The following is a 62,965-nucleotide window of genomic DNA, read 5'->3' on the forward strand; positions in this document are numbered from 1 at the left end:
CCACCAGCCCCAGCCTGCTTTCCCCAGACAACACTCTAGAGCGCTCCTTCTTCATCCGTATGAAGTCCACACTGACCAAGAGAGGTGTCCACATCAAGTCTTCAGGCTATAAGGTAAGACCCAGAGGCACAGTGGCCAAGCCACAGAGATCCTATAATCCACATTCCCTCAGCAGTATGGTGTTACATACAGTGCATTCGGAAAGTATTCAGGCCCCTTGACTTTTTCCACATTTTGTTATGTTACAGCCTTATTCAAAAATCGATTAAATAATTTTTTTCTCCACTCGTCAATCTACACACAATACCTCATAATGATAGAGCAAAAACAGTTTTTTAGACATTTTTGCAAATTTAATAAAAATATCAAATTTACATAAGTATTCAGACCCTTGACTCAGTATTTTGTTGAAGAACAAGCTTGGCACACCTGTATTTGTGGAGTTTCTCTGAATCTTCTCTGCAGATCCTCTCAAGCTTTGTGAGGTTGGATGGGGAGCGTCGCTGCGCAGCTATTTTACAAGTCTCTCCAGAGATGTTCGATCGGGTTCAAGTCCGGGCTCTGGCTGGGCCATGCAAGGACATTCAGAGACTTGTCCCGAAGACACTCCTGTGTTGTCTTGGCTGTGTGCTTATGGTCATTGTCCTGTTGGAAGGTGAACCTTTTCCCCAGTCTGAGGTCCTGAGCGCTCTGGAGCAGGTTTTCTTCAAGGATTTTAACATTTTACACTTTAGGAACAACCCCCCCATGCTGCCACCACCATGTTTCACATGTAAATGTAAGGATGGTGCCAGGTTTCCTCCAGATGTGACGCTTGGCATTCAGGCCAAAGAGTTCAATCTTGGTTTCATCAGACTAGAGAATCTTGTTTCTCATGGTCTGAGAGTCCTTTAGGTGCCTTTTGGCAAATCTCCAAGTGAGCTGTCATGTGCCTTTTACTGAGGAGTGGCTTCTGTCTGGCCACTCTACCATAAAGGCTTTGGTAGAGTGCTACAGAGATGGTTGTCCTTCTGGAAGGTTCTCCAATCTCCACAAAGGAACTCTGGAGCTCTGTCAGAGTGACCATCATGTTCTTGGTCACCTCCCTGGCCAAGGCCCTTCTCCCCCAAATTCTCTATTTGGCCTGGCGGCCAGCTCTAGGAAGAGTCTTGGTGGTTCTTAACTTCTTCCATTTAAGAATGATGGAAGCCACTGTGTTCTTGAGGACCTTCAATGCTGCAGAAATGTGTTGGTACCCTTCTCCAGATCTGTGCCTCGACACAATCCTGTCTCGGAGCTCCTTCGATTTCATGGCTTGGTTTTAACTCAGACATGCACTGTCAACTGTGGGACCTTAAATAGACAGATGTGTGCCTTTCCAAATCATGTCCAATCAATTGAATTCACTACAGGTGGACTCCAATCAAGTTGTAGAAACATCTCAAGTATGATCAATGGGAAACATGATGCACCTGAGCTCAATTTCAAGTCTCATATCAAAGGGTTTGAACAGTTATGTAAATAAGGTATTTTTGTTTTTCATTTTGTTATAAATTTGTTAACATGTAAAAAAAAAAATGTTTTTGCTTTGTCATTATAGGGTAATGTGTGTAGATAGATTTTTTTTATTTAATCAATTTTAGAATACGGCTGTAAAGTAACAAAATGTGGAAAAAGTCAAGGGGTCTGAATACTTTCCCAAGGCACTGTATATACACTGAATATACAAAACTTTAAGAACAACATCCTAATATTGAGTTGCCCCCCTGCCCACAAGGTGTCAAAACCTCTAAGTGTCAAAAGCATTCCACAGGGATGCTGGCCCATGTTCTTAATATTTTGTATGGCGTTCTATATGTAATTCTACGGCACTGTAGTCATCATCATACTCATACCATGTCAGAAAAATTGTAGCTGTCGGTGTAAAACATTATTTTATCGAGAAAAAGTCAAGCAGGCTCAACATTAAGTTGATAAGATGTGTGGCTTCTGGGGTTTGGAACAGAGATATAGGATTAAGGCTGATGCTATGGGCTGTAAGGACACATAGGGACAAGCCCAGCCTCATCCTGATGCCTCTATCTCTCTCCAAGGATCTCCATATCATCTCTGTCTCTTTGTCTGTGTCTGGCCTCATTCTGGCATTATCCCACCCTAATGCACTTTGTGTTCTCAAGGGTAAACCCAACAGCAGTGGAGCGGGATTGGATATATCTCTCCAATGCCTTTATTGTATATTGTATTTGCAGTAGCAAAGTTTGCCGGACTAAGAATGAGAAGGTAAAAATTGGGTTTCGTTGGTCTTGGACGATAATGGGTGGCTCTTCCTGAGAGAGAGAGAGAGAGAGAGAGAGAGAGAGAGAGAGAGAGAGAGAGAGAGAGAGAGAGAGAGAGAGAGAGAGAGGGAGAGAGAGAGGAGAAAAGGACAGGAAGTGGTGGAGGTGGGAAAGTGTTGGGTGCCCTTTTTCTGTTCCTACAGCCCACCCATAATGAGTCCCTGTGTACACAAATAAAGAGAGAGAGAGAGAGAGAGAGAGAGAGAGAGAGAGAGAGAGAGAGAGAGAGAGAGAGAGAGAGAGAGAGAGAGAGACAGAGAGAGAGAGAGAGAGAGAGAGAGAGAGAGAGAGAGAGAGAGAGAGAGAGAGGGAGAGAGAAGGAATCCAAAAGTCTCTTTCCATAGTTCTACATCTCCCATGTTGTTTTCCATGTCCACCCAGACATATGCAAATAACCATGAAGTATGGACGCCATGGTGCCCAAGCATAAATATTCACATACACACACATGCATACATTACAGGCCAGACAAGGACACCTCTTATTGCGTTTACTTTAAATTAAGTCAACACTTGTGTTGTTACAGGCGGGTGGTTGGTAGGTATGAATTTTGCATACAGCATCCACCAGGCATTAGGTGATCTGCTCCTCCAGCTGAGAACCCGGGCGGCGAAGCCGAGGTGATGCACGGCAGCGTCGGCGGCACGCATCATGGCCGCTTATATCCCCACTTCACTCTGGAGGTCAAATCAAAGTGAATTCTGCTCTAGCTTTAAAGCCATCTTTTTTAAACAGATCTCAGCCCATCTCATTTAATGCGCTCATGTAAAGGTTCTCCATCATTATTTGTGCTGTATCACATTTCAAAAGCACTCCAGAGAATCCCTGGGAACAGATGAATCTTATTTCTTATGTATACCTCTTCTATATTCACTGGCGGGGGAGAGAGTGCATTGTGTGCTGAACCATGAATTATAAAAATTGATCCCTTTGTTATGTTGGCTTGTATTAAATTGAGATATGCTATTCATCTGCCTCTCACTGCCGCTGTTGTGAACCCTTGCCGTGTCAGTTTGCATTTAGCTGCTTGAGCATATTTAATGTTTCGCCAGAGCTTATGATGTTCTTGCCAAGAGCACTCCTGCAGCAATCTAGCTAGCCGCCGTTTGCTTTGTGGCAATTACTTGAAAAGTTGTCTTTTTCAAACTAACTTTTAATGCCCCAAGCTTTGGGCTTCTGAAAATATAATTTCCATTTTGTACGTTTTTAATACATTTGAATGTTTATTTATTTAACAGAGAGCTCCTTTGTATTCAATTGAGTGAAGCAGAGCAGTGTGTATTTTATTTTTGCATGGGATGGTGTCCTCTGGAGCAAAGCATCATGACTGATGTGTGAGCCTGATCGGCAGACTGTTCCAGACCTGGGTTCAAGCACTATTTCAAATCATTTCAAATACTAAAGCTGGGCTTGATTGAGCTTACCTGGCACACTGGAACTAATTGAGAAGTTGGAAAACCCAGGTTTCAGGCAGGCTAAAGCAAACACTAAAACTATTTGAAAGATGTCACATTTTTCACCTAGTCAGCTGAGGGATTCGAAGCGCTAGGCTACCTGCCGCCCTAGATCTGTCCAACACTTTGCTGCCCAACGGACTGTAGGGAACTCTCATATGCAGAGTGATTCTGAATGGATCAACCAGACATTGATTGACATGATACATACAGTTAAAGTCGGACGTTTACATACACTTAGGTTGGAGTCATTAAAATGTGTTTTTCAACCGCTCCACAAATCTATTGTTTAACAAACTATAGTTTTGGCAAGTCGGTTAGGACATCTACTTTGTGCATGACACAAGTAATTTTTCCAACAATTGTTTACAGACAGATTATTTCACTTTCACTGTATCAGAATTCCAGTGGGTCAGAAGTTTACATACACTAAGTTGACTGTGCCTTTAAACAGCTTGGAAAATTCATCCTTGGGAGCAATTTCCAAACGCCTGAAGGTACCACATTCATCTGTACAAACAATAGTACGCAAGTATAAACACCATGGGACCACGCAGCCGTCATACCGCTCAGGAAGGAGACACATTCTGTCTCCTAGAGATGAACATACTTTGGTGCGAAAAGTGCAAATCAATCCCAGAACAACAGCAAAGGACCTTGTGAAGATGCTGGAGGAAACAGGTACAAAAGTATCTATATCCACAGTAAAATTAGTCCTATATCGATATAACCTTAAAGGCCACTCAGCTAGGAAGAAACAACTGCTCCAAAACCATCATAAAAAAGCCAGACTGTTTGCAACTGCACATGGGGACAAAGATCTTACTTTTTCGAGAAATGTCCTCTGGTCTGGGGAAACTGTTTGGCCATAATGACCATCGTTATGTTTGGAGGAAAAAGGGGGAGATTGAGTGTTGATCATTGCTAGACAGCCATTTTTCAACTCTTGACATATATTTTCAAGCCAATTTAAGTCCAAACTCAGGGACATTCAATGTCGTCTTGGTAAGCAACTCCAGTGTATATTTGATCTTGTGCTTCAGGTTATTGTCCTGCTGAAAGGGGAATTCATCTCCCAGTATCTGGTGGAAAGCAGACTGAACCAGGTTTTCCTCTAGGATTCTTGCCTGTGGCTAAAGTTGTATTCTGTTTATTTTTATCCTAAAAAACTTCCTTGTCCTTGCTGATGACAAGCATACCCATAACATGATGCAGCCACCACCATGCTTGATAATATGAAGAGTGGTACTCAGTGATGTGTTGTTTTGGATATGCCCCAAACATAAAGCTTTGTATTCAGGAATAAAAATTCATTTCTTTGCCACATTAATTTGCAGTTTTTGTCGCAAACAGGATGCATATTGTGGAATATTTGTATCCTGTACAGGCCTCCTTTTCAATCTGTCCTGTATTGTGGAGTAATCACAATGTTCTTGATCCATCCTCAGTTTTTGATATCACTACTATTAAACTCTGTAACATTTTTAAAATCACCATTGGTCTCATGTTGAAATCCCTGAGTGGTTTCCTTACTCTCTGGCAACTATTAGGAAAGAGCCTGTATCTTTGTAGTAATTGGGTGTATTGATACACCACCCAAAGTCTAATTAATAACTTTAACATTTCAAAGGGATTTTCAGCATCTGCTTTTGTAATTGTTATACATCTACCTACCTTCTTTGTGAGGCATTGAAAAACCTCCCTGGTATTTGTGGTTGAATCTGTGCTTGTAATTCACTACTCGATTGAGGGACCTTACTGATAATTGCATGTGTGGGGTACAGAGATGTGGTAGTCATTCAAAAAATCATGTTAACCACTATTATTAAACATGGAATGAGTCCATGTAACTTCTTATGCGATTTGTTTACTCCTGAACTTAGTTAGGCCTGAGTTAAGTATTCAAAGGGGTTGAATACTTAACTCAAGACATTTCAGCTTGACATTTTTTATTAATAAAAAAAATGTTCTACAAACAAAATTTCACTTTGAAAATATGGGGTATTGTGTGTAGATCCGTGACACAAAATCTGAATTTAATCCATTTTAAATTCAGTCTGTAAAACAACAAATATGTGGAAGAGTAAATGGGTGTGAATACTTTCTGAAAGCACTGTATATATTGATCACATATTTAAAATATAGAAAATACAGTATCTAACACATCAAATATATCTAACGTATACACTATATATGCAAAAGTATGTGGACAAAAGTATGCTGAATCGTTTGTCCTCGGTTGTAACACTCACTACCGAGTTCCAAACTGCCTCTGGAAGCAACTTCAGCACAAGAACTGCTGTGAGCTTCCTGAAATGGGTTTCCATGGCCGAGCAGCACACACACAAGCCTAAGATCACCATGCGCAATGCCAAGCGTTGACAGGAGTGCTATAAAGCTAGCCACCATTGGACTCTGGAGTAATGAATCACGCTTCCCCATTTGGCAGTCCGACGGACTGGGTTTGGCGGATGCCAGGAGAACGCTACATGCCCCAATGCCAACTATAAAGTTTGGTGGAGGAGGAATAATGGTCTGGGGTTGTTTTTATGTTATATATATATATAGGGGGAGGAAAAGGGGTAAAAAAATATATATATATTTTTGTGGTATCCAATTGGTAGGCCGAGAGGCCGAGAGCCATGCGTCCTCCGAAAATCACAACCCAACCAAGCCGCACCGCTTCTTGACACAATGTCCACTTAACCAAGAAGCCAGCCGCACCAATGTGTCAGAGGAAACTCCATACACCTGGAGACTGTGTCAGCGTGCACTGCACCCAGCCCACTACAGGAGTCACTAGTGCGCGATGAGATAAGGATCTCCCTGCCGGCCAAACCCTCCCCTAACCCGGATGATGCTGGGCCAATTGTGGGCCGCCCCATGGGTCTCTCGGTCGCGGCTGGCTGCGACAGAGCCTGGACTCGAACCCAGAATCTCTAGTGGCACAGCTAGTACTGCCATGCACTGCGCCACTCAGGAGGCCTGGGGCTGTCTTTCATGGTTCGTGCTAGGCCCCTTAGTTCCAGTGAAGGGAAATCTTAACCTTATTTATATACATATTCAGACCTTTTGCTATTGCTCATCCTTGAGATGTTTCTACAAGTTGATTGTAGTCCACCTGTGGTAAATTCAATTGATTGGACATGATTTGTAAAGGCACACACCTGTCTATATAAGGTCCCACAGTTTACAGTGCATGTCAGAGAGAGAAAAATCAAGCCATGAGGTTGAAGGAATTGTCCATAGCGCTCCGAGACAGTATTGTGTTGAGGCACAGATCTAGGAAAGGGTACCAACACATTTCTGCAGCATTGAAGGTACCTAAGAACACAGTAGCCTCCATCATTCTTAAATGGAAGAAGTTTGGAACCACCAAGACTCTTCCTAGAGTTGGCCACCTGGCCAAACTGAGCAATCGGGGGATAAGTGCCTCGGTCAAGGGGGTAACAAAGAACCCAATGGTCACTCTGACAGATCTCCAGAGTTCCTCAGTGGAGATGGGAGAACCTTCCAGAAGGACAACCATCTCTGCAGCACTCCATCAATCAGGCCTTTATGGTAGAGTGGCCAGATGGAAGCCACTCCTCAGTAAAAAGCACATGACAAACCTGGAGTTTGCCAAAAGGCACCTAAAGACTTGGGAAACAACATTTTCTGGTCTGACGAAACCAAGATTGACCTTTTTGGCCTGAATGCCAAGCGTAACATCTGGAGGAAACCTGGCACCATCCCTACGGTGAAGCATGGTGGTGGCAGCATCATGAAGCGTGTAGCATCATACCCAAGAAGACTCAAGGCTGTAAATGATTTTTTATTTTTTATTTTTTTATTTGAACAATTTGCAATCATTTCTAAAAACCTGTTTTTGCTTTGTCATTATGGGGTATTGTGTGCAGATTTATGAGGGAAAAAAGCAAGTACATCCATTTTCAAATAAGGCTGTAACGAAACAAAATGTGGAAAAAGTCAAGGGGTCTGAATACTTTCCGAATGCACTGTATATTCTGCACAGTAGCTGATTAACATGTTACAGAAATTACTGTAACTGCAAATCATGGGGGGCATATTGAACAGAATATAATATACATGGGTAGCCGATTGAGAGTACCTGTTACTGTTCTTAACTGTTCTTCACAGTCATTCCCCTGCTGATCTTGAACAAGGTCTCACTGCACACTTCAACTTTTTTTTAAAAACAGTACTCTATTTGAGAGCAGCGTGACTTCAAGCCCTAGACAGGCTGTAATCTTCAGCCCCAAAATGCCTCTCCTAGCATTTTGTTTTGTGTTTTAGCAGGTCTTGGCTCGTACCCACTTTCTACTCTTTTCATTCTCACACTGTTTAAAAATGTTCAACTATACCATTGGATGTCCTATACAGAGTTTAGTTGCATTCAAAATGGGATTGAAACGACAATTCACAGTTCTTCTTTGTCTGGAGAAACTCCAGGGGAAAGGAGTCAGTATCATTTAACTGTGGAAACTGATGATGGCTTCTAGCACGTCACAATCACTGATCGTTTCCCTTTGAAAAGGAGATATCATACACCATCAAAAACATTTTCCTCCTGGGCCAGCACTCTGACGGGGCCATTGTAACATGTCAATGTTCTGTTAGCTTCCCAAGCTCCAAAAACAACACCATGTCTGAAATAGGGTTGTTCTTTTTGTGTGTGTGTGTATGTCTCTCTGTCTCTCTATCCCAATTGGCATTCAATGTCTCGTTCCCATTGTTGAGGGTTGCCTGTCCCTGGTGAAGCAGGAGAGGCACCGAGGTCCCCTATGGTCTGAGGCTTTGAATGAGTTTAGGGAGCAGGAACTGTCTGTGTGAATGATGATAATCGCGTCTCACCAATCTCAGAGGTGTGCCACTGAGAGGCCAGTGTCAGTAGTTTAAAGACTACAAAACAATTCCCCCTGGGTGTACTGGCAGTGATTAAAATGGATGGATCTGAAAGTGTAGTGTGCATATCTATTCAATTCCTCCTCTAGGGCAAAATGGAGCTACAAAGACTTTAAAGCTTAGCTGAAACTTTAAAGCTAGCAATAATTAGGACCTTCAACTCTCTCTCTCTCTTCTCTTGTGTAGAATATCATTTCAGGAGAAAACATTTGTGTCCTACCTCCATTCTCTGTCTATATTTTTTGTTTAGAATTCTCCATCACTGCTTTTGGACTGAAACACTCAGTCTCTCTCTCTCTCTCTCTCTCTCTGTCTCTCTCCCTCCTCATATAGGTGATCCATGTTACAGGCAGGCTGAGAATCCGGATGGCATTGACCCACAGTCGGTCTGTACCCATTCAGATCATGGGCATGGTGGTGGTAGCCCACGCCCTCCCCCCTCCCACCATCAACGAGGTGCGCATAGACTGCCAAATGTTTGTCACCCGGGTCAACATGGACCTCAACATTGTCTACTGCGAGAATAGGTAAGACTTGACTTTACCTTACCCACATGACTGTCAAATACATAACTGAAATAAATGGGTATTCACCAAGAGAAGAGTGCATTTCAATGAGGGATTCATAGTTTGGATAATGAAATACACATTAGAGTAAAAATACACATGATGATAAAATACGTATCACAGAACTACTCAGCTCATTTGTTAGCACTTTGATCACCCATGTCAATGTTGTTAACAACTACATAAAAGAGGTTCTTACAACCAATATATCCACAATGGAACGTGGGTAAAACTTGACATGACGTTGCTCTTATACCTGTGTAGGTAGTTACACTCTAATCACGACAGTGTTGTTATTTGTACAATCTGTTTGGAAATTGCACAGTAATAGGCCGATGTATTGCGCACCTCATCTTGTGCATTGTATTTCTTTGCAACCCGTCCTCATCTCTACGGGATTGAGATCACTGAGATGTATTTTACCGCTGTCTGCCAGACAGTCAGTTATTTATGGGGAAATCACATCTGGACAGTCAGTTTTACAGTGAGATAGTCTCAGCCTTTCTGGGAAAATAAAAAAGGAAACTGATCAGGACTTCTTTCATCTGTTTCATAGGGTTTGTGGGAGACTAGAAATATCAGAAAATAACCGCACAATATTTAAGACAGATAGTAGACAGATTGCTTTTGGGTGAACCAAAAAAAGAAGGGATAGATGATATTCAATACTAAGTGATAGGCATTTTATCATGTGGAACGGGAAGACATCCTAGGTTCCATAATAGCCTTTTGTCCCTGAATGTTCTGAGTTATACGTGGGCTTATCTGCCTCAGAGTCATTAGTTTGACATATCAGGGTGACAAGAAAAATTGCCTGTCTGGTTACACTGTAATGACACCCCATTCGAATCTTTCTCTCTGTTTCCGTTGCTGCTTCCTCTCTTGCCTTACATGCTGAATCCTGTTCAAATCCCTGTTGTAGAATTAGCGACTACATGGACCTGACGCCAGTGGACATCGTAGGGAAGAGGTGTTACCAGTTCATTCATGCGGAGGATGTGGAGGGTATCCGGCACAGCCATTTAGACTGTGAGTATTATACGGTCAACGTTACCACAACGTTTCAGTATTGAACACGACTTATTATGAACACTTTATCGCAGAGTAACGTTCCTGATTTAGGATTGCTTTTTGTTATGGCTCGTGGTCACTCGGGGCAGATTAGGACAACTGTCAGAATTATCTCCAGCGTCATCTCTCCACCAAACACCAAAAGCATTGGTCCTCGTCTGCTTCACTGCAGAGCTGTTGTTGTTCAGGAACAAAGTTGTTGTGATCTTGTCAGTGTACAGAATCTGTGTAATAGGCCTGAAGAGAGACAACATCTAGATGATCTGTGTCTGTGACCATCTGGGGATTGAACTCAGGTCTACCTACCTGCCACAAGACTGGGTTAGTCCACTGAGCTAAAGCCGGAATCAGTGTAATCGGCCTGAAGAGAGACAACAACTAGATGATACCATTGTGATCTGCCTCGGTGACTGACTTTGGACAGGGGAAATCTCTGGGGGTGGCAACATCAAGGGCTCTAGAACTATGTGCCATTGAAATAAATCCTCCCCATACTGTAGGTTAGTAGGTCTCCAAACCCCAGGGAGGGAGAAGGGAAACCAAGACCCCAGGGAGGGAGAAGGGAAACCAAGACCCCAGGGAGGGAGAAGGGAAACCAAGACCCCAGGGAGGGAGAAGGGAAACCAAGACCTCAGGGAGATAGAAGGGAAACCAAGACCCCAGGGAGGGAGAAGGGAAACCAAGACCCCAGGGAGGGAGAAGGGAAACCAAGACCCCAGGGAGGGAGAAGGGAAACCAAGACCCCAGGGAGGGAGAAGGGAAACCAAGACCCCAGGGAGGGAGAAGGGAAACCAAGACCCCAGGGAGGGAGAAGGGAAACCAAGACCCCAGGGAGAAAGAAGGGAAACCAAGACCCCAGGGAGGGAGAAGGGAAACCAAGACCCCAGGGAGGGAGAAGGGAAACCAAGACCCCAGGGAGGGAGAAGGGAAACCAAGACCCCAGGGAGGGAGAAGGGAAACCAAGACCCCAGGGAGGGAGAAGGGAAACCAAGACCCCAGGGAGGTAGAAGGGAAATCAAGACCCCAGGGAGGGAGAAGGGAAACCAAGACCCCAGGGAGGGAGAAGGGAAACCAAGACCCCAGGGAGGGAGAAGGGAAACCAAGACCCCAGGGAGGGAGAAGGGAAACCAAGACCCCAGGGAGGGAGAAGGGAAACCAAGACCCCAGGGAGGGAGAAGGGAAACCAAGACCCCAGGGAGGGAGAAGGGAAACCAAGACCCCAGGGAGGGAGAAGGGAAACCAAGACCCCAGGGAGGGAGAAGGGAAACCAAGACACCAGTGAAAGTGATATCAAGTTCACTCCCAACATTCCATTCAAAAGAAATGGCTGCATGTCTTCTTTGTTTGTTTATGTTCAACTTTGAACTAAGTTTACTTTAAGAGTGGCGGTCATCTTTGTAAGATGTTTTTGCATCTTTACCCCAACTGAGCAGTTTTTATAGCCCATGGCACGAGGTACGCTCTGCTTATTTGACCTTTTTTTCCCAAAACGTGCCATGATTTGCTATGTTTGTTTCGCCAATTAAACCTTTACTGTGGCTGGTAAAAACTGAGGAGGCGTTGCGTGAGCAGTGCACCATTTCATTGGGCTTTGCGACGTGGATTCAGTACTAGGCAGGCTGCCATTTTTGGAGTCCCGTGAGCTCAGCTGCGTCCTGGGTTTTCCCTTCGTGCTGTATGCTGGATTGTAGGGTGTAAATGTCTCTTGCTTTATTAGGTGTTTGCCGGGCAGGTAGAACGAGTGTCCTTGGGGTTGCCTCCTCGGCCAGGGAATTTGGAGCCGTCTGATTAGATATTGGGAGTTCAACTGAATTAGAGCACAATTACTGCTGCATGGAACTGTCCCTTCGCCTTAAAAAGGCACCAGATTGGGTCCATTAGCGGCTGATTTGAAACCCAGCAGAGGGAGAGTTAGAGAGGGAGTGTTGCCCATGGATCGCATTGATAAGACAGGCTTAGGCAGGCAGATTGAGGCAGCAGGCTAGGCAGTAGCAGCAAACAGTGGCTCCACCATTGCATATCTCCAGCTACCCCTGGCTGTCTCCTATCTATTACATCTGATGCTCCACCCAGGCTTTAATCAACTTACAGTCAGTGCATTGGCTTGGAATTGGTTGAGTGTGCAATGCTGCTAAATATTTATTTCATTTATTTGCACTGAACAAACGCAACATATAAAGTGTTGGTCCCATGTTTCATGAGCTGAAATAAGGGGTGATTTCTGTCTGTAATAAAGCCCTTTAGTGGGGAAAAACTCATTCTGATTTGCTGGGCCTGGCTCCCCAGTGGGTGGGCCTGGCTCCCCAGTGGGTAGGCCTGGCTCCCCAGTGGGTGGGCCTGGCTCCCCAGTGGGTGGGCCTGGCTCCCCAGTGGGTGGGCCTGGCTGCCAAGTGTGTGGGCCTATGCTTGCCAAGGCCCACCCATGGCTGCACCCCTGATAGGTCATGTGTAATCCATAGATTAGGGCCTAATAAATGTATTTCAATTGACTGATTTCCTTATATGAACTGTAACTCAGTAAAATCTTTGAAATTGTTGCATGTTGCGTTTATATTTTTGTTCAGTGTATTTATTGAATAGTTTATGTTTGAGTTAGTGACGGATGCAATTTAAATATTGACACGTGGAATGAACAAGTCAGATAAATTGCAGCATCACACTTAAGTGTGCACTAATTTCCAATGTTTGTCCCCTTAGTATGGCCGTTAGTGGATTCGATATCGATTTCATCAAGGTATATTATACTGTTATCTACTGTTAGAGAAGAAAGCCATGGGAATTATTTGATCAATTGGGATTCGGAAAACTAAGGTCTCTCAATTCCCCCGGACAAAATAACGACTTTGCTAAATTCCTATTTTCTATTGATGGTTTCATCATGGCATATTCCCATCATTATCATCATCGGTGAAATATTCCCATCATCAGTGAAATATTCCCAGCATTATCATCGTCAGTGACATTATCACCCCATATCTAATGATAACGTGGCCTGTATGAGGATAACTAACTGAACAAGAATGTAGTTGCAGATGTTCATGAGCAGCTATTAGCACCTACGTCGTGCATCATAGGTCATTGGGCATCATAAATGTGCTGATAATGCATTATGAAGAGGGTGTTCATAGGTATTAGATTCTTTGGAAGTTGGTCTGAATTGCAACAATCAGCTGATGACAAATGCACACTGTGAGCAGATCAGACAGGGTGACAAGGTCACGTGGCCTGGAGGAAATGTAAGATATTATTCCACTTGGCCAACTCTCTAGACACGAGGTCATAAGTGAGCCAGACTGGAGAAGGTGTTTAAATGAATTGGCTTTTGTCCAAGCTTTATAATATGGCCATTTAGTCGCTCGACTTTTTATTCATAGCATATCCTAGGAGTACGAACCAATCAGATCGACTCCATTTCATATACAGTAAGTCTATACTGTGTACATTGCTGCAGTTCATACTTCACTTCTCTAAGCATGAGGCACGACTGAAAAGTTTTTTTTATTTTTGATTCATTCTAAAAAGATAGATGTTAAGACAAGACCTGCATTAGTCAGATTATCTGATACATGAACTGACGCATATACAGCAGGAACAAATGGCTTTGAGTGTCTATGTTATATCAGACTTGGGGAAAAGAGATGATTTTCATGAGGTAGGGAGAGCGAGATTGGAGAGGATACTGTAGCTGAAAGAACTTAAATCTCAGAGGACTTAAGCCATCCGCCTCCAGGCATACTACCAGAAACTGTCTCCTAAGACTAGTTCAGACCGACTCTAATGAAACCAACTCAGCTCACTTGTTAGCATACTTAAAAGCAGACTCTACAGATACTGAAAAATACCGCTGAAATGTTGAATAGACACAGGCAAAAGTTGCTGTGATTTCAAAGCTTTGGTAAAACAGTAGCTTTCGGCTTACACAATGCAATGTTCCTCGGAAAAACATGACGTACACCACCTCACCACAACAGGCAGAATTTTCTTGTGGAAGCTAGACAAAAATCTAAAACCTGGTGGAGAAGAGAACATCACCCCCGTCTCCTCTCTCATTCATAAAAGGGTTGCCTTTACGATAATACCCTGATGGACTGCAAGGACTTTTCCATAAAGCAATTTCACGGGTGTAAATTACTTACTTTTATATGACGGTGACACCCCTCGTTGCAAGCCGGGCCACTTTGGGTAAAGGGTATCTGAAAGGTAGCCACCATTATGGAAAGAATCCAAGTGATTAAAACAAACTGAAGGACAGGAGGAGAAGAGAGGAGAGGGAGAGAAGAGGCTCACAGAAGCCATCCTACAGGCATGCCTGGGGCTGCAGGAGAGAGAGACAGATTAAAGGGCCCCTATTCCTTTTAATGCCTCCAAAAGCTAGCGGACGACTCCGGCACCGGAAAACACTGGCCTTCATTAACACTAAATCAATAGTCGCAAGCAGACCCCTGATTGATTTAATGGCACTGTAACTGAAAGGGGTTAAAAAATAAGCCTCACCTGCAACGTGGTACCAGGGAAGCCAAGGGGTGGAGTGTATTGATGCTAATGCAGATGAGAGAGATCTGGTGTGTCTCGGGTTCAAAGGCAGAGAGATTCAGAGGTCCAGTACACTGGCTGTAGAGGTGCAAGGCCTGGTCAAAACTCACTAAGATCAGAATATGACTGTAGGATTTACAGTTTGTCTTGTATACTTGATTTGTCAAGTTATTTACCTGATTAGGGTTATATGGTTAGAAAAATGTTTTTTTGTTATCTTTAATAAATATGTCAATAATTGGATAGAAAAAAATGTGCCTTTACCAATATTATTAATCAATATGATCACAGTAGATACGGTATAAAGTTAACAAATTCTGAATTATTTCAAAAATATTTCAACCACCTTTCTCAAATATTGTAGTTGCAGTTTGAATCAATATTTTGGTATTCAGATAATCATGAATGACTATTCAACTGAAACTAATATACATATTGTTTATCCATCTCCCTTTTAAAATGTAGCACATTATACAACAAATCATTGTTAACTCGTAGAATAAACTATGAAGAGGAGAGCAAGGTTAAACACTACACTATCTCCTCTGTACTACCCTTAGTTGGTTGGAAAGCAAAACAAGTTTTTTTTATTTCAATTCCCTCTATCTTGTCCTCTAATTCTATATATGTATAGGAAAAGAAAGCAGTCAGTGATCTAAAGTAAATTTTCTGAACCCTTGGGATGGTTTCTTAAACAATGCTATTAGTTCCTAATAGTTTTTAATTACTGGCCTTCTTTTTATATAAATCATCACCCCCCCATGGAACTATTTTTATGGTAGAAGCTATTTGTAGCCGTAATTAAACTAAGAATATGAATTTACTACCTCGCTCACATTCTGACTGTTTCAGTTTTAGAGAGCCATGATTAATGCAGATACATATTGGTTGAGATAACCAATCAGCGGTTAATTTAGCCAAATTTATTGCAACCACCAGAGCGTCTTCACTTATGCTCAGGCAGACAAGGACATAGCCAGCAGTGTAGCGTAGTGCAGTTAGGTAGCTGGTAGCTGCAGAGTCACAGTGCCCCTTGGTGGTGGGCGAGGCTCACTGCAGCCAGCCTCCATGCATACAGTCAGTGTCCTGGGTCGGAAAACAAACGCACAATATTTCTTTAGAAAGCACTTTCTATCACCAGCAATATCATTTTTGAGCATCTACCCGATAAATATACCACTAACCTTATGCCGAACCCTAAATCAAGACCCATAGATACAAGCGCAATCACTAACTAACAAACTAGTTATACGCTGTACATTGTTTGAAATCACACACATATGTAGTGATATCTTTGCATTTGTTACAACGGATATATATATTTCACCATGATGCACTAATTTATTCATAAGTGGTCCCATATTACGTATGCACACATCTTTCCCTTATCGTTTGTTTCCAGATCAGCACACACACTGTCCTCTGAGGTATTTAATAGTGTGCCCTGTGCAACCAAGTACACATCCCCGTTCCTGTTTTAGCCAGTCAGAGAAGTTGATTAATGATGGTAGGTAGAACAGAGAGCAGCACAGCCCCTCTCACAGCTGTTGGATGCCACCTGATGGTCTCTGTCTTATCTCTCCTCTCCCCTCTCCATCTCTCTCCTCTCCCCTCTCCATCTCTCTCCTCTCCCATCTCTTCTCTCTCATCTCCCCTCTCCATCTCTCTCCTCTCCCCTCTCTTCTCTCTCCTCTCCCCTCTCCATCTCTCTCCTCTCCCCTCTCTTCTCTCTCATCTCCCCTCTCCATCTCTCTCCTCTCCCCTCTCTTCTCTCTCATCTCCCCTCTCCATCTCTCTCCTCTCCCCTCTCTTCTCTCTCATCTCCCCTCTCCATCTCTCTCCTCTCCCCTCTCTTCTCTCTCATCTCTCTCCTCTCCACTCTCCATCTCTCTCCTCTCTTCTCTCTCATCTCCCCTCTCCATCTCTCTCCTCTCCCCTCTCTTCTCTCTCCTCTCCCCTCTCCATCTCTCTCCTCTCACCTCTCTTCTCTCTCCCGTCCTCTCCTCTCGCCTCTCCATCTCTCTCCTCTCCCCTCTCTTCTCTCTCCCCTTTCTTTACTCTCCCCTCTCCATCTCTCTCCTCTCCCCTCTCTTCTCTCTCCCGTCCTCTCCTCTCGCCCCTCTCGTATCTCGCCTCTCTCCTCTATTCCTCTATTCCTCTCCACCCCCAGTGATAAACAAGGGACAGTGTGTGACCAAGTACTACCGCTGGATCCAGAAGAACGGTGGGTACATCTGGATCCAGTCCAGTGCCACCATCGCCATCAATGCCAAGAATGCCAATGAAAAGAACATAATCTGGGTCAACTACGTACTCAGGTAAGGCAGGGCTCCATCTGTGAACTACCCAACACATGCCAGCCAGCGCACAGAAACAGTCTGCTTCCCAAATGGCACCATTTTCCCTATGTAGTGCACTACTTTTGACCAGGGCCCATATTAGTTTTCTGTAAGACACTGTCATTGTAAATTATTTCTGCCATTGGCATCACTGAATTGATCATTGTAGAATTATGTCAGCACTCTAAAGTGATTGAGATGTTGTTTTTGTAATTTTTCTAATTGAATTTAGCTACCAGCACAGGGAAGAAAAAAAAACATTTTGTCAACTGTAATAGATTTATATTTTCAATTGCCTTCCTAATCGTTCCTCACCTCTGCAGGCCCATAGAGCAGCTGTGAGAGCCAGAGAGCGAGGGGCTATGCTTTAGGGACAGCTGGATCAATCAGAACACTAGGAGAATGGCAAACGCTGTGTGCTGTGCAATCCCTGGCAGGAATCTGTTTTATATTCTCTATTGGCAAAGACAATGACTTCCTTCCTGTATTGTCCATCTCCTGCAGTAATCCAGAGTACAAGGACACACCCATGGACATCGCCCAGCTGCCCAACCTTCCAGAGAAAGCCTCTGAGTCTTCAGAGACTTCCGACTCCGAGTCAGAGTCCAAGGAGAACTCTGGTACGGTACCATCAATCAATCAATATAATTGTATTAATAAAGTAATTTTCTGGTCTTGTGTGGCTCAGTCGGTAGAGCGTGGTGCTTACATATATGTCAAATGAATGCAGGCATGACTGTAAGTCACTTTGTATTAAAGTGTCTGCTAAATAGCATATATACTGTACATCAACAGTTGCTTGACAGTGCTTGACACTACAACCTGGCCTAAGATAGATGTTTATTTAGGTAGCAGCCAGCACTACTGTTTAGATATACACAAGCTGCAGGACTATACACAGCTTTGTTCAAATATGGAATACAGACAAGGGGGAGGAGGGGGCAGGATAGGAGAGGATGATTTTGGGTGACAGTCTGTGGGAAGTGCCAGCATATTGGCCATTGGCACCAGGCCTCCCTCAGTGCCCCCTATGCCAGCGTGCATGGTGAGAGTTGTGACCCATGCCAGCTGCTGCTGGGTAGCGAGTCCTCCTCACTCTGACAGTACGGTTGGAGAGCTCCACTGCTCCAGTATCCAAGGGGTGATCGGGTGCCAAGCCAACACCACAGCTACAGACATACATACATACATACATACAGACAGACAGACAGACAGACAGACAGACAGACAGACAGACAGGCAGGCAGGCAGGCAGGCAGGCAGGCAGGCAGGCAGGCAGGCAGGCAGGCAGGCAGGCAGGCAGGCAGGCAGGCAGGCAGACAGACAGACAGACAGACAGACAGACAGACAGACAGACAGACAGACAGACAGGCAGGCAGGCAGGCAGGCAGGCAGACAGACAGACAGGCAGGCAGGCAGGCAGGCAGGCAGGCAGGCAGGCAGGCAGGCAGACAGACAGCCAGACAGACAGACAGACAGACAGACAGACAGACAGACAGACAGACAGACAGACAGACAGACAGACAGCAGTAGAACACCATGGTATTTTGGGAAGTAAAGAAGTGCAGGCTTCAAATTGAGTGATGATCGGAATTATACATATATCTGAATCTATACCAAAATCATTTTTAAAAAGCTAAATAAACTGCATGAAAGATTATTTCATTTCCAAAACAGTGGCTATTTAGACATATAATTATTATATATTTGAGTACTGTTCAGGTTTGCACACTAAACGGCATCTTTCTCCCAGAAGACAACGAGAACTCGAAGTCGGACGGGAAGGGGAACCAGACTGAGAACAGCGAGGACCCGGAGACAGACAGTAAAAAGCAGCAGCAGGGCCAGTCGTCCTCAGAGCAGGAGATGAGGCGTCAGGAGGAGGGAGACAGCTCCTCCAACCCAGAGAGCCAGGAGAGCGAGGACGACCTGGAGCCCAGCGACTGCGAGCTGGAGACCAAGGAGAGGAGACTAGGCCGACTGGGGGGCCTGCACATCAAGGTGGAGCACTACGGAGATAGAGATGGAAGAGTGGACAACTCGCCGTCCTCCTCTGAAGAAGAGGAAGATGATGACGATGATGAGGAGGATGATGATGACGACGACAGCGTTAAAGACTGTGACAGGGCCACTGAGATGCTCGCCGTCCCCGCCGCCAGCAAGCAGCAGAAGCGTAAGAAGAGGAGGAAAAAGCAGAAGTGGGATGGTAGTCGTTCTAGACGCCTGCGCCTCTCCTCTACCACCACCAGCCCTGGCACCATGAACCACCCAACCCTGGGGGGGGACGCCCCCCTCCTGCTGCCCCCCTCCCCTGCCAGTGCATCCGTGCTCAAGATCAAAACAGAAATGTCCGAGCCCATCAACTTCGACAACGACAGCAGCATCTGGAACTACCCTCCCAACAGGGAGATCTCCAGGAATGAGTCCCCCTACAGCATGACGAAGCACGTCCCAACCCACGACACCTTTCCCTCCCCACAGCCTGGCAGTCTGCAGGTCTCCATCCCAGACTCAGTGCTCACTCCCCCAGGAACAGAGGGAGGCGGCGGGGGTGGAGGAACCAGGAAGGGCGTACCCCCCTCCTTCAATGGTAACAGCAGCGCCCCCTCCTCAGCCTCCAGCGTGGCCAGCCTGGCCCCTCCCTCCAGCTCTGGCTCCTCCTCCGACCCCCTGTCCCCACCCCTCTCAGCCTCGCCGCGCGACAAGCAGCAGGGTCAGGGCACCCCCACCACCTCCAACTCCTCCTCCTCCCTGCTGTACACCAGCGACCTGGAGGCCCTGCAGAGGTTGCAGGCTGGGAACGTGGTGCTTCCTCTGGTCCACCGGGTCACCGGCACCCTCGCCACGACCAGCACTGCCGCCTCCCGGGTGTACACCACTGGCACCATCCGCTATGCCCCCGCCGACGTCACCTTGGCCATGCAGGCAGGCGCCAACCTGTTGCCCAACAACGTTGCCCACGCTATGAACTTTGTGGATGTCAACGGTAGCCCCGGCTTCGGCATCGACCCCAAGACGCCCATGGAGATGCTGTATCATCACGTCCACCGGCTCAACATGGCTGGCCCCTTTGGCGGTGCCGTGTCCGGCGCCAGCCTCACCCAGATGCCAGCAGCCAATGTATTCACCACGGCAGAGGGACTGTTCTCTACTCTTCCATTCCCTGTCTACAGTAACGGGATACACACCACACAAACTCTGGAGCGCAAAGAAGATTAGAGCAAAACACCAAGACCATATTACTGTGTTCAACTGTCAGAGACTCGTTGAGGCATAAGACTGTGTTTCAAGTGGAAAATAAATATATTCTAGCACTTTGAATTTGAGCAAACGAGCTTATATAATAGAAATGAATGGCTCCTTGTCTTTCTATCTTTTCGCTCTCTCTACTGACTCCCACTCTATCAATCTCTCGCCCTCTTCCTACTCCTCTTACAGTACGATGGACATTTTCTCTGATCAAACTAAACAAACTATTCTTTATTGTAAAGAATTCCTTTTTGCCTACAGAGAATTCATATTACCATTGGTCTCCTACTGGAGTCTTGGGTAAACGACTTTTTATTTGAGTTGATTATGTTGCATCTTTATGAAGATGCCGAGTGTATTTAAAGGGCGATGGCGGAAAAGATATTTCTATGGAAAGAAACCCCTTGGATGGTTTTGCTCCACATCTTGATGTGATCAAGGTTGACGAAGACAAAAGGATGGTCCCTGTTTGACATGGTCATAGACATAACCTTAAAAGAAAGAGATTTGAAAGTTATTTCATAATGAGGGAATAGTTGTCTATTTTAGAATTAATTTTGATTCTTTTTTTTTTTTTATAGCTCAGATTTAACTTGCAAATCAAGCATTAAAAAAGCAATTTCAGCCGGGTATTGACCTGTGAATAGAATGTTACTACAAATCCCAGGACTTTGGAACACGAGACAGGTCAGTACGAGATATGAGTATTCTCCCGGTTCCATTTCCTCGGTTTTGTCTCAAATGGCACCCTATTCCCTTTATAGTGCGCCACTTTTTTACCAGGGCCTATATGGCTCTGATCAAAAGTAGTGCACTAAATAGAGAATATGGTGCCATTTGGGATGCACGCCTTCTCTGCAGTTCCATGGTGCTACTGTTCCATCTAGTTACTACCCTCCTTCAGCAGGCTGATGTAGGTTATTCTGTTCCACAGCTCTCTCTCAGAGATGAGTGATTGAGTGACAGCTGGGGAGATTTCCTTCCTTCGGTAAAGTCAAACCTCTAATCAACATATTTTCATGTTCATTTACTACTCCCCTCAGTCAAGTTGTTTGAAAGGCTCGGTCGGATTGGGCCCGAAGGATAGAATATACCTATATGGAGCAGGTTGAGTTTGGTTGTATTTTTTCAAAACTAGATCACTTTTTCTCAGTGTAACTGAGGCTAATTTGCGTCATTAACTTGAAAAATGAATGTTTAACTTTGACCGGCTTCTGTCAATTGTTTTTTCTACTCTACCCTTCCTCTTTCTCTTCCATCCTAAACCTCACTACTATCAACAACAGTCTCCCAAATCTGTTCTTCCATCAGCCATTGTTGGACTCTCTGAAATCACATATCAAGGAGATTGTAATAAGGACATGCATTTCAATCAAACGGAATATGAGTTTTTTTTAAAATTCCCACATTTTTTCTCTGTTGCCAAAAAAAAGTTATTTCACAGTTTGGTGTTAAGAACACTGTGATTGTTGTTTAAAAAAAATAGTAATAAAATGGAAAAACTGTCACTTCATCTTTTGACAGCCGTCCATCAAGTCATCTATTACCAAGCGTGATAACCGTAAACGTGTACAATGTGTAAGTGTCACTGGCTGTCAGTCTCCATAGCGATTTCAGTGTGTGTTACTATATGCAGTATATACTGAGCTGATGTAGCCGTTTTGTCCTTTGTCTTCTCTGTGCTTTATCTGTAGTCTGGGGTTGGACAGGGAACGTGTGTAACCCTCTCCGTCTCCTCTGCAGTCTTAGTGGACCCGTGGAGGTTAGTGGATTTCGTGTGGTGGCCTTCCAATGTAGCGTCACCTTTTGCTGCTTCCTTCTGTCTGTATTTCTTTCTGTTTCTGCTGTTGCTTTGCTGTTGTGTAGTCTACAGACCTCTCTTTCTCTCAGAGATCAAAGTCTCTTAACTAGCTCAAAGGTTTAAGGAGCCATTTTTTTGCCACTGAGGAATTCTGGGATTACAGTTTCCAGCTTGCATTTACCTACACTACGAAAAATGACAACAAAAAGCTAAAGTAGCATTTAGATGTATCTTCTAGACTGGAACCATAAAAGCCTCAGTTGTGAAACATTCCCAGAGTCCTTTGTGCTTCTTGTATGCATTGGGTGTATTTCATTGGTTTCCACCAAACCTGTTGACTTCAAGGACCCTGCAACTTACAGGACAAAAAGATCACGGTAGCATTTCAGGACAATAAACAATTTTAAAGATTTCTAAAGAAATGAAAAGAAAAAATATTTCGCACTATAAATCTATTTTTATAGCTAGGTGTTTTGGAAATGCATGTTAATTAAGTTGATTGTTTGGTTTACTTCATTTTGTTCGGTCCAGCAGCTTTGTCTCAACGTTCAGTGTTTTTTAGTCTGTCCAGCAAAGGGAGGGGGAGCCTTTGTCTTTTGAAATGAATCAGGCTACTCCCCTACATCAGGAAACAGTGTCTGTGGTTTCTGTGAAGATGTGTTGTTACTCAAATCCAGGTCATGAAATAAATGTGTTTTTAAAAAAAGAACAAAAATTGGGGGTCGGTTGGTTGGAACGGTGGAATGGTTGCAGGAGAGCGTAGTGTCACCACTTGAGATTGATTCTATCCTAGATGTTAGTGTTTTCTACGACGTTGCGAAGCAGGGTGAGAGTGGGAGACTGTCGGGTCGAGGGCAGCTCACTTAAAACAGACACTGTGGACGGACCAGGAAATACACCTATATGTTACAACAGAACAGCAGGATGAGCTGTTTTAATGTCTCTGTGACTGTGTTGTGTCAAAATGAATTGCTGGTGATTTAGACTTAAACTAATCTCAGCTACTGTCAGATAAATAGTGTTTAAAATTAAAATATGAAAAATCACTCCATTACCTGTGAAGACTGTGTCCGTGTTTTTAACTATTTCTTGTACAATTATACAGATTCTTTTATGAGGAACTTGGTGCCAAGTAGATGAATACTACAGGAGAAGGGGATTCTCTTAGTATCAGTGTTAACAGTGTTATAAATTCTAAATACAAACAAATTAAAATATTAAAAAGAGAAAACGATGGTACACTTATTATTTTATTTTGTTTTATTTTTTTCTTTGAAGAAAAAACACATAACTAACTGAAGCTAACTTTGAGTGCCTGGCTTATTTTAAAACATTTTGAAAAACATATTTTTATTTTCATTTACCATGAATAATGCTGCAATTTCAGAAATGTACATACTTCATTTTACAACAGGGTTATTTTATACTTTTGTAGGTTTCCATCCGTTTCAAAGAAACATGTCATACATACATGGTTGTTCTTTCTGTAACAAGTATTTTTTACCATCTTACATGTGCCATATTCATAATAAACTTCTCTTGGATCTGTTCACATCTGGCATCATTTATTTTATTCAACCATCGCAATGACTATCCCACACCTCAGTGAGCTGCCTCAATTTTTATTTCTTTCTTTATGCCTTTCTTTTCTGATCTTGCTTGAAAGAAGAAAAAAAAATGTGTACTGGTCTTTAATGCTTTTCCTAGTTGGAAACTATGTTGTGGGAATATTGCTGGGACATCCATTCAGGTATGTTCACACTCAACACTCCTGCCGTAACGGTAGCTATGTCAGACCGCAGTCCTGGATACGCCAGGTTCATCCCCCTCCAATCAGAGGACTCTGTTAATGATTTCATGTAGTCTGATGGATCACATCGTTATATGATTGCGCAGAGGGTCAATCAGAGTGCAGCTAGTACTGTTTGTTGAAACATACAGTAATGATGTTAGCTCACCCATGGACAGACAATACTGTGATAATGACCGAACGACTGTTTAACAACAAGACAAAATGAAGTGACTATCATCACATGGAATAACACTCACACACACATCATTATCTTGGACAGACAATCTTGACTATCTTGTCAATGTCACTGTGGTGTAATACCAGTTTAAAGCTGAAACTGTCTTTCAAACTAGCTATATCCTCTACAATGTTTTTGTCTCATTTTGTTTGCCCATTAGGCCTATCATGCCTCGAGCGCAAATGCAGCTAGTGGAAATGCATTGAAAACACTGCCGTTTTATTGAATGCCATAGTTATCCGGAGATACTGTATGTTTGATCCGAGTAATGAGACAACCAGACTAAGCGGCAGAAAATAAATGTGTAGAACATTTGAAACACTTTCCCCGGTTATTGCCGACAAGGCCTGTCTAGAAAAAGGATGCCCATGTCATCAACTGTCTCTCCATTGGTGATTTTGTAATGAGCATAATCTGGTGAGTTCATTTTTCATATTAAATGTGATAAATTACTAACGACATCTGTAATAAATGCAGTAAATGGTATGAACATTTTGAGTGCTTCTTTTATCTCAGCTGGTGTTTCGAAAATCCGGTAACATTTTTTTTTAGGTGTCGCACCTGGTAAATTATAAAGCCCCCTATGAGAACAGCAAGACTGATGTTGGCCCCATGATCATTTGAATGTGAGACCCTCGATTTAAAGGCTGTTTAATACTGAACCCGTTTTGATGTGCAAATGCATGGGCAGAAGATCGTTGTAAATATGTTTGTTGCATCTATCAATTGACAGACATATCCCTTGATTAGCACCATGTTGCATAGCTATATGGACAACGAGTCTGTCAGTCTGTTCTCTATGATATTTGTCGGTCTGTATGTCAAGCACAGACTGCTGCCCATCTGTCAATCTTCCTGTCATGATTTCAGACAGCGGTGAGGAGAAGAGGTCATATCATAGCAGAAGCCCGAAAAGGCAATCCAGCCCATTTTAAATATTTTACACTATTTTAAATGAGGGTTATGAATGATAGATCACAGGGCAGAGAGAAACTATGAACCTGAAGATTCTCTAATGACCTCAAGCTGTCCATCTCAGAACTCATCCAACCAGTCCAGCCTTCTGATTCTGATTTAGAATCTCACAGTGTTCTGTGTGTACACCAGAAAGATCACCCATTAGACTGATAGAGCAACCCTTTCAATGAGCAGAGAAAATCACTGCACAAACAGGAGAGCTTAAAACGAAGTTCCTTTTCATTAGTTTCATTACAATTTCATTGCTTTGCCCTTGGTTACAATTTGTATATTTCGGTCAAAGTTATGAAACTCGCCTTGCATTATTCACAACCATCAAGGAAAATTGCACATACGCATAAAACATGAACCCATAACTATCAGGGCCGACTCCAGGCATAAGCGACATAAGCATTTATTTTTTATTTTTTATTATAACTCAGTCGGGGTCTCAACTTACTGTTGTGAGTTAGAGTAGTAGAAAATGTGGTTGTGCATCAGCAGTTTTTCTCTTGTTATGTCAGTCACTGATAGTCACTCAATTACCCATGTCAGGTAACCATTTTTAGATTGGTAAGTTAGTCGATCTGTAATAATCATGGCCAAATACCGGCCGGGCACGCAGACATCATTAACATGGCATAAAGTCGTGGCAAAAAGTGTGGAATTGCAGGAAATTTGCTTTAAAACCAAATCACACTTACGGGCCCCCAAAAAGGCAAGAGCCCTGATAACTCTAAGGTGGAAACATGTATCAAATTGTTTGAATTTGATTTATGAAGATAAATACTCAAACACTGTTTGTGCCAATTTACAATATGCAATTTATATGGTAGGCTAGTTACCCTAGATGTATTTCAATAGAATTTTTAGAACACTCAGTTAGCTCATTTGAGAGCTTAAAGGGCAATTTCACCCCTTTTCAACCAAATTGTCATTATCTCCAGCACAATACCAGTGTCTACCTGTGTGAAAAATGTGTACATACACTATACTGTAAGTAAGAACAACACTAGACACTATTCAATCCATTTTGGTAATACAGGGATAATTTATGTTTCAGTAAATTCATTCGCCTCACAGAGGGAATGTTTGAATTAATGCAGGTCTACTGTTGAGATTATTTGTATTGCAATCTTTCAGCGCACGCAGGGGGTAATTCAGACCAGAGTTACGTGCACGTAAATTGAACTTCATTCCCTTTTTATGCTGTTCTCTCTCTACCTGTACTCTGACCGTGACTTTAGCATGAGGTAACGCATGTGACAGGAAGCTATTCATTTCTTTGGGGTGGAGATCATAGAAATGGAGGTGTGGCAGAGTTGTGTCTACAGACATGCCATATTCTGACCTTTACTTAATCCCCTCTTAATTCCTCCACCTTTACGTACAAGGAAACCGTGAATAAAGTCGAACACCTGTAGGTTTCAAGTGGGAAAAACATCTACTTTTTCCGATAGAAATAACACCATTTTCAATGCGCTGGAATCTATAAATTGATAGGTGCGAGGTAAATGAGTAATCTGTTTGGAAAAGGAAATTGTAGATACAAATAGAAATGATTTTAGATGATTTTTCCTTATGATCGCTAGAGATGAAATGTGAAACCAGTCATATGGAAGCAACCTGAAAAACACATCAACATGGCAATCATTTCAGCCCCTTTTACACAGTGATGTAGGCTATAAATAGCTGTGCCGTTATCCCAAATTTTAATTGTATGTCCAGAAATTTGGAACCCCAAGCTTCTGTAGCCCCGAACCTGGCTACCGAGTTGATCTATGCGCTGTTTTACCCACTTTGTATGTATAACAAAGAAATAAACGACTTTCAACGACTTTACTGAGTTTCAGTTCATATAAGGAAATCAGTCAATTGAAATAAATTCATTAGACCCTAATCTATGGATTAGGTTTCACATGACTGGTCATTTTCACATCACTGGGCAGGGACGCAACCATGGGTGGGCCTGGGAGGGCATAGGCCCACCCACTGGGGAGCCAGGTCTAGCAAATCAGAATAAGTTTTTCCCCACAAAAGGGCTTTATTACAGACAGAAATACACATTGGTTTCATCAGCTGTCCTGGTGGCTGGTCTCTGACGATCCCGCAGGTGAAGAAGCCGGATGATGAGGACCTGGGATGGCATGTTAACACGTGGTCTGCTGGCTGTGAGGCCGGTTGAACATACTGCAAGATTCTCTACAACGAAGTTGGAGGCGGCATATGGTAGAGAAATTAACAGTCAATTATCTGGCAACAGCTCTGTTGGACATTCCTGCAGTCAACATGCCAGTTGCACGCTCCCTCATAACTTCTGTGGCATTGTGTGACAAAACCTCCACATTTTAGAGTGGCCTTTTATTGTCTCAAGAAAATGTCATATTTTCGGGTTGTAGGTTATAATTAATGTTGATAGAAGGGTGATACCCATTCAGAGATCTTTTTTTCATTTGGAAAAAAAGTCCATCCTCTGTCCTCTCCTCTGTAAACCTGAAACCAATAAGTGGACGGTCAAATGGTCGAGGAGTGTGTCAATTCGTTAGTAAGTACGAGGAGTGTCAATTCGTTAGTAAGTAAACGGAACATGGTCCTCCCCTCCTCGATAGCCTCCTTTTAGCGAGAAACCACAAGTGTATCCTACTGCAGAATAGTTTTGATATCTGCCACAGCCCTTTGAATCAGCTGTTTTCTCTCTTATTTTGGGATCCACCCATGTAAACTGATGCACGAGTGGAGATGGAGCTTCTCATTTCATACAAGCTCATTTTCATCCTGTTCAATCTCCCTGCTGCCTCTCCTCGATTACCTTTGACCTTTTTCAAAAGAATGCGAGAGAGGACAGAGGACGCGGGAGTTGAGAAATCTTATTGAGAACAGGCCACAGTGTCTATAAAATCCTCCAAATCCACCACTGGGTGGCACCAAAATCCCAAAATATAATGTAAGTATAGGGAGGGTAGTTACTTGCCCTTGGGAAAGACAGTATGTTCCCAATGGCCATGTATGTTGGCATATGCAGGTGCAAACCTCTGAGCTTACCCATCTGAGTACCCGAAACCTGCAAGTAATGTTTGGAATCAAACTCAAAATCATTGTGCATTAATCCCAACTCGAGGAGAGAGGGGATAGCCTCAGCCAGTCTAGGGTCTGGGTCTTTTTAGAATACTTTTCTAACTGCTTTCAGGCCTAACTGTATCAATGTTGGCATACAATGAATCTTGTCATGTGAAGAGAAATTATAGATCAAATGTATCGGTCCTCGTCGTGAACATAACACACAACAAGTTGTAAATTGTAAATTCAACAATGAGTGGTTTGGAAGGAATCAGTGGCTAACTGCAAGTGTTGGAAAGCAGTCACTAGCCTTCTATTTAGTGGAGTGGGTGTGTGGTCCAAGTCTGTGTTTAAGGGTCTCTTTTCCAAGCTTAAATGGATAAATATTCACATGCAACACAATGGGCCAGAAAAGGTTGAATTCAGCATGAGTTAATTAGTTATTTACATCTTTGTTAATATACCGTAAAACATTTTTATTCATTGTGGACGGGCTCCCTGTTTGAAAGGGGAAACTCTTTTGACGCAATGCAGGTGAGCACCACAGTTATTACCTCAGCTCAAGGACAGAAAATAAGACAGCTGGCTGTTTCAACCCCGGGCTTTCTGTTAAAAGAGGTGAGCTTGGTTTTGCATTGTAGGCTAAGATAATGTTGGCACAAGCATGTTAAGACAACAACAGAGCTCTGATGGTTTGTTTAGCCTAAAAAGTTGAATACATTGTCCATGCTGTCAATCCAGCATGACTTCTGCAACCTTCAAAACAACTGGAAACTCAGAGCTGGGAAATCTCAGACTTCAGTGAGTTAAAAAACTCGCTCCAACTGGGAAATTCTGTTATGAAAGGTCATCCAACTCGGAATTCCAAGTCTGGAACACAGGCCTCTTTCTAGAGTTCCGACCTGAAGATCACTGATGTCATTATTCTACCTTGTTTTTTTTTCTTCGAGTTCCCAGTTGTCTTGAAAGCACCATCAACCAGAGAATGCCAGACCTTGATGACAACATTTTCCCTCAAGATTGAAGGACCGACGCGCCATCTTCCTGTTCAAATGCACACTGCACAACAAGATGAGTCCAAAAATGTATTGCATACTGTTGCATAAATGATGTAATATGCCAGGGAGATATGTATACTGTAGCTAAGAAAGTAATAGTAAGTGTATGTTGTGTAGTAAGCCCATGTGCCTGATGATAATTTGGTCCCTTTCACCCTCATAATTTAGCCTACTGTTCTGACTTGGTGGTGCACATGTGGCCTATAAACTGTTTTAGAGAAATGTATATTTATCGAATATTGAGCTTTCATTGTCTGCTTATATGCCCCCTTTATTTACAATGCATCCGGAAAGTATACAGACCCCTTGACTTTTTCCACATTTTGTTACATCGCAGCTTTATTAAAGAAAATGGATTCAAATGGATGACATTATTTCCTCATCAATCTACACACAATATCCCATAATGACGCAAAAACAGGTTTGTATCAATTTATTTAAATTAAATCAAAGAAACTGAAGTATCACATTTGCATATGTATTCAGACCCTTTACTTAGTACTTTGTTGAAGCACCTTTGGCAGTGATTACAGTCTTCTTGGGTATGACGCTACAAGCTTGGCACAGCTGTATTTGGGGAGTTCTCCTATAATTCTCTGCAGAACCTCTTAAGCTCTGTCAGGTTGGATGGGGAGTGGCCTCAGTTTGGCCGGGTGGCCAGCTCTACGAAGAATCTTGGTGGTTCCAAACTTCTTACATTTAAGAATGATGAAGGCCACTTTGTTCTTGGGAACTTCAATGCTGCAGAAATGCTTTGGTACCCTTCCCCAGATCTGTGCCTTGACACAATCCTGTCTCTGAGCTCTATGGACATTTCCTTTGACCTCATGGCTTGGTTTTTGCTCTGACATGCACTGCCTTTCCAAATCATGTCCAATCAATTGAATTTACCACAGGTGGACTCCAATCAAGTTGTAGAAACATCTCAAGGATGATCACCTGAGATCAATGTTGAGTCTCATAGCAAAGAGTCTGAATACTTATGTAAATAAGGTATTTCTGTTTTCTAAAAACCTGTTTTCGCTTTGTCATTATGGGGTATTGTGTGTAGATTGATAGGGCAAAAATATATTTAATCCATTTTAGAATAAGGCTGTAACATCACAAATGTGGAAAAAGTGATGGGGTATACTTTTCAAATGCAATGTATCCTATGGTCCTGACTTGGTGTACAGGGAGAATACTGTAAGAATGGCCCATGTTCTGAATTCTGTAGCTGTATATTTCAAAAGTGCTAAATAGTTTTATTCACTATGTCCGTCCTGGCTCGCTCATTAATGTCTTAATAGAAATGATGGATTGCCTCTTATCCGCTCGTCGTCCCTTTATAACATAGTTTATACATCTCAATTGTCAGTAGAGACCCCATTTGTTTAAGCAAGTCAGCCATGTTAGTTATGTTTTTTCTAAAGGCAGTAAATGAGGCTGATGATCTGTTTCGCTGCCAGACAAGGTTCCGCTGATAGCCAGGTGTAGCAGTGGTAAGGATCCACTCCAGTTGGGACAGCTTTGTATAGGCCCTAACTGTTTATGGGCACCGTTTGTCATCATTATAGTGCAATTAATGTATTGTTTAGTGTTGTGTAGAGGCTTTGTTGGCATGCATCTAAAATTATATATACATTTTTTTGCCCCACAAAGATTTACATGCTAAAATCGCCACTGTCTACACCAATAGAGAAAGCATTGCTCCAGGGGTAACTCTAACTCTTTAAAATTAAGGGCCCAAGCCTTTCGTACGCACTTCTCATTAGTTGGTTTTCAGACTTACCCTGCTGTTCAAAAGTTTGGGGTCACTTAGAGAGCTCCTTGTTTTTGAAAGAAAAGCACATTTTTTGTCCATTAAAATAACATCGCATTGATCAGAAATACAGTGTAGACATCGTTGATGGTGTAAATGACTATTGTTGCTGGAAACGGCAGATTTTTCATGGAATATCTACATAGGCGTACAGAGACCCATTATCAGCAACCATCACTCCTGTGTTCCAATGGCACATTGTGTTAGCTAATCCCTGTTTATCATTTTAAAAGGCTAACTGATCATTAGAAAACCCTTTTGCAATTATGTTAGCACAGCTGAAAACTGTTGTTTTTATTAAAGAAGTAATAAAACTGGCCTTCTTTAGACTAGTTGAGTATCTGGAGCATCAGCATTTGTGGATTCGATTACAGGCTCAAAATGGCCAGAAACAAAGCTTGTCAGTCTATTCTTGTTCTGAGAAATGAAGGCTATTCGATGCGAGAAATTGCCAAGAAACTGAAGCTCTCGTACAACGCTGTGTACTACTCCATTCACAGAACAGCACAAACTGGCTCTATCCAGAATAGAAATAGGAGTGGGAGGCCCCAACACACAACTGAGCAAGAGGACAAGTACATTAAAGGGTCTAGTTTGAGAAACAGACCCCTCACATGTCCTCAACTGGCAGCTTCATTAAATAGTACCCACAAAACACCAGTTTTGAGCAAGACCAACCCGAAGAGAACTGCTACGACTAACACATCATTGAAGGCCGAAACAACTACTCAAACAACAAAATAATGGCTGCCGCAACCAGCCCTGCTGCAGAGTCAGAGGCCTTGTCTATGACCACGCTTGTAGCTGAGATAGCTAAACAAAGAAGTAGCCTAAAACAGGATATGGTTCCTCTCATCAGCACTTCGCTGGCACCTCTCCAAACTTCCACTGACGCTTTTCGAGAAACAGTCAAAACTTTTGGGCGACGCCTCACTACACTAGAAGGTTTCTCCACTGACAACACAGAGTGGATTGCCGAGCTAGAGGCAGCTGTCTCACATATGAAAACGGCCAACACAGCTCTTACTTTCCAAGGTAGATTCATTGGAGAATTATACCAGAAGGGAAAACATCCGGAATGTTGTCGTCATAGAGGGAATTGAGACTGGTGTCAAATTTGTCTCCGACATGCTGGTGGAAGTGATGGGTAACGGTGTCTTTGACAAGCCGCCGGAGCACGACTGAGCACACAGATCCCTCGCCCCCCAAACCCAACTCAGGGGAGCGGCCTAGGGTGATCATAGCGTGCTTTCATCCTTACTAAGACAAGGAAAGTGCAATGTGCAGGGCGAGGGAGCATCAACCAAAAATTCTGTGGCAAAGATATACAATTCTACCCAGACCTGAGTGCCAATCTTGTGAAGAAAATAGCTGAATTCAAGGACATCAAAACCTGTCTCTACAAAAAGGGGATAAAGTTACAGCTCCTATATCTTCATGTCTTTTATGAGAGAGATTTTTGAAACACTGGCCAAGGCTAAAGCATTCTTTGTCCGGCGCATAGAGCAAAGTTGATAGAGGAAGCGGCCTGGCTGCTAGCCATGGTGGGAGGAATATGTGACTGGCTACTTTGCTAGCTGGCAACGGACTGATTTTCATGACATCCACTTGAATATTACTTTTCACATGAAAGCAATGTTGTTTTTCTCATTCCAGGAGCACATCTTTATTTTATTTTGTTTTATTTGACTGAGATTAGTGGCAACGTTAGCTAATACATCACAATCAACTTGGCTGGATAGCGGGAGCTGGCATGACACACACACTTGACGGTTTACTATCTGGCTGGCTAGCTAATGCCACATTTAAAAAATATATATATATTATTACATTATTACAAGATGAATGCTTAACTCCAGGAGCACACAGTGATATCTGTATTACATCTATACTTGGCTGAGAAGATTTTCAGAACATTGGTCTGACTTGCTAGCTTAGCTAGCTACGCACATCAAAAACCAGAGTGCTCAAGCACTGACTGGGCTACTTGAATATGGATTTAGCTAAGCACTTCTCCACCATTACTAGCGGCTAGCTAGCTGAGATATAGCTTGACATTTGGACAACTACCTAGATAGCTAAATTTAGAATCGACTGTAAGTAATAATATATAATAATATATGCCATTTAGCTGACGCTTTTATCCAAAGCGACTTACAGTCATGTGTGCATACATTCTACGTATGGGTGGTCCCGGGAATCGAACCCACTACCCTGGCGTTACAAGCGCCATGCTCTACCAACTGAGCCACAGAAGGACCACAAGTAACATTGGCTGGCTGACTACCTTAGCTGGTACTAGTAACACATGTTAAATATCCAATGTGAGTTTGTTTTTGTTTGAACTAAGTTGGCATTAGCTAGTCATTTAACTTTACCTCTCTAAAGACTATTTGCTAATGCTACAATCTCAGGGTTTGACTCTGGTTACTTTCTTGTTTGCATTTGCTTTCATGTGACTGTAATGCCTCTGATACCGAGATTCATTGACATTGACGTTGAAATATTTTGCCGTTTGTGAGGTGCGTTCCCTGCTGTAGTCTTGTGGTCATGCTGTGCCTGAGTATCATATTTACTCCCTGTGGTTGTGGACACAGTTGCGCGGTGAGGCTGCGGGAGCATAGCGTGGATCACGCCCCTAACACAACCCATGGGCTGAAGTCTTGACCAACAAAAGCATATTATTTGGCTATTTGCGTTTGTTAAAGCCAATGGAGGATGTAACTGATCGACAGGGACACTGTTAATATTTGAGTTTAAACAATTTAAAACTGACGTTCTAAATAATTCTGTTAATAATTGGGAGCCCTCTTGTGTAGGCTAAGTTAAGTAACAGTTGGTTAATCGGGAGTTTGACCCTATTTGGGGAAGCCTTAGAGGCGAGCATAGGACAGTAAGTCAGAACAGTAGGCTAAATTATGAGAGGGAAAGGGACCAAATTATTAGGGTGAGGCACATGGGCTACTAAAAGCTTACTACACAACATACACTTAGTATTACTTTCTTAGCTACAGTATACATATCTCCCTGGCATAATACATAATTTATGCAGCAGCATACAATACATTTTTCGACTCACCTTGTTGTGCTATGTTCACTTGAACAGGAACTTGGTGCGGTGGTCCTTCTTGGGGGCAAATTTGTCATTGTCTGGATTGATGGTGCTTTCAAGATAACTGGGAACTTGGAAAAAAACAAGGTCGAATCAGGACGTCAATCATCTTCAGTTCGGAGCTTCTAGGAAGAGGTTTGAGATCCTGACTTGGAATTCTGAGTTGGATGACCGTTCAAAACATATTTTCCCAGTCGGAGCTTGTTGAAGTATGAGATTTCCTAGTTCCGAGTTTCATTGACGGCATGGCCAATGTATTCAAGCTTTTAGGCTAATAGTAGCCTTAACAAACCGTTATAGCTCCGTTATTGTCTTCACATGCTTGCGCCAACATTATCTTAGCTTATATTGTTGAGCATTTGACACAAAAGTGCAAAACCCAACCCAAACTAATTTGATCAACATCAACCCCGGCCGCAGTGCTGACCTCCTTTGTCCTGCATTTTCCACGGTGTTAAAACGTCCAGCTGTCTTTTTCCCTGTCCTCGAGCTGATGTAATAACTGCGACACGCATTGGTGGGACATCAGAAGAGTTTCCCCTTTCAAACAGAGAGAGCACGTCCATACTGAATAAAAATGGGTTTACGGTAAATTAACAATGATGTAAACAACTCATTCACTCGTGTTGTATTCAACATTTTCTGGCCCATGGTGTTGCATGTAAATGTTTATCGGTGGGACGGTTGAGCTAACATAGGCTAATGTGATTAGCATGAGGTTGTAAGTAACAAAAACAATTCCCAGGACATAGACATATCTGATATTGGCTGAAAGCTTAAATTCTTGTTAATCTAACTGCACTGTCCAATTTACAGTAGCTATTACGGTGAAAGAATACCGTGCTATTGTTTGAGGAGAGTGCACAGTTCTGAAATTCAAAATGTATTAATAAACCAGTTAGGCACATTTGGGCAGACTTGATACAAACGTTTGAACAGAAACGCAATGGTTCATTGGATCAGTCTAAAACTTTGCACATACCTGATGTCCTCTAGTGGCCAAAGTCTAAATTGTGCCTTGGCTGGCATAATATATGGCCTTTCTATTGCATTTCAAAGATGATGGTACAAAAAAAACCACACGTTTTTTTCTTTGTATTATATTTTACCAGATCTAATGTGTTATATTCTCCCACATTAATTTTACTTTTTTTTTTTAAATCAAACTTCATATTGTTTCCTTTCAAATGGTATCAAGAATATGCATATCCTTGCTTCAGGTCCTGAGCTACAGGCAGTTAGATTTGGACATTTAGGCAAAAATGGGGGGGAAGCAGCGTATCCTTTTTAAGCTTGGAAAGAGCCCCTTAAACCCAGACTTGGATCACACACCCACTCCACTGAATAGCAGGCTAGTGATTGCTTTGCAACACTTGCAGCTAGCCACTGATTCCTTCCAAACCACTCATTTTTGAATTTGTGATTTCCAAATTGTTGTGTAATGTTTATGTCCAATGGCCGATGAGCACCCATATGTTTTATCTACAATTGATCTTCATATGACAAGGATTGAAAAGGATTTGCCAGTAGATTATCAACTTGATCAATTCATGATGATGACTGCTTGTCTAGCTTTCTAGCTAAGATTTTGAAATGATGTTGACATGATTAGTCCAGTCAAAGCTACAGTAGATACAGTATAACGTGATTTGACATATTTTTATCTGTGGCCAATGACCTTGAGCCTTCTTGGATGGGCACATCCTTCGTCTGGTTTCCCTACAACCATAAAAAGCACTGAGCTACTGTAGGCTGAAACAGTGGCATTTTGGTGCTGCCTTAATCATTTTTATATGCGGTTTTATGAACTGAATTATATATTTTTTTACATTCTTTGCAAACTGATATGTGACACGAATTTATGCCAAAATAACATGCAAAACCCGCAAAAACAGTATGCAGTACCAGTCAAAAGTTTGGACACACTTACTCATTCAAGGGTTTTTCTTTATTTTTTACATTGCAGAATAATAGTGAAGACATCAAAACTATGAAATAACACATATGGAATCATATGTCTTCAGCAATCTACACACAATACCCCATAATGACAAAGTCAAAACAGGTTTTTCTACATTTTTGCAAATGTATTAAACCAAAAAAACAGAAATACCTTATCTACATACAGTGAGGGAAAAAAGTATTTGATCCCCTGCTGATTTTGTATGTTTGCCCACTGACAAAGAAATTATCAGTCTATAATTTTAATGGTAGGTTTATTTGAACAGTGAGAGACAGAATAACAACAAATAAATCCAGAAAAACGCATGTCAAAAATGTTATAAATTGATTTGCAGTTTAATGAGGGAAATAAGTATTTGACCCCCTCTCAATCAGAAAGATTTCTGTCTCCCAGGTGTCTTTTATACAGGTAACAAGCTGAGATTAGGAGCACACTCTTAAAGGGAGGGCTCCTAATCTCAGTTGGTTACCTGTATAAAAGGCACCTGTCCACAGAAGCAATCAATCAATCAGATTCCAATCTCTCCACCATGGCCAAGACCAAAGAGCTCTCCAAGGATGTCAGGGACAAGATTGTAGACCTACACAAGGCTGGAATGGGCAACAAGACCATCCCCAAGCAGCTTGGTGAGAAGGTGACAACAGTTGGTGCGATTATTAGCAAATGAAAGAAACACAAAAGAACTGTCAATCAAAAAATTATAGACTGATAATTTCTTTGTCAGTGGGCAAACGCACAAAATCAGCAGGGGATCAAATACTTTTTTCCCTCACTGTAAGCATTCAGACCCTTTGCTTTGAGATTTGAAATTGAGCTCAGGTGCATCCTGTTTCCATTAATTATCCTTGAGATGTTTCTACAACTTGATTGGAGTCCACCTGTGTTAAATTCAATAGATTGGACATGATTTGGAAAGGCACACACCTGTCTATATAAGGTGTCACAGTTAACAGTGCATGTCAGAGCAAAAGCCAAGCCATGAGGTCAAGGGAATTGTCCGTTGAGCTCCAAGATCAGATTGTGTCGAGGCACAGATCTGGAGAAGGGTACCAAAAAATGTCTACTGCTTTGAAGCTCCCCAAGAACACAGTGGCCTCCTTCATTCATAAATGGAAGAAGTTTGGAATCACCAAGACTCTTCCTAGAGCTGGCCCCCAGGCCAAACTGAGCAATCGGAGGAGAAGGACCTTGGTCAGGGAGGTGACCAAGAACCCGATGGTCACTCTGACAGAGCTCTAGAGTTCCTCTGTGGAGATGCTAGAACCTTGCAGAAGGACAACCATCTCTGCAGCACTCCATCAATCAGGCCTTTATGGTAGAGTGGCCAGATGGAAGCCACTCCTCAGTAAAAGGCACATGACAGCCCGCTTGGAGTTTGCAAAAAGTCACCTAAAGACTTTCTCTGGTCTGATTGAAGTCTTTGGCCTGAATGCCAAGCGTCACGTCTGGCACCATCCCTTCGAGGAAGCATGGTGGTGGCAGCATCATCTGTGGGAATGTTTTTCAGCGGCAGGGACTGGGAGACTAGTCAGGATTGAGACAAAGATGAACGGAGCAAAGTACAGAGAGATCCTTGATGAAAACCTGCTCCAGAGCACTCAGGACCTCAGACTGGGGCGAAGGTTCACCTTCCAACAGTACAACGACCCTAAGCATACAGCCAAGACAACGCAGGAGTGGCTTCGGGACAAGTCTTTGAATGTCCTTGAGTGGCCCAGCCAGAGCCCGTACTTGAACCCGATCTAAAATCTCTTGAAAATAGCTATGCAGCCATGCTCCCCATCCAACATGAAAGAGCTTGAGAGGATCTGTACAGAAAGATGGGAGAAACTCTCCAAATACAGGTGTGCAAAGCTTGTAGCGTCATACCCAATAATACTTGAGGCTGTAATGGCAGCTACAGGTGTTTCAGCAAAGTACAGAGTAAAGGGTCTGAATACTTATGTAAATGTGATAAGTTTTTTTAATACATTTGCAAAACAATTTGAAGCACAGCGAAGAGCTGCTGGCAAACGCACGAAGTGCTGTTTGAATGAATGCTGACTAGCCTGCTGCTGCCTACCACCGCTCAGTCAGACTGCTCTATCAAATCATAGACTTAATTATAACATAATAACACGCATAAATACTTGAATTAGGTCATTAATATGGTCAAATCCGGAAATTATCATTTAGAAAACAAAACGTTTATCTTTCAGTGAAATACGGAACCGTTCCGTATTTTATCTAACGGGTGGCATCCATAAATCTAAATATTCCTGTTACATTGCACAACCTTCAATGCTATGTCATAATTACGTAAAATTCTGGCAAATTAGTTCGCAATGAGCCAGGCGGCCCAAACTGTTGCATATAACGTTACCCTGACTCTGCGTGCAATGAACTCAAAAGAAATGACGCACTTTCCCTAGTTTAATATCGCCTGCTAACCTGGATTTCTTTTAACTAAATATGTAGGTTTAAAAAAAAATGTACTTCTGTGTATCGATTTTAAGAAAGGCATTGATGTTTATGGTTAGGTACATTCGTGCAACGATTGTGCTTTTTTTGCAAATGCGCTTTTGTTAAATCATTCCCCATTTGGCGAAGTTACATGTCTTTGTTAGGAAGAAATAGTCTTCACACAGTTCGCAACGAGCCAGGCGGCCCAAACTGCTGCATATACCCTGACTCAAGAGAAGAATGCAAGAGAAGTGCAAGAGAAGTGACACATGTTAGCAGGCAATATTAACTAAATATGTAGGTTTAAAAATATATACTTGTGTATTGATTTTAAGAAAGGTGTTGATGTTTATGGTTAGGTACACATTGGTGCAACGACAGTGCTTTTTTTGCGAATGCACTTATTAAATCACCCGTTTGGCGAGGTAGGCTATGATTCAATGATAAATTAACAGGCACCACATCAATTACATACAATGCAGGACAAGCTAGATAAATTAGTAATATCATCAACCATGTGTAGTTAACTAGTGATTATGTTAAGATTGATTGTTTTTTATAAGATACGTTTAATGCTAGCTAGCACCTTACCTTGGCTCCTTGCTGCACTATCATAACAGCTGGTCAGCCTGCCACGCAGTCTCCTCGTGGAGTGCAATGTAATCGGCCATGATCGGTGTCCAAAAATGCCAATTACTGATTGTTATGAAAACTTGAAATCGGCTCTAATTAATCAGCCATTCCGATTAATCGGGTCGACCTCTAGTATTCTGACCTTGACTTAATCTGTTGGCCAGCAAGTAGGAGGGTTTTCATTACATGACTCACTTCCACAATCTGAAACAATTGGTCGACTGGTGGGAACGTCAAGAGGGACCGTCCGTATACTGTATTTTACTTAACAGATCAATCTTTCTGGCTCTGGGAGGGTCAGGACCATAAAGATACATTTTTCGTTTAGAGGATATGTACTTTTCTTCATATAATTTCTCAGTATCCGAGTATCTGGGTTTTCAGCTGTAAGGAATGTGGCAAACGCATATAGGGGCCGATTCCAACTTAGAAATTAAAACCTTTCCTACACACACTTTCCTATGCATTTCTCAGCATTTGGTATTCAGACTAACCTTAATCAGTCGTAGCTCTGCTGCTGAAAACCCTCCCACTTGCTGGCCGACAGATTTTCTCATGGAGTTTTCATCATTCAATATGGTTTTCAGTAAAGACATCTTCAGCCATACCTTTAAATACGGTGTACCTTTTAGTGTGAATTTTGGCGACAGACTCGAGAGAATGGGTTCAGAATGTTAGGGAACAATGAAAGAAAAATAAATACATGCATATTCATCTCTTTTTACAGCACCAAAAATATTCAGATTTTGTAGATTATTTAGGTTTAGGAAAGTATTTATGAATCACAAAAACTAGTTTGGAGAGCCTTTACACACGAAAGAAAGAAAACGTTGGATTCATTCTGAAATTTGCCACATTCAGTTCTTCAACCCATGGTAATGTTGTAATATTAGTGTACATAGAATTGTAATAGGGAGGATAGTCTATTCCCGGCATTAACAATGGAACTGTATTTGTATTTATTATGCATCTCCATTAGTTCCTGCCAAGGCAGCAGCTACTCTTCCTGGGGTCCAGCAAAATTAAGGAAGTTTATACTATTTTAAAAACAGATTTCCCAACACACTGTGTGCCCTCAGGCCCCTACTCCACCACTACCACATATCTACAGTACAAAATCCATGTGTACGTACGTGTTTGTATAGTGCGTGTGTTATCGTGCATGTGTCTGTGCCCATGTGTGTGTTGCCTCACAGTCCCTGCTGTTCCATAAGGTGTATTTGTATCTGTTTTTTTTCGGTCTAATTTAACTGCTTGCATGAGTTACTTGACGTGGAATAGAGTTCCATGTAGTCGTGGCTCCCATAGTCTGTTCTGGACTTAGGTACTGTGAAGAGACCTCTTGTGGCATGTGGGGTATGCATGGCTGTCCGAGCTGTGCGCCAGACCGCTTGGTGCATTCAACATGTCAATATCTCTCATAAATACAAGTAGTGATGAAGTTAATCTCTCCTCCATTTTGAGCCAGGAGAGATTGCCATGCATATTATTAATATTAGCTCTCTGTGTACATCCTATTTTTGCCATTTTTGTGGCACCTGACCACACGACTGAACATTAGTTCAGGTTCGACAAAACTCGGGCCTGTAGGACCTGCCTTGTTGATAGTGCTGTTAAGAAGGTAGAAACTAGGGCCTGTAGGACCTGCCTTGTTGATAGTGCTGTTAAGAAGGTAGAAACTAGGGCCTGTAGGACCTGCCATGTTGATAGTGCTGTTAAGAAGGTAGAAACTAGGGCCTGTAGGACCTGCCTTGTTGATAGAGCTGTTAAGAAGGTAGAAACTAGGGCCTGTAGGACCTGCCATGTTGATAGTGCTGTTAAGAAGGTAGAAACTAGGGCCTGTAGGACCTGCCTTGTTGATAGTGCTGTTAAGAAGGTAGAAACTAGGGCCTGTAGGACCTGCCATGTTGATAGTGCTGTTAAGAAGGTAGAAACTAGGGCCTGTAGGACCTGCCTTGTTGATAGTGCTGTTAAGAAGGTAGAAACTAGGGCCTGTAGGACCTGCCATGTTGATAGTGCTGTTAAGAAGGTAGAAACTAGGGCCTGTAGGACCTGCCATGTTGATAGTGCTGTTAAGAAGGTAGAAACTAGAGCCTGTAGGACCTGCCATGTTGATAGTGCTGTTAAGAAGGTAGAAACTAGGGCCTGTAGGACCTGCCATGTTGATAGTGCTGTTAAGAAGGTAGAAACTAGGGCCTGTAGGACCTGCCATGTTGATAGTGCTGTTAAGAAGGTAGAAACTAGGGCCTGTAGGACCTGCCATGTTGATAGTGCTGTTAAGAAGGTAGAAACTAGGGCCTGTAGGACCTGCCTTGTTGATAGTGAGGTTAAGAAGGTAGAAACTAGGGCCTGTAGGACCTGCCTTGTTGATAGTGCTGTTAAGAAGGTAGAAACTAGGGCCTGTAGGACCTGCCTTGTTGACAGTGCTGTTAAGAAGGTAGAGCAGCGCTTTTACTATGGACAGACTTTTCCCCATCATAGCTACTGTTGTATCAATATATTTTGACCATGACAGTTTACAGTCCAGGGTTACTCCAAGCAGTTTAGTCACCTCAACTTGCTCAATTTCCAGATGATTTATTACAAGATTTTGTTTAGGTTTAGGGTTTAGTGAATGATTTGTCCCAAATACAATGCTTTTAGTTTTAGACATATTTAGGACTAACTTATTCTTTGCCACCCACTCTGAAACTAACTGCAGCTCAACTGTGTGATGACACGGCTAAGTATTACACCATGTGTGAGGTTCAAACTGTTACAGCATGGTCTGTGCTCCTCTCTATAACCATTTAATTAGCCTACATTTATTTTTTATATTATCAACTGTTACTAACAATCCTCAGCAACAACCACACAGCCGTGACAGCGTTTACAGGGGAAGCAAATGAAGGTAAACTAAACAATGTAATTAAATGGAATGATCATGTAGGCTATACCACCCGAAGGAGACTGACAGTAAATCGGCAATTGAATATGTGTGGTTATTAGGATTACTGAGGGTTGATACTGATAGTGTCTAATATTTAACGTGATAGAAATAGGAGACAGAGAAAGTCGGGGGTAGCCTATAATTGAGACATTCGAGAGTGCCCATCCCTGCAAATGAAAAGGCTGTGCAATTTAAATTCTGCATAATGGCACAGCATTTTATATACTTTACTGTGGGAAAGTTGATATGTTGATACGTTTCAGTTTGCTGCCATATGACTGGTTTCACATTTGTCTGCAGTGATTATGAGGTAAAATATAGCTTTAAAGGTCCTCCTCTTTCTCAATTTCCAAACAGCAATGGACTGGTTTCACATTCGTTTCCAGGGATCATAAGGAAAAACCATCTAAAACTATTTCTGTTTGTATTTACAATTTCCTTTTCCAAACGGATTACTAATTTACCTAGCTCCTATCAATTTATAGATTCCAGCGCATGGAAAATTGTGTTATTTCTATCGGAAATAGATGTTTTTCCACTTGAAACCGACAAGTGCTATGTGTATTTACTGTCACGCATAGGTGGAATAGGTGGCAGGGAAGTCAGGCGCAGGAGAGTCAAATGGAGTGTAAATATGGAGTCTTTTAATAAAGTTCCAAGAGTATGCTCCATAACAATAAATGTACAAACAAAACACGGGTACGATGACCCGACGCGCACCTATACAAACAATCACACTACACTGACAACAAATCAATCTCTGACAAAGACATGAGGGGAAACAGAGGGTTAAATACAACAGGTAATGAATGGGATAGAAAACAGGTGTGTGGGAAGACAAGACAAAACCAATGGAAAATGAAAAAAGGATCAATGATGGCTAGAAGACCGGTGACGTCGAACTCTGAGCACCGCCCGAACAAGGAGAGGCAACGACTTCGGCAGAAGTCGTGACAATTTACAATCCCGATCTCATTTATCTAGGTTTTATCAATAGCTATCAATTTATAAATTACAGTGCATGGAGATTCTATCTGAAAAAATAAAGTTGATGCTTTTACCTCTTGGAACCGGCAGTTGTTTAGCACCATAACCCATGGTGTAAAGTACTTAAGTAAAATACTTTTAAGTATTACTTATCTGTACTTTTCTTTATTACTTATATTTTTGACTACTTTTACTTCACTACATTCCTGTCACGCCCTGATCAGTTTCACCTGTCCCTGTGATTGTCTCCACCCCCTCCAGGTGTCGCTTATTTTCCCCAGTGTAATTATCCCTGTGTTTCCTGTCTCTCTGTGCCAGTTTGTCTTGTATGTTTAGTCAAGTCAACCAGCATGGTTTTCCTCAAACTCCTTTTCGACTCTTTTGCTAGTCCTCCTGGTTGATCACTGCCTGACTCTGGACTATTTTCCCACCTGCCTGATCATCCTGCCTGCGCTGACATTAAGTCTGCCTGCCCTTCGGTACCTATTGGACTCTGAAATGGTTTTTACTTTTTGCCTATACACAACCATTCTCTTGCCTACCCATTTTGGATTAATAAACATGGTAAGACTCCAACCATATGCCTCCTGTGTCTGCATCTGAGTCTTGCCTTGATACATTCCTTAAGAAAATAATGTACTTTATACATTTTCCCTGTCACCCAAAAGTCCTTGATACATTTTGAATGCTTAGCAAGACTGGAAAATTGTCCAATTCACGCACTTATCAATTGAACATCCCTGGTAATCTCTACTGTCTCTGATCTGGGGGACTCACTAAACACAAATGCTTAATTTGTAAATTGTTTGAGTGTCCCCCTGGCCATCTAACTAAAACAAATACTAAAATGGTTCCGTCTGGTTGGATTAATAAGTCATTTTAAATTATTTATACTTTTGATACTTTAGTATATTTAAAACCAAGTACTTTTGGGTGGCGCAGTGGTTAAGGGCACTGTACTGCAGCGCCAGCTGTGCCATCAGAGACTCTGGGTTCGTGCCCAGGCTCTGTTGCGATCGGGCGACGCACAATTGGCCTAGTGCGCGCTAACCAAGGTTGCCAGGTGCCTCCTGACACATTGGCTGGCTTCCGGTTTGGATGTGCGTTGTGTTAAGCAGTGCGGTTGTGTATCGGAGGACGCGTGACTTTCAACCTTTGTTTCTCCCGAGCCCGTACGGGAGTTGTAGCAATGAGAATTGGGGAAAAAATATTTAGACTTACTGGGTGACTAACTTTTAATTGGGTCATTTATTACGGTATCTTTACTTTTACTCAAGTATGACTATTGGGAACTTTTTCCACCACTGACCACACTTCACACAATATTCCAAATGAAATCGTAGTGGAAATTTCCTGTATTACCGAATCACAAGAGAGCAAAACCCACACAAGTCCATCTTAATTATATGAGCCCCATCACAACCCTGTGACTCTCAGATCAATTCAGTGTCTATAAAATAATTCTGAGAGTGCTTACACATTGCAACTGAGGTCCTTTATAGCAAAGACACACCCCCCTAGTCGACATGACAAATAACAGATCTTAAGAACATTATACAGAGAGATTTTACTTGAGAGGAGTAATCCCGTCGCCAGACAGTATTTAGCTATAAATTATCGTTCAGTTTGGTCTCCTAAACTAAGCTCTTATCTCATTCTTGGTACAAAATAGTACCAAGACATATATCAATTGGCATTTTAGACACTCCCATCCCAAATACAACTCATCCTGAACAAGCTCACGGAGAGGAGAGTGAGCCTCTAGGTCAAGATAAGGGCAACCTCAGAGGGAACAGACTGGTTCCAGACACTGCCATCCTCTCCCCGATGGGAAAAGTAGGGAGTGACTGGCACAGACATTGTGAAGCCAAGAGATAAATTGGTTCCCCCTCAATCGTCCCTTCACATGGTTTAAAAGATATGTTTACATATGAAGACAAGCTTGACCTCTCCCCTTTCCGTGGCCCAAGTAACTGAACCCTGAGAGAACAGAACTGCAAATGGCCAACACTATAGTACACCAAAATACAGTCTAAATGACAAGTATCTCACAAGCATATTATCAAAATAAAACATCTTATCTATGTTACCCAACTAATTCTGATTCTGCCACGACAGTCCACAGCTACAGTTGAAGTTTACATACTGTCACAACCATCTTCCTAGAAATGACTGGACCAAAGCGCAGCGTGATGAGCGGTACATCTCTTTTTATTTGTAATAAATGTCGCCAACAAAACAAGGAAACGACCGTGAAGCTTAACTTGGGCAATCATGTCACTAAAAGTCACCTACCCACAAATGTGAAAGGAAAAAAGGCTGCCTAAGTATGACTCCCAATCAGACTCCCGGACTGGGGACCATCGCTGGAGGCCCCCCGACTGGCCTGTGGAGCAGGCACAGGACTCACCAGGCTGGGGAGACCTACTGGAGGCCTGGTCCTTGGAGGAGGCACAGGATGAACCAGGCTGGGGAGACCTACTGGAGGCCTGGTCCTTGGAGGAGGGACAGGATGAACCAGGCTGGGGAGACCTACTGGAGGCCTAGTCCTTGGAGGAGGCACAAGACTCCACCAATCTCCCCATGTGCCTGCTTCAATGACTTGCCTCCTCATACCGTCGCCGCTGCTCCTTTGCTGCCTTTAATTCCTCCTTTGGACGGCGATATTCCCCAGCCTGCCTCCAGGTTCCTTTACCATCCAGGATTTCCTCCCAAGTCCATGAGTCCAGAAAACGCTGCTCCTCCTTCCTCCATGCTGCTTGGTCTGTTTGTGATGGGTAGTTCTGTCACGACCATCTTCCTGGAAATGACTGGACCAAAGGGCAGCATGGTTAGCGTACATTTTCCTTTATTTTTAAATGCCAACAAAACAATAAACAAATATGAAGCTTACTAGGGCTATACAGGCCACTAACAAAGTCAGCTACCCACAAATGCGAAAGGAAAAAAGGCTGCCTAAGTATGACTCCCAATCAGAGACAACGATAGACAGCTGCCTCTGATTGTGAACCACACCAGGCCAAACACAAAAAATAGAAAACATAGAAATAAAGAAACTAGAATGCCCACCCTAGTCACATCCTGGCCTAACCAACATAGAAAATAAAAGCCTCTCTATGGCCAGGGCGTGACACATACACTTAGGTTGGAGTCATTAAAACTTGTTTTTCAACCACTCCACAATTTTTTTGTTAACAAACTATAGTTTTGGCAAGTCGGTTAGGACATCTACTTTGTACATGACACAAGTAATTTTTTCCAACAACTTGTTGCAGACAGATTATTTCACTTATAATTCACTGTATCACAATTCCAGTGTGTCAGAAATGTACATACACTAAAATTACAGTGCCTTTAAACCGCTTGGAAAATAACAGAAAATTATTTCATGTCTTTAGAAGCTTCTGATAGAGTAATTGACATAATTTGAGTCAAACATTACTTGACATCATGGGAAAATCAAATGAAATCAGCCAAGACCTCAGAAAATAATTGTAAACCTCCACAAGTCTGGTTCATCCTTGGGAGCAATTTCCAAACGCCTGAAGGTACCACGTTCATCTGTACAAACAATAGTATGCAACTATAAACACCATGGAACCACGCAGCCGTCATACCTGTACATCAAGGCTGAGAAATGTCTGTTCTTCCAACAGTCCGTCTCCTTCCTAGGGTACCGCATTTCCACTTCAGGGGTGGAGATGGAGAGTGACCGGATTTCAGCCGTTCGTAATTGGCCAACTCCCACCATAGTAAAGGAAGTGCAGCGGTTTCTAGGGTTTGCCAGCTTCTACCGGAGGTTTATCCAGGGTTTTAGTCAGGTAGCAGTTCCCATTACCTCACTGCTGAAGGGGGGACCGGTGTGGCTGCAGAAAGCTCCCTGTGCTTTCTTTTCGAAGAAGCTCAACCCAGTGGAGCGAAACTATGATGTGGGGGACCGGGAGCTGTTGGCTGTTGTCAAGGCTCTGAAGGCGTGGAGACATTGGTTTGAGGGGGCTAAACACCCTTTTCTCATCTGGACTGACCACCGCAATCTGGAGTACATCCGGGCGGTGAGGACACTGAAAGCCAGGCAAGGTGGGCCATGTTCTTTACCCATTTTGTTTTCACTCTGTCCTACAGACCAGGTTCCCAGAATGCTAAGGCAGACGCACTGTCCCGGATATATGACACAGAGGAGCGGTCCATGGATCACACTCCCATACTTCCGGCCTCCTGCCTGGTGGCACCGGGGATGTGGGAGCTGGATGCAGACATCGAGTGGGCGTTACGCACAGAGCCTGTCCGCGACCGTTTGATCTATTGGGCCCACATGTCACCCTCCTCTGGTCATCCTGGCATCGGTCGGACGGTGCCTTAGTGGGAAGTACTGGTGGTCCACCTTGGCCAAGGACTTGAGGGTTTATGTTTCCTCCTGCTCAGCGTGCGCCCAGTGCAAGGCTCCCAGGCACCAGCCCAGAGGGAAATTACAACCCCTACCCGTTCCACAACGGCCGTTGTCGCACCTGTCGGTGGACGTCCTGATGGATCTTCCTCCCTCACAGGGCAACACCCCGATACTGGTTGTTGTGGATCGGTTTTCTAAATCCTGCCGTCTCCTCCCTTTGCCCGGTCTGCCTAGAGCCCTACAGACTGTGGAGGCCCTGTTCACTCACGTCTTCTATGCACTATGGGGTGCCTGTGGACATAGTCTCTGATCGGGGTCCCCAGTGCACGTCCAGGGTCTGGAGAGCATTCATGGAACGTCTGGGGGTCTCGGTAAGCCTCACCTAAGGTTTTCACCCCAAGAGTAACGGGCAGGTGGAGAGAGTAAACCAGGATGTGGGTAGGTTTCTGCGGTCATATTGCCAGGCCCGACCGAGGGAGTGTGCGGTGTTCATCTCCTAGGCAGAGATGGCCCAAAACTCACTCCGCCACTCCTCCACTAACCTCTGTACTGTCACGACTTCTGCCAAAGTCAGTCCCTCTCCTTGTTCGGGCGGCGTTCGGCGGTTGAACATATAGCTGGCAGGTTATACACTCTATCGGCCTGACAGAACAGCAGCCTCTGGTAAGACACGGGGCCGGGGGCCTATGCATTTATGTAAACAACATCTGGTGCACGATATCTAAGGAGTCTCAAGCTATTGCTCACCTGAGGTAGAGTATCTCATGATAACCTGTAGACCACACTATCTACCTAGAGATTTTTCATCTGTATTTTTCATAGCTGTCTACATACCACCACAGACCGATGCTGGCACTAAAACCACACTCAATGAGCTGTATACCGCCATAAGCAAACAGTAAAACTCTCATCCACAGGCGGCACTCCTAGTGGCCGGGGAGTTTAATGCAGGGAAACTTAAATCAGTTTTACCTAACTTCTATCAGCATGTTAAATGTGCAACCAGAGGGGAAAAAAACTCTGGACCAAATTTACGCCACACACAGAGACGCATACAAAGCTCTCCCTCACCCTCCATTTGGTAAATCTGACCATAATTCTATCCTCCTGATTCCTGTTTACAAGCTAAAATTAAAGCAGGAGGCACCAGTGACTCGGCCTATAAAAAAGTGGTCAGATGAAGCAGATGCTAAACTATAGGACTGTTTTGCTTGCACAGACTAGAATATTTTCTGGGATTCTTCCGATGGCATTGAGGAGTACACCACATCAGCCATTGGCTTTATCAATAAGTGCATTGAGGACGTCGTCCCCACAGTGATTGTACATACCCCAACCAGAAGCCATGGATTACAGGCAACATTCGCACTGAGCTAAAGGGTAGAGCTACCGCTTTCAAGTAGCGGGACTCTAACCCGGAAGCTTATGAGAAATCTTGCTATGCCCTCCGATGAACCATCAAACAGGCAAATCGTCAATACAGGACTAAGATTGAATCATACTACACCGGCTCCAACGCTCATTGGATGTGGCAGGGTCTGAAAACTATTACAGACTACAAAGGGAAGCACAGCCAAGAGCTGACCAGTGACACGAGCCTACTAGACAAGCTAAATAACTTCTATGTTCGCTTCGAGTCAAGTAACACTGAAACATGCATGAGAGCATCAGCTGTTCCGGACGATTGTGTGATCACGCTCTCCGCAGTCGATGTGAGTAAGACCTTTAAACAGGCCGCAGGGCCAGACGGATTACCAGGACGTGTACTCTGAGCATGTGCTGACCAACTGGCAAGTGTCTTCACTGACATTTTCAACCTCTCCCTGTCTGAGTCTGTAATACCAACATGTTTCAAGCAGTCCACCATAGTCCCTGTGCCCAAGAACGTTAAGGTATCCTGCCTAAATTAATACCAACCCACAGCACTCACGTCTGTAGACATGAAATGCTTTGAAAGGCTGGTCATGGTTCACATCAACACCATTATCCCATTAACCCACTCCAATTTGTATACCGCCCCAACAAATCCACAGATGATGCAATCTCCATTGCACTCCACACTGCCCTTTCACACCTGGACAAAAGGAACACCTATGTGAGAATGCTATTCATTTAATACAGCTCAGCATTCAACACCATAGTGCACTCAAAGCTCATCACTAAGCTAAGGACCCTGGGACTAAACACCTCCCTCTACAACTGGATCCTGGACTTCCTGCCCCCAGGTGGTAAGGGTAGGTAACAACACATCCGCAACATGGGGGCCCCTCAGGGGTGCGTGCTCTGTCCCCTCTTGTACTCTCTGTTCACTCATGACTGCATGGCCAGGCACGACTCCAACACCATCATTCAATTTGCTGATGGCACAAGTGGTAGGCCTGATCACCTACAATGAGACAGCCTATAGGTAGGAGGTCAGAGACCTGACTGTGTGGTGCAAGGACAACAACCTCTCCCTCAACGTGATCAAGACAAAGGAGATGATTGTGGACTAAAGGAAAAAGAGGACTGAGCACGCCCTCATTCTCATCGACGAGGCTGCATTGGAGAAGGTTGAGAGCTTCAAGTTCCTTGGTGCACACCATGACAGTCGTGAAGAGAGCACAACAAAACCTATTCCCACTCAGGAGACTGAAAAGATTTGGCATGGGTCCTCAGATCAGCTGCATCACTGCCTGGTATGGCAACTGCTCGGCATCCGACCGCAAGGCGCTACAGAGGGTAGTACGAAAAGCAGTACATCACTGGAGCCAAGCTTCCTGCCATCCAGGCCCTCTATACCAGGCGGTGTCAGAGGAAGGCCCTAAAAATGTGAAAGACTCCAGCCACCTTAGTCAGACTGTTCTCTCTGCTACCACACGGTAAGTGGTACCAAGTCTAGGTCCAAGAGGCTTCTAAACAGTCTCTACCCCGAAGCCATAAGACTCCTGAACATCTAGTCAAATGGCTACACAGACTATTCACATTGCCCCACCCCCCTCTTTAATTACTTGTTACTTTTATTGCTGATTCTTATCTGTAGTTTTTGAAACTGCACTGTCAGTTAGGGGCTCGTAAAGTAAGTATTTCACCTGTTGTATTCAGGGCATGTGACTAATCAAATTTGACTTGAAAGCACCTTTTTTTTCTAGGAGTGTAACCTTAAGATACAAATATAGAACAAACAGTGACAATATTCAGGTGAAAAAATATTTTATTTTGTTTGAAACAAACATTTTACAAAACCACTCTTATTCACCATACTGTAGGCTATATCCACCAGCATACAAGCCGATTTTCCGCACTAAAATAGTTTACAGCCAACAATACAAGTGCTGTATATCTGTGAAGCTTTGAAAGTTGCATCAATCATTGATTTCTTCTCACAAGGTGTATACAGAAGCTTCTCAAACAACCTGCAGTTATTGTCGAAGACATCTGTTCAGCGCGATCAATAATGACATAAGTGCTGGGAGTCACTCATAACTACTCAACTAGTTATAACGATTGTTGACATGTAATAAATTCGTAAGGACTCGGATGATTTAAAACTCTGTCAAAAGGGCCTGTGGTCAAAAGTAGTGTACCACATAGGAAGTAGGTCACCGTTTGAGATGCACCCTTGAGTACTCCAGATGTTATTACCAACTTAAAGCAAGATATACGATGTGACAATGTCTTTGAGCCACAACAGGTGTCCATTTTGGTTTTGTGCTTTTCAACATGACATTGTCAGCTCAATTAATCTTTATATGCACACATTTTAATTACAGCTTAGCCAAATTGTACAATAAAAACTTGTGGAATACATTTGATTTTATTTGCAACAAGAACCATGACTAATCTAGGGGGAAAATGAATTAGAACCGTGCCTGTAAAAGAAGTGGCCTATTTTAGAATGTTGGGCGTTGTCTAAAGCCTCTACAGTAGGTAAAAAACATTTTGAAAATACAACAAGAAAACGTTAAAAAGTCCCACCCCCAAACATGTGATATCATTGAAAAGCCCAGAATGTCCTCTCAAAGTTACAACAGGACTTAACACAGTGGCATGTATGGCCTCAGAGATACGGATCAACAATTACTGTCCATTAGAGTGGACAAAAATGAATTGCTGGGTCTCGGGAGGATGAAGACATTTCAAGAAGTAGTACAGTGTTATTTGGGTTGATCCAGGACACTTTGGTTTAAAAACAGTAATGAGTACCCTGGTTATTGAAAGAGCAGCAAATAATTTAATAGAAAAATTATGTACAAAGCCATCAAGCACACATCTTTGTAGCTTTTAGAAGAGATACCAAAATCCAGACAGTGATTAGATCAAAGTGTGAAAACTCTCAGTCAGCACGGAGGATTTGGGATTCATTGTTCTATTGTGTCACACAAGATGGAGTCTCTAAAGGTCACAGTTCACGGGGTTCTTCTGTCCTGGTCCTGAGTGGAGGCTGAAACAGACAGATGAATGCCATTTAATGATTAGGATACAGGTTGTAACCGAATGTCAGTACTATATAACTGCAATTTATTACTGCGCAGGAATAAGAGCAACTTAATGTAAAGCGTTAGCGGAGGTTGTTTCAACATAGATGTAACGTAGTTAATCGATCCAGTGGAGAAATGTACCTGTTAAGTCTCTGAACCGTCTCTTCGCCTCTGCTCTTTCTTCTGAATCAAAATACCACACTGTTACAGCATATCTGGAACAAAGCAAAATTCTAAATGATTAATACATAATTACACTGCATCTTTATCACATTATTATTATTATTATTATACAGATTTTCATAACAACAGTGTGATGCATCATACAGACCTTGTTGCATATGACGGCAGCACCTCGTGTGGATTCCTTCTATCTGACCAGAAGAACAACAGTCTGTCAAACAGGGGCTCAACATCTGCAACGTAGGATTTGCCCTCAGGAAAAATCCTAAGAATTCCTCCATGCTCCTGCAACATAACAAATACATATTGTTGACTTCAGCTTCACAGAATAAGAAGTTAAGCTAGAAGAGGCTTGGTATGCATTTGACAAAGATCAGAAGCCAAAGGGGGTTTTCCAACAAGCGGTGGGCGTACTATTTTTATGGCAATATCTCACATTTTCATAGTCTAAAAATAAACCATGCTTAAATATAATGACAATCGTTCATTATGTTATAGCGGGAACTAAACAATGAGTGACTTTTTTGGAAATGTACCTGTAATTTAAAAGGATTGGTGTTGATTGCAGCTAAATAATTGTATAATAGGTGACAATAAATATACGTAAGAAGAATGTATACATGTAACAATGTTTAATATATATTCAATAAATATGTAAAAAATCATAATAATACTTGTGTAGTTAATTTAATGATTATGGAATGCATGTGTAATGAATCTACCACTCCACCTCTGCGTTCCAGTTCTTGTTCAGGTAGTAGATACAGGTGACACAGCGACCGTCAGCATTGGGATTGTCCACATGCTTAACATATCCCGTCCCATTTCCTGGATAGCACGCCACCATCGCCTGAAATAGACAAACACAAAACATCAATTCTGACTCCATTCCACATTATATTTAGTATACTCGCTAATAATCATTAGATAATATGTAACAAACAACAGACTGTATGTAGTGTACCCAATTACAGAAGCCTTCGTGTGGGAAAGTATTTGTGTATTTTTCAGTGGCCTTGGAATATTCTAAGAATACAGAAATAGCTTCTGCATTTCAGAGACAAAAATAGAACAAGACCAGATTTATGGGTAAATACCTTTGTGGCAAAAATTTCCTGTAAGCATTGCGTGGAGAGGGTGCGTTGTGGTTTCAGAAGGACTGGCCTACGTGCATTCAGTTAGCAGTCCAAGGAAACACAATTAACCAAACCAGTCATTTATCTTGTGATAAGAAAGCCAAGAAAAGCCATCAAAGCCATGCTAATGAAAACACTTGTGGTCAAGGGGCCAAGAGTAGACACATTGGATCAGATAGGTTTGCTAGAGGCCCAGTCAAGACAACATTTTGTCAAATGATATTTGATTTTGGCAACTTGTGATATTTTGCATGTGTGATACAGTGCAGATGCAATGGAACAGGATTGGATCCAAATATTTTGTTGAAACATGATCAGATAATGGGATTCCACAATATGTGGCAGGTAGCTTAGCGGTTAGAGCATTGGGCCAGTAACCGAAAGGTTGCTAGTTTGAATCCCCGAGGCAAAAAATAAATACATCTGTCGATCTCTCCTTGAGGATGGAACTTAACCCTAACATTTGCATTTCACCAAGCACTTGTACAGAATGTGTGCAACAGGACAAATATAAGCAACTCCTATTTGACCTTGTGGTTGTACAGCCCTATTCTTTCAGCCTAACAAAACAGCTGTACCTTCCTAACCCTTAGGAAACAGGAGGTCCTGTTCGTGCCTATAGAGGTTTGACCTTCCTTCGACCCTCACATTACAGAAAAAGGTCACTGGACTCAGACTGCCTACACATTGAATTCAGCCACTGCGTTGCCTAATAAGTGACTTCCCCGAAGGTAGTGTGACAAGCACAGCGGTGGCTAAAAAACTATGCATTTCCTTTCCAGTTGCTAGGATACAATGCAAAGGGACAAATCTGTGGTCTTATGTCAGGGAAAATTACATTTACAATTTAACAGCAACCTTTAGACATGCATCATATAAATCAAACTTCTCTCCTTTGATTACTGATCGATTGATGCATGCATACACCTACATAATAAATCTGCAATAAAATCACTCTTCAGAAGCAACATCACAAGGGCCTTATCTGGTCAAGTGATCCTTTAGTTCATTTGCACAGCATCATATCTCAGCACGTGCTGAGGAAAGGAGTATTATGACACACCCAGTGTTTACGGTCTACAGTCGGGGAACGTATGCATGTACGCACAGTGTTGTCAAAGAACAGTGAAAACACGTGAAACAAGAGAGAAAGGAAGACAGCGAGGAAGGGGAAGTCCACACACAGAGCAAAGCTGGCAGGCTGCCAGGATGTTGAAGGTTTAATGACAGAGCTACGTGTGGAGCGTGAGCCAGCAGACTCCACATGTACTACTGCTATGTCTACATACCACCCCCCCCCCCCGCTTTCCCCCTCCCCCCCCGCTCTCTCACTCTATACATCCATTGACTTAGATCTGTAAATCCTTTTAGAGATAACGTCTGTTTTTTTTGTGCTCTTCTTCTTAATTTCAAATCAAGGTAAACAACAGCTAGCTTTTGTTGTTACTTTTTATAATCAGTCCATCTGATCAATGAGTTGTCTACATAAGGTTGGGAGCAGGATCCAGGCATGTGCAAAAGAGAGAAGGGCGTGGTGGGATGTAAAGTGTGTGTGTGTGTGTGTGTGTGTGTGTGTGTGTGTGTGTGTGTGTGTGTGTGTGTGTGTGTGTGTGTGTGTGTGTGTGTGTGTCCCAGCATCTATGCTGCAATAGTCTATGTGCTGGGGGGCTAGGGTCAGTTTGTCCGATCTGGTGTAATTATCTTGTATTATATGTGGGGTCATGTGTGAACTTAGAAATTAAGAGGTAACATACCTCTCCCTGCGTCTGCCTGATTGGCTAGTTCTGCCACGCTATGAAACCACACACTACCGGACGCAATTGATATGGTGAAAACAATGCGTGGGGAATCAGAGGCACAGACACTCACATTAATATCTTTATCAGATAACACAGTTAAACAAATAATGCATGATATTGCTAGCAATCAAGAGGAAACGGACTGAAACACCTCAAACTCCCCAGCTTATGCTCTCCAAATGGACGTTCGCTGTGAGGACCGAGATTGCCATGCATTGACTTTTGTTCGCCATACATGTCAGGGGATGCTATTCACAAGGACATATTGTTATTTCTCACAATTCCCAAGATTGAAACTGCCTAGTGAAACGGTTCAGTGTGTTCAAGTGTGTTGCTTGGCTATATTGTCGAAAAACTGATTCCATATGGGATCGAACGGTGGGCTTTTGCACAGATGGGCTCCGTCATGGGGACGGTGTGTAGGCCAAAGGGACTAAAAGAGAATACCTTGCAGTCTCCCTCTGAGCATTAATGCCTGCGTTCAAAACAGCTGGAAACTCTGACATCTCCGACTTCTGACTTCAGTGCGTTCAATACTACTGGGAGCTCAGAAAGAAACGAGCTCCGTCTGGGAAAGATTGGTAAGAACCGTCATCTAACTCAGAATTCCAACTTGGGAACTCAGGCCTCTTTCTGGAGCTCTGATTTTCCGACCTAAAGATCACTGACAGAAAAATAAGATATCAAATCACGACATCTTATTTTTTCCAAGTTCCCGGTTGTCTTGAAAGCACCATAAAACTTATGGCAGGCTACCCTTCGCCAGCTCATATCTGTGTGAACCTGGATTCAGTACGCTCGTCTGCATTAAAACCAAATATCAATCCAGGTTGGGTGTGACAGCTGAGATGAGGTGCGCACTGTGGACCACGCCCCCTGACTGAGAAGCTTTGACGTGAGCTTTGATGCATCAAGCACACCCATCTCATTAGTGGTGGTGAGATAAGATTCATTATGTCAGACTAATTAGCAATTGACTGCCCCCACATTAAAAGTATGCGATTGTGAGTTGAGAAGACAATCAGAAATACTGTTGGACTGTTTCTCAATTCACTGCCATAGCCCCAAATAAAAAAACTATTTTCACATGGGTGGGGTTGCGAGACTTTTCAAATATCAAAATGGGGTCTTGGCCCAAATTTTTTTGCGAACTCTGTCTTGGAGACACACAATTATTATAAATGCATGAGGATAAAAAGGGGAGTAATAAATACACAAAATGGTGGTTATCCAAAGTTCACTGACATTTAAATCAAAGACAGTACAGTATGAAGAGGGGCTAAAACTGCTTCTCCAATAGAAATCCCCGATCACACTTGTGAAACACATGTCGAATGGTCGTCTCATGCAGCACTGCGCAGGCCGTAAAAATCAAAAAGGGCCTCCATCGATATAGTTATTTTTTTACGAAAATTAAAATGTGTCAATTTGTCACTTTCACAAGTTTGGAGTAATAAGATGTTAAACAAAGTGGTTGAACATTGGCTCAAATCTAGGTTTTGCCATTAGATTTAAAAAATGAATAACTAAGGAAGAATGTCTCAATTCTCTCATTTACTTCTCAAACCCAGGCCTGGTCGGTTTTACAAAAGTTCCTGGAAGTCTTGCGATGTTGTGCCTCTGAGTTTAGAAACTCTGATAACGTTCGAGCCAGCCAACTTCAGCTAACTCAGACACATCAAACATTAATTTTTGTCAAAAACAACTAATATATATATACAATATTTAATGAATTGTAATTTTAGAATGTAGGTAACAGTTTTATAAAAGCAGCAAGACATAAGGTAGTGCTGTATCATGAATACAGTCACAGGTAAATGGGTTGACTGACCCATCGCCTCGGGCCACACAACGCCATTTACCTGCGACTGTATTCGTGATACAGCACTACCTTGTGCTTGATGCTTAATTATACCATGGCATTGTTGAATACCCGTTTCTGATTGGCTTGAAGGGCATTCTAGAGCGTGCATTATTTCCCTATAATGCATAGTAATATTCAATGGTTATGAAGTTCATTCTTACATGTTTTGTTTGAGCTGCTTTTGAAAGCAAAAGTCAAATTGAAAACATTATTGGGGTTGTGGAATTCGACTTTCATAACAACAAGCTATGAGGATGGTAGCAAGTCTGGTCAATGGTTATGTCCAGAGCAACTAACGTTACTGTTACTATCTAGTAAACTTGCTAACAAGCTACATCAGTTGGTGTTAAACACATTTCTAGCAGCAAATATATTCAATCATAGCCGTGTTAAAAGCGGGATAGTCTCGGTGCTCCATGCGTTCTCTGTTAAACAAAGCAATTCGGACGAAGGTTAGTGCCACTCCGCTACTCGTCGTGGGACACACCTTCCACAGTGTGCATTATTTTCCATTTAATGCATAGCCCCTCGATGATTATCCCTTAAATATCGTTCAACACTCATAGCTCTAGATACAATATTAACATAATCAAATAGAATATAAGGACAAAGTGATCACGTTTTTTTTCCACCTTCAAAACCAAGGAAATACACGCAATTTCTGCACAATTGTCGCACAACTTACCTTTGATCTTTCTCGAATAATACTTTTCCCAAGTCGGCCGATGCAATGAGAAACCAACTTATCGATTAAAGTAAGGAGGATGTTAATAGCCTCGCACCCCCTTTCAACTCCACTGACCCAGGCTATCTTGTCACCCCGAATGTTCCTTTTGGAAATCCCACAACTCCGGTCAGGACCAGCTAGCTGTCCGTCCTGCAGAACTCCAGAGCTGTGCAGCTCTTTCACTTGGTCCAAAACAAAGTGTCCAACCAATTCTCCTAGGAAGTTATCCACGTAAAAGAATCCTTGGTCAAGTAGGGACGGGACAATCAGGTCCAGGGCTAACCGCTCCAAGTCTGTGTCCAATGCATGTTGCAGAAGAGGCATTTTCGCGATTTATGAAGAATTTAACTAAGCTTCTAAAGTTATGTTACTGAAACTGCCACGATAGTGTCCGTGCGTTAGGCTCACTGATACATATGTTTCAATAATTCAGCCCTTCTCGCTCTGCAGAAACGAGTACAATATATTCTTAAGAGACGCAATTTCACAAGAGTTCTGTTCTGTTCTGCAGCAAAGTGTAAAGAAGCAGCGAATGAGAGGCACCTGCATATAAATACGGAACGTGCTGGATGTGTTGTAGCACTAGAGGGGCGGAGGCAAGGACTTTCATTAATTGAAATAACTTTCTGCATAGTTCACGCTTTCAATTGGTCGTTTTCGTTAGGGATGATAAAATACAGATATTTATAAGTATTTTGGGGCTAATTGGCCTATGCAATTTACTTTACAAATAATACATGTTTATTTCTGTGCAAGTGTGATGCCGCCATTGACGATTCCACCAGGCGCATGTAGCCCTCGAAGCCGCTTACTAGCGAGCTAGCGAGATCCTATTGGCGAGTTCTAATTGCAATTTGCATATTTTCGTTAGGGAACGCCTACTCTGTGAAGTGCGTGCAATAACTCAATTCGCCCTTGTACTCCTTTTAAACAACGCATTTTTAAAAAACTTTGTCAAAGGGTAAAGTCTACAAAACTTTGTCCTGTTCCTAATAGATTCTAGTTTTGGGAACAGGAAAATGTATTGAGTGCAAATGTTGGGCTTCCTCTCATCACCATATATGGTAGTGGGTAGAAACGCCAAGAGGATGCTTCAGATTTATACATCCTGTGAAACATCTGACTGATTGTTCTAGCTGTGCTACAGAAGTTAAATTAACATGACCATAGATCATGAGCCAGGGGGGTCGGTCGGGCGGGCTCATTCGGGTGGACGATGTCTCATGGTAACTTATTTAAATGTTTATGTCCCTAGAGTTGGAAAATGTGTGATAGCAGTGCAGCAATAGTAACTTTCTGTGTATAACTCTTCTTTCATCCCTCCATCCATAAAATGTTATATGACAAACAATATCAGTATACAACAAGTTATTGCTTACTTATACCCTTTAATCATATATCATTGGAAAGCTTAGATTCACAGCTATCCATTAGACACATTTTCAGAATGTTCAGGTCAACAGAATTCTGACCTCTAGGGTAGGCTACATATCAGAATAATCTGTATTAATTGCTTTAAAACAGACACCCTGATACATTTTAAACTTTGTTTGACAAGTGGTTCTAAAAGGTAATTACATTAGCTTTCAAATGATATTTAATATAACCAACTTTGAAAGCACCAGCTACAAACATTGTTTAAAAATCTCAAATGTTGTGCCTTGACATTAGAATGTTGGAAGTTTAGCCATAGAATTCCATGTAATTCCATGTCACTTTGGTGATAGAGGCACCAATTTGCACACACGCAGCTAGAACAGGGTTTTAAAAAGATTTGTAGATACAGGGCCATAACAGAATTCATGCATTAACCCCACAGAATACTTTTTCCAATATGGCCACCAAACAACTCAATGGGGTCTTATTGGACAATTTCACATTGTAATGGAATGTAGGCTACGGGCAAGTTTATAGTCCTCATAATGAAAACAGCTATTAGGATAACATTGTATATCATTTTAATCGGCTCACATCCATGACTATTCACCTGTCCATTTGACATGTTTGAAGATTAATATTGCAATTATTGATCATACATCTTTAGAAATCAGAAAAAACGGACTGCTTTTTTTTGGCACATTCTTACCACAATTTGGTGATAATTTAACACCTGTATATATCTGGCTCACGTGAATGTGTATTCTACATTACTATGAACGTCTCAAGATATTTGGGGGCATACTACAATTCAGAGCTGGGATGATAAACCAAAAATTACTGACTACAACATTGCCTTCCTCTAACCGAGGCATTTTGCTTATGTTGGTAATTTCCGGGTGATTTGGTCCCTTTTGTTCCTGGAGATTGTTCTAAAATCATTATTTGGTCAACAGTAACAGCCTATGCATTATGCTGATTCCTGCTATGAAAGTATCTGCCTGTCCCTGTTTCGCTAACTGCTACTGACACTCTCTCTCTCTCCCCACTGTGCGCAAGGAGGAGGGAGAGATGCATTCTGAGAAGCACAAGCATGACCATTGCTCAAAATGCTATTGAGGGAAAAATACAGTTTTAAAAGCAAATACTGTCGTTCTAGTTACAGAGAGGAGAGTCACAGCTTTAAGTGAGTACAGTTGAAGTCGGAAGTTTATATACACTTACAGTGCCTTGCGAAAGTATTCGGCCCCCTTGAACTTTGCGACCTTTTGCCACATTTCAGGCTTCAAACATAAAGATATAAAACTGTATTTTTTGTGAAGAATCAACAACAAGTGGGACACAATCATGAAGTGGAACGACATTTATTGGATATTTCAAACTTTTTTAACAAATCAAAAACTGAAAAATTGGGCGTGCAAAATTATTCAGCCCCCTTAAGTTAATAATTTGTAGCGCCAACTTTTGCTGCGATTACAGCTGAAAGTCACTTGGGGTATGTCTCTATCAGATTGCACATCAAAATATCAACCATACATTTCCTGGATATGATACAGTAGATTAAATCACTTACTTTTTTGAATCATAGGCTACCATCTCAGTTGTCTTACTTGGCACTGGAAAAAGTGGGTCAAAAACCAGTAAAATACGCCATGAGCTTTTTTTTTTTCAACCTCCCCAAAATAATGTATCTTTAGTGCAATAAAATGGGTCAATTTATCCATGACCATAAACATTTTTGTCCATATCACCCATTTCTACTACAATGTATTTCAAATTGTGATTAGCAGGTCAAATTGCCCAAGGCATGGAGACCATCTATCTTCATATATCATATATCTTTATATAGCTTCCAGGGATGGTTGCATGCCCAAAAATCACTACCTTTCAAGACCATGGTGCTTGCCCCTCTAACCAGGGGCTGTGTCAGTGGGTTAAAAACCAGTAAAATACATTGAGCACCTCAGTACCTCCCCAGGCTTTGATAATTTGTTGCTGATTTATCTTTACCCAAACAAGGGCAATATGCATTTTTGTCCATATCATCCACCTCAATGGCCTGCTCGCCTCCCTATCACTGGGACCATACAGTTCCCGCTACAGCTCAGCTCAAAACTGTGCAATTTGGCTGCTCTGGCTCCCCAATGGTGGAACCACTCCTCACAACGCCAGGACAGCGGAGTCAATCACCACCTTCTTTCAAAGACACCTATTATATGAAACCCCACCTCTTAAGGAATACCTAGGATAGGATAAAGTAAAAAAACCTTCTTTCCCCCTTAAAAGATTTAGATGCACTATTGTAAAGTTTTGGCTGTTCCACTGGATGTGGATAGCTGTGAATGCACCAATATTGATTAAAGAGCAAGAACTTGTGTATAAGGACACTGTTTGTCATAAAATGACTTAAATGTAAATGTAAATTGCTATGGGCATATTTTCCAACTATATTCAAAAAATTGTTAGAAACATTGTTGGCATAGCCTGACAGGCATATATTGTATCTGGCTCACACATAAAACCCTGCTCTGGCTAGGTGTGCAATTTGGTGCCTCTTAGTTACAATCCCAAATCATAACTTCCCCATGGCTAAGCTCCCAACATTATAATGTCAATGGCACAATACGGGCGATTGTTTTTATAATAGTGCTCGTTCTTTCAAAGTTGGTTATATTATATGTCATTTGAAAGGGAATGTCATGACCTTTTAGAACCACTTGTCAAACAAAGCTTAAAAATCTTCAGGGTTTCCTTTTTAAAGCCATTCATACAGGGGAGTCAGAACTGAAATCACGTCCGAGCCCACCCTGGCCCTGCCTTCCTGGCTATTACTGATATATACTCGCCTGAGGAAGAACAGGTCAAAGTTCTGTCAAGACCTGAACAATCCGAAAATGTGTCTGATGGATAGCTTATGAATCTAAGCTTTCCATTGATATTGATTAAAGGTATCTACATTAATGGGATACTGAACTTGTTTTATATATACACTGTTTGTCATGGGAAATATGAATTGGAGGTTGCAAAAAGCATGCCAACACACCATTTAAATAGGATACCATTGCTGCACTGCTGTCACATTTTCCAACTACTAGTTGCGTTGAAAATAGTGGAAACAAATTTTAATATGATTCTAGAGCTGAACTGTATTTTGTAAGGAAATATACAACAACGAACCATATTCAGGAAGTACAAAGAAATTCCAATTCTAATTCAATTAATTTTCAATACTTTTGAATACCGGAAAATTACCAAGTGGAATTTGGTTTACTTTCTGAATTGACTAGAATTTAAATGAAATTGACCTCCACAGTGGTAAGCACACTTGGGACACAACCACACCTGGGATTTGAACTCACCACAGGAGGTTGGTGGCACTTTAATTGGAGAGGACAGGCTCCTGGTAATGGCTAAAGTCCGGTTGATAATGCATCATAGAGTATCCATTATATTGACCAGATACCCCAGTAGCCGCTCTAACAATGAAAATAAATGTCTTCAAAAATTAAAGTCTGTCGGGAGGAGGCAAGATCAGGTGGGATCATTCTAGCCAATGTTAGGGCAGCTTAGAGATTTGAAGGGCCGACGTACATTGGGTTAGGGCCGAGTAGAGCCTGTTTTTTCACCAATAACTAGGTTACGGGTAGGGCTTTAGGTATCTAGGTACGGGTAGGGCTTATTGATCACTAATATTTTGAAGCTGAGCCATTTACTTGTGCTCTGCTGCGCAGCTCAGTCATATCTGTCTATGATCATAACATGGTGTCAGAAGTGCTTCAACCTCATCAAATATAAAACAGGAGAGATTATTTCACAGTTTGTGCACTCAG

At 42.5% G+C, this 62,965-nt stretch overlaps 2 protein-coding genes across 8 annotated transcripts in view; one reads left to right on the forward strand and one right to left on the reverse strand.

The window, feature by feature from the left end:
- The window catches only part of LOC118362194 (neuronal PAS domain-containing protein 3), a 410,864-nt gene extending 387,081 nt beyond the window's left edge, over positions 1–23,783 (forward strand). For 6 of the 7 annotated variants that reach the window (XM_052486440.1, XM_052486439.1, XM_052486442.1 and 3 more), the window contains 6 exons: positions 1–113; positions 9,008–9,201; positions 10,163–10,269; positions 17,015–17,162; positions 17,688–17,803; positions 18,937–23,783. The exon at positions 1–113 is cut by the window's left edge and continues 6 nt beyond it. In XM_052486440.1, coding sequence (XP_052342400.1) covers positions 1–113; positions 9,008–9,201; positions 10,163–10,269; positions 17,015–17,162; positions 17,688–17,803; positions 18,937–20,402 — 2,144 coding nt within the window. In that variant the 3' untranslated portion in view covers positions 20,403–23,783. The remainder of the gene's footprint in view (positions 114–9,007; positions 9,202–10,162; positions 10,270–17,014; positions 17,163–17,687; positions 17,804–18,936) is intronic. The other variant, XM_052486441.1, reaches the window with a different exon arrangement.
- A 26,981-nt stretch (positions 23,784–50,764) lies between these two features.
- On the reverse strand, positions 50,765–58,527 carry LOC118362733 (prolyl hydroxylase EGLN3). The gene is made up of 5 exons (XM_035743306.2): positions 57,717–58,527; positions 52,963–53,082; positions 52,381–52,517; positions 52,191–52,264; positions 50,765–52,012 (listed from the first exon to the last, which is right to left on the reverse strand). The coding sequence occupies exons 1-5, from the start codon at positions 58,080–58,082 to the stop codon at positions 51,978–51,980; spliced, it is 732 nt and encodes a 243-aa protein (XP_035599199.1). The 5' UTR covers positions 58,083–58,527; the 3' UTR covers positions 50,765–51,977.
- Positions 58,528–62,965: the final 4,438 nt, after the last annotated feature.

The sequence above is a fragment of the Oncorhynchus keta genome, chromosome 29, assembly GCF_023373465.1.
Source record: "Oncorhynchus keta strain PuntledgeMale-10-30-2019 chromosome 29, Oket_V2, whole genome shotgun sequence".
NCBI classification, from domain to species: domain Eukaryota; kingdom Metazoa; phylum Chordata; class Actinopteri; order Salmoniformes; family Salmonidae; genus Oncorhynchus; species Oncorhynchus keta.

Coding starts and splice junctions, on each gene's coding strand:
- LOC118362733 (XM_035743306.2), bottom strand. CDS start 58,082: ATGCCTCTTCTGCAACATGCATTGGACACAGACTTGGAGCGGTTAGCC. Junction 53,083..57,716: donor TTATTCGAGAAAGATCAAAG/GTAAGTTGTGCG, acceptor TGTCTATTTCAG/GCGATGGTGGCGTGCTATCC. Junction 52,013..52,190: donor ACGGTTCAGAGACTTAACAG/GTACATTTCTCC, acceptor TGTCTGTTTCAG/CCTCCACTCAGGACCAGGAC.